Source organism: Orycteropus afer, unplaced genomic scaffold (assembly GCF_000298275.1).
Source record: "Orycteropus afer afer isolate SDZICR_OR568_19922 unplaced genomic scaffold, OryAfe1.0 scaffold00330, whole genome shotgun sequence".
Lineage (NCBI taxonomy): Eukaryota > Metazoa > Chordata > Mammalia > Tubulidentata > Orycteropodidae > Orycteropus > Orycteropus afer.
The window spans coordinates 2,358,572-2,418,518 of record NW_006921917.1 but is presented as its reverse complement, the minus strand read 5'-3'; the positions used below and the strand labels follow the sequence as shown (position 1 = coordinate 2,418,518).

Genomic DNA, 59,947 nt, shown 5'->3' with positions numbered 1-59,947 from the left:
GCGGCGGTCCGGGCGGCGGCGGGGCCAGGCCTCCTCCCCTCCCCCGCTGCCGCTGCCGCCGCCGCCCCGGCTGGAAAGCGCTGGGAACGAGCTGCGCGCGCGGACCGGGCCACTTGGTCGCGGCTTTCGGGGGAGGAGGAGGAGGAGATTTTTTTTTTACCCTCGGCGGGGAGGGGGTAGGCAGGAAACGGCCGAGGCGAAGCCAGGGCCCCCTCCCTGGCCGAGCGAGGGACCGCGGAGACCCTGGCGGCCGGACGGCGGCGTGGGGGGAGGGGCGCGTGGGGGAGGGGCGGCCGCGCGAGCGCCCCTCGGGCTTCGGCCCCGGTGGGGCTGGACTGAGGGAAGACCGGGTTTTCGCGAGTGGCGCTGACTGCGTTCCTAGGCCCCCACCCCTGACGAGTTGGGAAGTCAGGGAGGTGATGGTGTCCATCGGATCCCCCTCAATCTGCGGGGACTTCGGTGCCCGCCAACTTAGGGGCGTGCGGTGGCACGTGGGGAGAGGTCGCGTGGATGTTTGTGGCGGCTGATGACTGGGGGCAGGTGGTGGCCACACTCCACGCAGACCACCACTTCCTGGAATCAGACATGATCCACCACCTCCAGCATGTGTTAGGGAGAGCGGCGTCACTTGAGACTGGGGAGCTAGTGGAGTGTGCCTGGGGAAACCAAATTTTTCCCCTCGAACTATACTTCCTTCGTTTCCCCTATCCTGGGCTCTTTTGTGTCAAGTGCGCCCCCCCACGACCCCGTCAGTCTGGGGTGGCCGAGCTGCCCAGCTGTGACTCTCACGTGGCTGCCATTCCCTGTCACTCTTCCGCTAAAACCACTCTCACCCAGACTACGTTGGGGGGCGTGAACTGCCCATCCAGCTGTTTCGCAGCTTGACCATCACTCAGAATCCCTCCCTCGGGATGACGAGTCACCCGGCACTTTCTGGGCAGCTCCACCAGCGCTGGAGGGGACAGACTTCTGCCTTACATCTTGAGCCCAGCTGTGGCCCCACTCAGACCACTTTCTCATTGCGTTATTTCTAGTCTGTTTTAGGATAGGTGAGCATCATGGTGTTCACACTCCTGCGTGGGACGTGAAAGAGGGGACATACACACCCCCAGACCTCTGGGTGCCATGCAGCACAGATGCACCAAACTTAAAATTTTCTAACGTTTTGTAGAGCAATCGAATTGCTCTTAGTGCATTATGTGGCAAGTTTCTACCTTGCTGAAGCAACCTTTGAAGAAGGAGTGTGGGGAGCTTTCTAATGTGGAGGGGGGTAGATTTTATCTAAGGGAAACAGGATAAAAATCTAACATGCCCAAGCTTGTCTGAAAAAGAGAATTTTTTTTTAAAGTTATTCCAGAGTGCCCACTGATTTTTGCATGAGGGAACCAGGAATAAAGAATTGGGGGCTAGGGGTTGCCTGGAAAACAACAGAAGTGCTAAATTGAGTTAAAAAAGGATGTCAGGTTTAGGTTTTCTTAGAGGATTGGCAACCTACTTGTATTCTGAACTTGGGTTGTGGTATTTGGGGGTTTTGAACCCGGATTTAGGTATATGAGAGAATCTTAAGGTTGAGATGGGTTTTTGTGTCAATATTCTCTCCCCCTTTCCCTCTTTGCTTTCTGAATAGACGAGAAGAAGAAATGTCAAATGCTTCAAACGTTTATTTGAAATGAAAACCTGCCTCCCCTCAGGGCAATTTTATCTCCCTTTCAGCCCTCCAAGTCAAATGAGTGACCCAGATACACCCCCTCAGATGACTTTCTGAGGTAAAACTTCGGGAAAATATTTTTAGTTTGCTAATTATTTCTGTGTGGAAAATAACCCTCCACTCAGGAAATTTGCTCAGGTTGTCCTCTCTCACCCTTTTTTAGAATAGAAATCTTAGATATTACAGGCTTCTGTTGTTTTTCATTCTGACTGCTTTGGTTCTCACCATTTTGTTTTACATTCTTACCCAAGACCGATTTTATCCCTTCCCCCTCTTCTCCCGTCTCCTTACATTGTTAAACGTTTAAAATAATAGCACTCGTGTTGAAGGGGGAAGGGAGCAGGAAGCCAAAAACTCATTTCTTCTCCCTCCCCCTTCTGGCAAGTCCAGAGAAATAATATAACATAATATATAGATGTGATTCTTCGGGGGTGGGGGTGGGGAATGATTGTGGGTGGTGCGGAAAATTCTGGTAGTTTCTTTGCAAAAGGCCTGAAAATACAAACCCACCCCCAGCATGCAATACGCATGTGCAACAAACCTATTATGGTGGTTCGTTGTGGGGGAGGGTGGGGAATTTGAGAAAAAATAAATATATGTGTGAGAGATTGATGGTGAGATTAGAAGAAGAGAGGGGCGGGCGGGAGGCGAGGTTTTCCCAGAGACTCCACCTCCTTTCTCTGACTGCCAGGCCCCGCCCCCCTCCGCCCACTCCCTCCGCCCGCCCTGTCTTCCCCAGATCCGAGCTGGCGTTGTGGGAGAGTCTGGGCTCCAGGCCAGCATTGAGTGGCTGGTGATTCAGAGTTTGGGACTTAGATTTGCTTTATTTCCCTCTCTTTCCTAACCTTACCCTTCTGTTTTTGCGTCTTCCCAAGTTCGGGAACCTTCTAGTAGAGCAGGGAGTGGAGTTAACTGGCTGTAAAGCCCCAGGGCGCTTGCCCTACCACCAGCTGGTGGTGACTGAGGCCGCTTCCCTGATCCTTAGCCAGTTAACCTGCCCTCGCCACTGCCCCGGCCGGCAGCCTCCGTTTTCTTGTTCATATTAACCAAAGCCCTTGGGGTTAGGGAGAGCTGGCTGCTGGGGCACGGTATCTTACCGACTTCCTATTACATTCCCTACTGTTTTAACAACCTGGGCTTTCTGCATTTCGGGTTCCCAGACACAGCCCTAGAGGGCTATCTACACACGAGGACAGGATGCTGGAATTAGGAGGAGAGGTAACACTGAAGGAAGGAGATGCCTGGATTCTGAGGCACTGGAAACCAAGGCCTCCAGTGTTAATTGTGGCTAATTTTCTGTTGGCTGTTAAGGGAGGAAGGATTGTGTGTCCTGGAGCAAGAGGCTGTGTGAAGCCTAGGCTCTCCCCTCTTGCAGCAGCTGTCTCTGCCTGAACAGGACAGGTCTGTCTGGTTAGTCTAGTGCTTGGTGGGGGAGGAAGGTGAACTAGGGCTCCATGTCTGTGTGGCATCAGTGTCTTCCTCCACGAGGGGTAAGGGCCCCCAAGCCTCCACAGACTGGCAGGGGTCATGGAGAATGGAGTGGGGGGACATCAAGGAAGAACCAAACCCAGGCCTTCTGACAGAGACATCTGAGGAGAAAGCCAGGGACCTAACCCTGCTGAAAGCAGGTATAAGCTGTCCTTTATTTGTATTGATAAATGTGTGTATATTGTGTGCATTTGAGAATGTCAGTGCTATGTGTTTCTGTGCCTGTGTCTTCATTTGGGTCTCCCTTACTGCATCAATAAGAATGGGTAAGAATTTCTGGGACTAAATGTGAAGATGAAGAATGAGACCAGGGGACAAAGGGCTGGGCCCTCAAGTTCTCAGAGGGAGCAGGGTTATGGAGACAAATTTGAAGGCAAATTATAAGATATTTGCAAGGAGGAGGCAGGTTTCGTCGTGCATTCAGGAAGGTAACTGTGGAGGCTTTCTCCTGTAAGGTCAGAGTGTGCTGAAGGAGCCACACACTATGATCTTGCAGGCAAGAAGTGAAAATGACCAGCTCAGGCTTTCTTTTCCTCTAAGGCTATGTTGCGATGACAGGAGGCTTGGTGATTATCTGAGGAAATATAAATAGAGGCTTCCCTGGTCCCAAAAAGGACATTAAGGCCCCAGTGTGTTAGTGAGAACCCAGGTGTCCAGCCTTTGGCTCGCCCTTCTCAGCATCTGGCTTAGGGAGCTGCCAGTTTGTGTCTCCCCACTCCAAGTTCTGGGGTCAGGCCAGGCCAGCAGCTGGGCATGGCTTTCCCAGTTCCTGGGCAAGATGCCAGCTGGCGAAGTAAGGGGAAAGGCAGGAGGCGCCCTGGCGGCGACTGAAAGGACCTGCCACAGTCAGAGCCCATGGCCTAGAGCCTGGTCCCTTGTTAGGAGGAGGAGAGAAAAGGGAGTGGTTTGGCTGCTCTCCTCTTCTGACCCCTGACCTCCCATTCAGAACCAGAGCATCCCAGAGTACTCGAAACACTCTGTGTTTGCATCCATTGAAGGGAGGTAGGGTTTGGAAGAGTTAACATCCAAGTTCCTAGAGAGTGGGAACTGAGGAGGTGAGAAAGGGTGATATTGAGGAAACACAGAGACTGGGAACTCAGAAGCTTAGGTTTTCTGGTGCTCTATGCCCCAAAGATAAGGATGACATTCGGCTGCTGCCTTCAGCTTTGGGTGTGAAGAAGAGAAAACGAGGACCCAAGAAACAGAAGGAGAATAAGCCAGGAAAACCCAGAAAACGCAAGAAGCTTGTAAGTATCAAGGACACCTTTCTCTGTAGCAAGGCTCAGGGAAACCATTCCCTGTTTTTTCCCAGTTCCCTCTCTGGAGCCCTCAGGGTGCTCTTTGGTCCCCTAAGTCATGGTCTAGAGATCTACATTATATCAGTTACTTGGGGGGGGGGGGGTGTCGTGCATTCAGGAAGGCTCCTGAGTCCTGTTCCCTCTTGCTAGCTTGTGTATCTAACGTCACTACACCCTAGTGAAGAGCCCAATTGTTGTATATGCTTTGCCTTCTCAGTAAATAGAAGTGGTTGAAAGCAGGACCTGAGGTAGACTGTATAAGTTAGAGGCCTGACAGCATGCTGTCTTCCTGGGCAATTTATTTAGCTGTGTCTCAGTTTCCTTATCCGTAAAAGGTAGACAACTGTTTTACATGATTTGTGCTAAGAACAATTCTTGGTACGTGGTAAGTGCTGAATAAATGTTTTTATTTCAATCCGTTAGGATAGTGAGGAAGAATTTGGCTCTGAGCGGGATGAGTATCGGGAGAAGTCAGAGAGTGGTGGCAGTGAGTATGGAACTGGACCAGGTCGGAAACGGAGACGGAAGCACCGAGAAAAAAAGGAGAAGAAGACAAAGCGGCGGAAAAAAGGGGAGGGAGATGGGGGACAAAAGGTGAATAGAGTTAGGGAGCAGGGGTGAGAAATTAGTATTGAGTGCATGTATGAGGAGGATGGGAAAGCCCCAAGTGGCTGGTGTTAAGTGAAGAGGCCATAGTTTCTGAGGGGGGCGATTGGTCCAGAGAACAGAATAAGAAGCACTACAGCCCAGGGAAGCTGATAGGGTATGTGGAGGGAGATGTATCGGGAGGCCCCATGATAGGGAGCAGAGGAGCATCCACCTCCCTGAAGACTTATCTATTCCAGCAGGTAGAACAGAAGTCATCAGCAACTCTACTTCTGACCTGGGGCCTTGAGGACGTGGAGCATGTATTCTCTGAGGAGGATTACCACACACTCACCAACTACAAAGCCTTTAGCCAGTTCATGAGGTAGGATAGCACTGGGGGTTCCTCTTAAACAGACACTCTCAACCTTAGGAGGTCTGTGGACCTCTCTGGAATCTGATGAGAGCTAAGAAAGTATTCTCCAGAGAAATTCACAGAACCTATATATGAAATTCTATGCATAATTTCAGGTAGTTCCTCAACTTCTGAGGATCCAAGAGCCCAAGTTGAAGACCCTTCACTGAGGAGTTAAAATTCTAGTGCTAGACTGGGAAACCCTACCATCAGAATATAGCCAAGACTAATGATCACTATGGGAGCTCTGGTGGTATAGTACCTAAGGTATTTGACGGCTAACCAGAAGGCTGGCGGTTTAAACCCACCAGCGACTCCTCAGAAGAAAAATTGGGCAATCTACTTCTGTAGAGATACTGCCTTGGAAACCTAAGGAGGGGTCGCTATGAGTTGGATTTGACTTGATAGTAGTGAGTTAATGATCACTATGAGTCAGAGCCGACTTGATGGCACCTAAACAACGATGACCCTTCCCTGCTCTAACAGTTCCATTTTTCCCAAATGACTCCTTTAAATTGGAACTGAGAGATAGTGTCAGTATTCCCAAATTTCCTTTTGTCAGTTATCAACTCATGTGCCTCTTTTTTAGCCCCCCTTGATAATGGAGGATGAATTGCTGGCAGCAGGTCATGAGTTTCAATGATATTCAAAGTAGTAGAGGACAGCAGAGGTGCCTTTTGGGGAGGAGGCACTTTAACATGGTAGTTGAAGGCTCTGGGGGCAGCCTGCTGAGGTTTAGGCCCTGTCTCTCTCACTTACTAGTTATGTCATCTTAACTTTTTTGACTTTTTGTTTCCTTATCTATAAAACAGGAATAATAATAGTACGTATCTTACAAGAGTCTCATATGGACTTAATGGGATAATGAATGGAAAGTACAGTACAGTTAGTGCCTGTCCCATAGGGAGTGTTCAGTAACTTGGATCTGTCATTATTAATATTTGTCTTACCTACCTCACTGCTAAAGATAATGCTTTTGTCAGCAAAACTTAGAAGGTGTGAGTGAACTAACGGTGACCCATGTCCTCACAAGAGCTTAACGTCACACCCCAGAACAAAACCAGCCTAGTCCATCTCTTTCGGATTCCAACTGATGGGGCCTTTTCTGAGAGCCCACGAAACTTACGAGTGATACAAAGAACCATACTAACTCTTAGTAGCATTGTGAGCATCAAATAAAATAATATATATGAAAGTGCTTTATAAAGTAGTACATGAAAAAGTAGAGAGTATCTTTATCAATGCTATTTTTTGTTTCTTTGTTTATTCAAATTTTATTTTTTGTTTTTTTAACCTGTTCTCTTTGTTTGAAAAATATATTTGTTTATTTTTTTAATTGATGTTATTTTTAATGGGACATATTTTCACCACCCAGGAATCTTGGCCTGTGCGTAGACTTAACTGATGAGGGGAGGTAGTGGCAGTATTCTCAGGCTCCCTATAAGAGGGTCCGAGTCTTCTGCTTTCCTATTTACAGGCCCCTAATTGCTAAGAAAAATCCTAAGATCCCAATGTCTAAGATGATGACCATCCTTGGGGCCAAGTGGAGAGAGTTCAGCGCCAACAACCCCTTCAAGGGGTCAGCAGCTGCTGTGGCAGCGGCCGCAGCAGCGGCAGCAGCAGCTGTAGCTGAGCAGGTGTCAGCTGCCGTCTCATCAGCCACCCCCATGGCACCTTCCGGACCCCCCACCCTTCCACCACCCCCTACTGCTGATATCCAGCCCCCACCTATCCGAAGAGCCAAAACCAAAGAGGGCAAAGGTAAGGAAACCTCCTCTTCAAGAGTTGTCACCCCACCTTTTGAACTGCATGCTCTCAAATTAGAGTCTAGAATTCTTTTGTCTTCCCAGCCCTCACTGCTAAAGGAGAAATGCTTTCCAGGAAGGGTGTCTTAGTGAAACCATAGCCCTCACAATAATAGTCCAGAGGCCCCTGTAGCCTCTCTTTTTCCAGTGTGTGTCATGATTTCTGCCTTTTCTGTTCTCACCCTCCTCTTCAATCAGGTCCAGGCCATAAGAGGCGGAGTAAGAGCCCCCGCGTGCCTGATGGACGTAAGAAGCTCCGGGGAAAGAAGATGGCACCTCTCAAAATTAAACTAGGGCTGCTGGGTGGCAAGAGGAAGAAGGGAGGCTCGGTGAGCAGCCCTTCCCTGCCTATTAAAATCTCTTGGAGGATCTCAGGGGCTGGGGTCCAGATACATGGACCCTGAGGGAAGCTGGAGTGGGGTGCCTGATGTTCGGGGAGGGAAGCAGAATCACGTCAGCTTTGCTGACAACCACGGGGCTATGGGCAGTATGTCTTACAGAGTGATGAGGGCCCCGAGCCAGAGGCTGAGGAATCAGACCTGGACAGTGGCAGTGTCCATAGTGCCTCAGGTCGACCTGATGGGCCTGTCCGCACCAAGAAACTAAAGAGAGGGCGGCCAGGAAGGAAGAAGAAGAAGGGTAAGGGGCATTGGCTGTGTGTGTGATCCTGCCTGCTTTCCTCTCATTCCTTCATTGTCTTATTTTCAATTTTGACTTCTCTGTTCAACCCTTCTCTCTTTTTTTCTCTCTCCCCTCCATCTCTCTCCTTCTCTTTCTGTTCCCTTTGCCTCCACTGGGGTATATGACAGTCCTGGGCTGCCCCGCAGTGGCCGGGGAGGAGGAGGTTGATGGCTACGAGACGGATCATCAGGATTACTGTGAGGTGTGCCAGCAGGGTGGGGAAATTATTCTGTGCGACACCTGCCCTCGTGCCTACCACCTCGTCTGCCTTGATCCTGAGCTTGACCGGGCTCCTGAGGGCAAATGGAGCTGCCCTCACTGTGTGAGTACCTGGTGCCCAGCATTTTACAGGCCTCACAGACCCACCCATCTGTTTCCTCCTTGGTTGCAGTTGTCCTCTTCCTATCCCTAGATGCCTGATCTTCTCAGTAACAGATAGTTAAGTGTTCAGGATCCTAGTTTGCTTCTTTCTGTCATCCCTTTGCCCCCAGAATCAACATTTTTGGAAATGGAGTGTCCTGTTCCTTAGCTCCCACTAGTTTTCTCTGCACTTCTAGGATTTAGGTGTCCTGCCTTTGCCTCTCTCTTCCAGTCTTACTGCTTAACTGTTTTCTTCTATCTGTCTCTTTGTCTATCCTTGGCCTCCCAGGAGAAGGAGGGGGTACAGTGGGAGGCCAAGGAGGAGGAAGAAGAATATGAAGAGGAAGGAGAGGAAGAAGGGGAAAAGGAGGAGGAAGATGATCACATGGAGTACTGCCGTGTTTGCAAAGATGGGGGGGAGCTCCTCTGCTGTGACGCTTGCATCTCTTCTTATCATATACATTGTCTAAACCCTCCCCTGCCTGACATCCCCAATGGGGAATGGCTGTGTCCCCGTTGCACAGTGAGTATGACCATCTCCTATTGTTATTCATGGTTAGGCCCTGACTTTCCCCTGTCTCTGGGTTCCAAACCCCCAGCCCTTCTTTCTCTATTCTCCTTCACACTTAACTTTTGATTCCCTTGCAGGACCCCAAAGCTCCTGCTCTAATGATAGGCTTTTTCTGCCTCTTTCTTTCTGTCTTCTTGTATGTGTTCATCCTGAAGTGCCCTGTGCTGAAGGGCCGTGTGCAGAAGATCCTGCATTGGCGGTGGGGGGAGCCACCTGTGACAGTGCTAGCCCCCCAGCAGGCAGATGGAAATCCAGATGTCCCAGCCCCTCGCCCTCTTCAGGGCAGATCGGAGCGAGAATTCTTTGTCAAGTGGGTAGGCCTGTCCTACTGGCACTGCTCCTGGGCCAAGGAGCTTCAGGTACAAGTGCCTCTCCTGTCCCTATCCAGTGACCCTACTCATTACATTCTTATCTCACCGTGTTCTTCCCTAGTCTTCCATGTCCTTTGCTTTCCTTCACTTCATACCTCTGGCAGTCACACCGTACCTACTTCCTTAGTCCATATGTGCTTCTCTTGGCCTCCAGTCCTCTTTCTCTCAGCCTCTGGCTTTCTTTCCTTAGATAGCTATCTTTTTCCATTTTTTTTACCAGTACCCTTAATCTTAGTAATTCTATTCCCTCCTTCCTTTTGTTTGTTACATTCCCACCAGGCCCATCTTCTGACTTTATACTTTTCTGTTTCATTTCATTCATCCTCCTGCTTTGGCTTTTATATCCCACACCTCTCCTATAGCCTCTTTCGTTCCCCTTGCTGGCCTCTTCCCTGTCCCCCTTTGTCCTCTCTGGATGTTGGGACTATCTCTTCCCCTTGCCTCTGTGCCCCATCAGCTGGAAATCTTCCACTTGGTAATGTATCGAAACTACCAACGGAAGAATGACATGGATGAGCCCCCACCCCTGGATTATGGCTCTGGTGAGGATGATGGGAAGAGTGACAAGCGCAAGGTGAAAGATCCCCACTATGCTGAGATGGAGGAGAAGTACTATCGCTTTGGTATCAAGCCAGAGTGGATGACAGTCCACCGCATCATCAACCACAGGTGAATCCTTGGCCTGTGGAAAGGCTCCCTGTGATAGGATATTGTCCTTGCTACAGTTAACTTGTTGATTATCAGAATGCCTAATTGATCCATTCTTGATAACCCCTGCTACAGCCCAAGCCCTTCTGGCCTGGTTTCCTCTTATGGGATGAGAGAAGCTGAGAGCAAAGTCCAGCCCTGTTGTTGCTTCTTCTACTCTCCAGTGGCATAAGAAGTGACAGATGGGTCTGGGGATGGGGACATGAAAACAAAACACAGGAAACGTGATTCATCTGGATCAGTGTTGCTAGCATTTCTTCCTTTATAGTGCTTGCTGCTCCCTAACATTATGCCATATATTTATTTTTTATTTCATTGCCACCTCCCCAAGTAGAATGTGAGCTCCATGAAAATAGGGTCATTTGTCTGTCTTATTTACTGCTTAATCTGTAGTTTCTGTAACAGTGCTCAGCACATAATCAATTCTTAGTAAATACTCACTAAATGAAGAAATAATGGCGAAGCCAAGTGTTGTATTGTGACAGCTGATTTTTAGGGTGTGTCATAGAAAACTTAGGATAGTACTTTAGCCATTCTACACTCCTTTCCAATAGCCTGGCACTGAGAAATAGTTGACAAATTTTGTATACTGGCTAATCATTGTGTAAATAGGACTTATTTCTATTTGTAACCCATACTATTTTTCCCCTCCTGCTCCTCCTCTTGGCCCTCTGCCCCATAGTGTGGACAAAAAGGGGAATTACCACTATTTAGTGAAATGGAGGGACTTACCATATGACCAGTCCACATGGGAGGAAGATGAAATGAACATCCCTGAATATGAAGACCATAAGCAGAGCTACTGGAGACATCGGTGAGGGAGCCAGGGCATGGCTTAGAGGAAGACTAGGGATTGGGGCATGAAAGCAAAACCTCCATCGTCAAAAGAGATGTATCATGGAAATATCCAATCTTGAATTCAGGGTAATGGGAACCTAGGCTGGCTTGTTTGGAGTGAGATTGGTAAAGAGGCAATGTAAGGAACAGAAATCAAATCTGGGCTAAGTGTTAGGGAAGGGGATGTTCAGGACTGGGGAGAGTTGGCTCTGAAAGTGGAATCCATGGGGTGAGAGTCAAAGAGCCTGGGAGAAGATCTAAGTTATAGGACATGGAAGGTAGGTCTGGAATGAGTTCAGAGGGGAGAGGAGCTTCCTAAACAGCAGGCCTCACTTAGGTCCACTCTTCTAGAGAACTAATTATGGGGGAGGATCCCGCCCAGCCCCGCAAGTATAAGAAGAAGAAGAAGGAACTACAGACCGATGGGCCTCCCAGTTCTCCTACTAATGATGTAAGTCTTCTCGCTTGGACTTTCTCCTATTTCTGGAGCCATAGTGATGGAATATCTCCCTGGGTCTACTGACAGAACTTCCCAGAGTTTCAACAACCTCTTTAAGCAGTAGCTCTTTCTTCAATATTCCGCCTTCCCCCAAGAGTAGCTAGGAAATTTGGCTAAGAATCAGAGAGCCAGCACACATGGGGCTCCCCCACCAGCTAGCCCTTCCCCATGCTGGGTTGTATTTTAAGAAATTGGGGGTGGGGTGGGACTGAAAACTAGAACTTTCATAAGTTCAGACCACAGTAGAGGGAATTGTGATAAAACCTGATCACAGTGCCAGGGAAGAGAAACTAAGACCATAGGAGCTACTAATAGTTCCCTTGAACTTCTGACTTCTTGACTCTACAGCCTACAGTGAAATATGAGACTCAGCCACGGTTTATCACAGCCACTGGTGGTACACTGCATATGTATCAGCTGGAAGGATTGAACTGGCTACGCTTCTCATGGGCCCAGGGCACGGACACCATTCTGGCTGATGAGATGGGGCTGGGCAAGACCATACAAACCATCGTCTTCCTCTACTCACTCTATAAGGAGGTGCTGGCTTCTAGGGTGCCTAAGCGGGACAGCCAGGCTGACGCCTAGCCTGGCCTGAGGAAGGTGGGGGTAGGGGATGAAGGTAGGAAGTGGGGGAGGGGTGTAGCAAGCAGAGGACTAAAGTATAGTGTAAATTACAAACCTGGATTAATGGTTCCCCTTCCTCTGTTGACTCCCAGGGCCACACGAAAGGTCCCTTCCTGGTGAGTGCCCCACTCTCCACCATCATTAACTGGGAGCGGGAGTTCCAAATGTGGGCACCCAAATTCTATGTGGTGACATACACGGGTGACAAGGACAGCCGGGCCATCATTCGTGAGAATGAGTTTTCCTTTGAGGATAATGCCATTAAAGGTGGCAAGAAAGCTTTTAAGATGAAGGTAAGCCCCTTTACTTCATGGTTTCAAAGACCCTCAAATCTCTCATTTCTATGCCCAGACCAGGATTTCAGTTCTTTGTTTCCCTGTGAAGCTTTCGCCCTCCTTCATTCTACCTGTCCTTGTGCCTTCTGCACTCTGGCCTTAGAGATGTAGCAGGTGCGCCCAGAGGCACACACATATCTGTGTGTCTTTCAGTTTGTGTCACTATTGGGCTTAGGGGATGGGGGTTTGGGGACCAAGTTCAGTAATCCCTGCATGAAATCAAAGTTGGAGAACAAGATAATCGATTCCCTTTGGGAGTCCCAGTCAGGATAAGATGTTTGGATAAAGAATGGGGCTGGAGGTCGAGGCACATGGGTATAGGGTGACAGCCAAATGGGTAATGGTTGTGTTGGCAGAGGGAGGCACAGGTGAAGTTCCATGTTCTCCTGACTTCATATGAGCTGATCACCATTGATCAGGCAGCGCTGGGCTCCATCCGCTGGGCCTGCCTTGTGGTGGATGAGGCCCATCGGCTCAAGAACAACCAATCCAAGGTGAGTGAGAGTCTCAGCACCCAGAAACATGAGGCCTGTGGACTGCCATTTGCCAGGATCCTAAAAAAAAACTTCTGTAGATTTTCTAAAGTCTGGAGGACAGGATGGCAGGGACTCTGGGGAGAAGCATAGGTTGGAAAGGAGAGGAGACTAGTGATCCAGGGCCTCTGATCTGGAGGGAAAGGGTAGCTAGGGACAGGGGAAGGTTGATGATGTCAGCCAACCACTTAATACTAATTAGGCTCTTTCTCTTGCCTTTCCTTGGACCATCTTCTAGTTTTTCAGGGTCCTCAATGGCTATAAGATAGATCATAAGTTACTGCTCACAGGAACCCCATTGCAGAATAATCTGGAGGAGCTCTTCCATCTGCTGAACTTCCTCACCCCTGAAAGGTTTAAGTAAGTAGCTCTGTTGTTGTCTAGACTGTAGAGTAAGAGGTTGAAGGGCTGACAAGATGAACTGGTAGATTAGTCAGAATAATGCCCAGGATCAGGGGCAAACTACCTGACAACTATTCATTTCCTATCTTTTGACTGCTAGCAACCTGGAGGGCTTCTTGGAGGAGTTTGCTGACATATCCAAAGAAGACCAAATTAAGAAGCTGCATGATTTGCTGGGGCCACACATGCTGCGGAGGCTTAAGGCTGATGTCTTTAAGAACATGCCAGCCAAGACGGAGCTCATTGTTCGAGTCGAGCTGAGTCCCATGCAGAAGTGAGATGCAAGGCAGCTACTTGGGCTTTGGGCTGGGGATTTGGTTGCACTTGTGACCAAATGCCTCACTGTCCCCATTGTTTCCTATATTGTGCCCCCCACCCTGGCATTTAGGAAATACTACAAGTACATCCTGACTCGAAATTTTGAGGCCTTGAATTCACGAGGTGGTGGGAACCAAGTGTCGCTGCTTAACATCATGATGGATCTCAAGAAGTGCTGCAACCATCCATACCTCTTTCCTGTGGCTGCTATGGTGGGTACACAGCGCAAGGAACTGATTAAATTCCTGGTTGTGTGAAAACTAGGGGAGTTGACCATGTGAGTAGAGCAGACCAAGAGAGTAGAGCTGGCCTGGGAGGCCAGTGACTAGATCCCTAAGGAGGAGTAGGAATTTGAAAAATGTGGAGACTAGATTTGGGCTTCCAGCTTTCTAGGCACAGTAACAGTGAGGGCACATTTTATGATCCTCTCCTCCTCTCTTATCCCTGCTTTTCAGGAGTCTCCAAAACTCCCTAGTGGGGCTTATGAGGGTGGAGCACTTATTAAGGCATCTGGGAAGCTTATGCTACTGCAGAAGATGTTGCGGAAACTGAAGGAGCAAGGACACAGAGTGCTTATCTTCTCACAGGTGACCTACCCCCTAAGCTCTTTTTTATCCCTGTCTTTCTGTCCTCTTTCCTCACCATCCAGACTTTAATTCCTGGGCACTGAGAATATGATATTAAGAGTTTCTGGGGTAGGTGGTTCATTCTCAGCCTCTGGTCCCTGTTCTTAAGGCTGTGGAAGGTTGTAGTTAGCTTCTTTTAAGTGGAATGGGAGATGGGTGAGCCATCTGCATCCTCACAGAGGTCTCTGAGACTGGCACTATTTAACTTCTTTGAAAGAGAAGCACAGACCCTTTGGAAATCTTATGAAATCTACAGGTCATCTCTCAAAAAAAAAGCACATACGATTTTGCACAGATTTTCAAGGGTTCATAGAGTCATCTGAAACCTTTATGTGAATATCAAAGAACCTTTGTCTTGGGAGACATGATCTGAAACCAAGAGAGTATGACAGGAGTGTGGAATAGTAAGGAGCTGGGGTCTAGCGGAGGTAAAGGAAGGGCAGGGTTGGCACTAGGGAAGCTTAAGACTTACCCACAAGTGTAAGGGTTGGGGTTGAATTAGAGTAAAGGGATAGTTAAAACAGACACGGTCCATCTTATTACCTCATTATTCTAGACGTTTTCCTTTTCTCTTGCTCTAGATGACCAAAATGTTAGACTTGCTAGAGGACTTCTTAGACTATGAAGGCTACAAGTATGAGCGCATTGATGGTGGCATCACTGGTGCATTGAGACAGGAGGCCATTGATCGGTTCAATGGTGAGTAGGGGAGAGGCCTCAGTCCCTGATCAGTGTGGGAAGCCTGTGTCTATCTAAGTCTTTGGAGATGACAGGGAGACACTGGCATGGGGGATAATAGACATATAGGCATTTTAATTGGAGGCATGGTGGTTTGTAGTTAGGGACTATCTAGGAGTAAGTGGACAAAACTGCCAGATATTAGAAAAATGTAATTTCCTAATTCTCACTTCCTAGCTCCTGGAGCCCAACAATTCTGCTTCCTCCTGTCCACCCGCGCTGGGGGCCTGGGCATCAATCTGGCCACTGCTGACACTGTCATCATCTTTGATTCTGACTGGAATCCTCATAATGACATCCAGGTGGGGATTCTGGGGGTCTTGTATCATCTGGCAAGGAGACATGGGTTCGTGGAGGAGGGTCCCATGCTCTGGGGTCAGAAATCAGCCTTTTGAAGGACAGAAGAACCTTACTTATCAGTCTCCTTACCCTAGTATGCGGTCAGCTTCTCCCCTAACCACTCCATCTTTCCCTTGGCCTGCAGGCCTTCAGCCGGGCCCATCGGATTGGCCAAGCCAACAAAGTGATGATTTACCGGTTTGTGACTCGTGCATCAGTGGAAGAGCGAATCACACAAGTGGCCAAGAGGAAGATGATGCTGACACATCTGGTGGTGCGGCCTGGACTAGGCTCCAAGGCAGGCTCCATGTCCAAGCAGGAGCTGGATGACATCCTTAAATTTGGCACTGAGGAACTGTTCAAGGATGAAAATGAGGGTGAGAAACACTCTGCAGCTCCCTTAAAGCAGGCCTATGTTCTCTCACGGGCACTTTTCTGAAACCCCTTGTAGAAAAACTTCTATCTAAGAAGAAGAGTTTGCTTTTCAGTAGTCCTTTTTCCTTGCCTGGAGGGCAAAAAGAAAAAAAACATTCTCTCAAGGAAACAGTCTTTTTCCAGAGCTCCTGTGAGAAAAGAATCAGAGTAAAGGACTTTCTTCTGACCTGTCTAAAGTCCTGCCCAAGGTTCTCATTGGAACCCAGTGTTTCCTTTTACTCCCCATCTCCACCAGGAGAGAACAAGGAGGAGGACAGCAGTGTGATCCACTATGACAATGAGGCAATTGCTCGGCTCTTGGACCGGAACCAAGATGCAACTGAGGACACTGATGTGCAGAACATGAATGAGTATCTCAGCTCCTTTAAGGTGGCACAGTATGTTGTGCGGGAAGAAGACAAGGTAAGAAGAGACTTTGGGGTCAGATACTGGTCTGAGGTCATTTCTTAAGGTCCTTTACTGGACCTGTCAGTAGGGGGATGATCTTCTTTGCTCTGTTTTTTATTTAGTCTCTTACCTAATACTGAGCAAAGAGTAATAGTGGCCCTCAAACAACTTCCTGGTCTAATGGGTGAGGCTGGACTTTGGAGAGACATAGGCACAGAAAGGGCAGAGAAACACAGAAGGTACCTTCTGAATTGGATAGGAAGAATGTAGAGGCTATTGGAGGTGAGGTTTCGAAAAAAGAGAACAAGAGGAAGAAGAATATTTCAGGTAGCGATAGGGAAAATGTACCGTGTCCAGCAAACATATGCAGAGTTGAGAAGGAGATGTAGGAACAGTGACACCGGACATGGCTGAGCCAGGAGAGTAAGGCTTTTGTTGAGGTGGAAGGATTGGGTGAGGAGGGAGCCTGCCATGTTCCTCCTTCTGCCCTTCAGATTGAGGAAATCGAGCGGGAGATCATCAAGCAGGAGGAGAATGTGGATCCTGACTACTGGGAGAAGTTGCTGAGGCATCACTATGAACAGCAGCAAGAGGACCTGGCCAGGAACCTCGGCAAGGGCAAGCGTGTTCGGAAGCAAGTTAATTACAATGATGCTGCTCAGGAGGATCAAGGTAAGGCGGTCCCAGCTGCAGGACATGAGAAGGGAAGAAGTGGTGATGAGTAGAGTCTTGGAGTCTGCGGGAATTTGGAGGGAAAGAAGGAGACCTAGAAGTCAGAACTCTACTAAAAGGGAAGAGATCAGGAAGGGCAGTAGGAGCCACCTGGAGGCTAGTGGAGTTTGCAGACAATTTAAATTATGCAGTAGTTGTAGAGGGATCAGGGTTTGGCACCCAGAGATCATTGCTTTGGTTACACAGAAGTCAGGGTGGCAGAGTAGGAGTTGCCCAAAGATGAAGGTGTGGTGAGTGGAGACAGGTTAGGATCTGTGGCTCAGAAACCAAACTGAGAGCATCCCCAGGACAGCAGTGGCCAAAGGAAGGTACATGAGTTTTGGTGGAAAGGGCTTCAGTGTAGGCTTACCCAGGGAGTCATCACTGACCTCTGACCCCTACAGATAACCAGTCAGAATACTCAGTAGGATCAGAGGAAGAAGATGAAGACTTTGATGAACGTCCTGAAGGTGGGCTCTGTTTTCCTGTCAACCTGAGTTCTTCCTATTTTACTTCCCAACTTCCTTTAAGCCCACAGTTTTTGTACAAATCAAACATGTTTTCTTACAGGAAAATTACAGACAGCAGATAAGCACAAAAGAACAAGTATCTATTACCTCTCCACCCAAAACCCAAAAAACCAAACTCACTGCCATCAAGTTGATTCTGACTCATAGCAACCCCTTTTGGGTTTCCGAAGCAGTGAATCTTTATGGAAGTAGATTGCCCAGTCTTCCTTCCATGGAGTAGCTGGTGGGTGTGAACCACTAGCCTTCTGGTTAGCCTTCAAATGCATTAGGCACTATGCCACCAGACCCAGTGATAACCAAATGCTGTTAACATATTGAGTATATGTAACTATGGAAGCTCAGGTTCCCAGATGAAAGATCAAGAATGGTTATATCATTTTACATTCCCACCAATAATCCTGATAGCATCAAATTTTGCTACTAATTTTCAGTATGACTTGATTTTCATACTCATTGTGGTAGTAGTTCTGAAAGTATTTGGAAGAAGTGAGAAGTGCTTCTGAAATGGCATAGGCCTTTCCTATATTCTGTATTGTGGAAATGGGGACTAAAGAAGGATAGAGGAGGGTGGACTTACTGGGTGTCTTGTACTCCTGCCCACCCCCACCTCCAGGGCGTCGTCAGTCAAAGAGGCAACTCCGGAATGAAAAGGATAAGCCACTGCCTCCACTGCTGGCTCGAGTTGGGGGCAATATTGAGGTGAGAGCTAGGCCAAGGCCCCATTGAGTTCTCTGAGGAGAGAATGAGGGCTTTGGGGATTGGAAATTAAGGCCTGGATCACTGTGGATCGAAAGGATCAAGAAATGAGATCCCTGGACACTCATCCCCTGCTCCCTCCTTGCCCCCACTGTCAGGTGTTGGGGTTCAATACTCGTCAGCGGAAGGCTTTCCTGAATGCTGTGATGCGCTGGGGGATGCCACCTCAGGATGCCTTCACCACTCAGTGGCTGGTGCGGGACCTGAGGGGCAAGACTGAAAAAGAGTTTAAGTGAGTGTGGGTGACACGGGGCTCACTCGATTAAAATGCAAGAGTTCTAGAGGTTGTGAGGTTACTTTTATTCCTCTTGGCCACCATATGATGTGATCTTACTCAACTGATCATCACCCTCTCTGCCATTCAGTACTTGTTTCCTGGCTCGGTTTCCTGGGCAGTGGACTCAGTCTCCTCCACCTCCCCTCAGACGAGCCTAGAGTAGAAAGGCTGGGCTTCTTCCCCATGGGAAAGGCTTCAAGAAAGGAACCTTGCCCAAGCTGTTCTAGCTTTACATTTATTTGGGTACAATAACCTAGCAGGGGGATCTGGTGAACAGGATGAAGACCTGACTGATGGGGCCTAAGAATAAGTACCAACGGCAAGGAGACAATAGATAATACAGAGGGAGGGGCAAATGGGGGCATTAAGATTTGGAGGGCTAGGAATAGTAAGATTGAGAAGCCCAAGGGAGGACCCCTGGGAGCACCTCAGGAATTAGGGATTCAATAATCTCTGTGCCTCTTTAAACATTCTGTGTCCCTTCTGAGGCTCCCCTGTACCTCTCCCCACCCTGTTTCCCTTAGGGCCTATGTGTCTTTGTTCATGCGCCATCTCTGTGAACCTGGGGCTGATGGCTCTGAAACTTTTGCCGATGGGGTCCCTCGAGAGGGACTGAGTCGCCAGCAAGTGTTGACCCGCATTGGAGTCATGTCTCTTGTGAAGAAAAAGGTATCAGGTTTCCTTGATTACAAACCATCAAGCTAGCTACCTAGACTGTCTTCCCTCTGCCTTTAGTCCCTGAGTTCTGGACTTAGGCTAGTGTGAGTTTGAGGGGAATGGAGCTTCCTAAGTGTCCAGTGCTTGGAGCTGATCCCATCCCTAAAACCTCATTCCCTCAGGTACAGGAATTTGAGCACATCAATGGGCGCTGGTCAATGCCTGAGCTGATGCCTGATCCCAGTGCCGACTCGAAACGCTCATCTAGAGCCTCCTCTCCTACCAAAACATCTCCCACCACTCCTGAGGCTTCCACTACAAACAGTCCTTGCACCTCTAAACCTGGTAATGAGAAGTCAGGAAATGGCAAGGGAGACCGTCACGGGGCAGTGTCCATCAGACCAGAGTGGTTGGTGTCAAAGTGCCTCCCTCATTCTGCCTGCCTCTTGCAGCTACTCCAGCTCCAAGTGAGAAAGGAGATGGAATAAGGACACCTCTTGAGAAGGATGAAGCTGAAAACCAGGAGGAGAAGCCAGAAAAGGATAGCAAAATTGGAGAAAAGATGGAGACAGAGGTGTGTGGATGCCTGGCTCCCCATGAGGGGAGGGAATGCAGGGGTCATGGAGGCTGTGTCGATACGGGAGCTCTCTGGTTCATCCTGACTCCATTATTTTCTTTCAGCCCGACGCCCCCAGCCCAGTCCCTTCACTTGGGGAGCGGCTGGAGCCAAGGAAAATTGCTCTAGAGGATGAGGTGCCAGGGGTACCTGGAGAGATGGAGACTGAACCTGGGTACCGGGGGGACAGAGAGAAGTCAGGTGGGTGCATGGCCCTAGGAGTGGTGGGAGAGGATTAGAATTTGGGGGTTCCCTTTTCTGGGGTCAGGGTGACATCCTCCCTTCCTGTCCCCTACCGCCTCCCACAGCCACAGAGTCGACGCCAGGAGAGAGGGGGGAGGAGAAGCCATTGGATGGACAGGAGCACAGGGAGAGGCCGGAGGGGGAAACGGGGGATTTGGGCAAGAGAGGTAATGAGTGGAAGGACTGGACACCTGGGTCTCTTGAGGGAGTTAGGGGAGGTGGAGTCTGGGGGCCAAATGCCTGGGTCCTGGGTGGGTAGCTATTTAGAGGCCCAGAATAGTACAGGTGTAGTCTTTGGACCTGAATGGAGACTATCCTGAGATGTGAGCTGTACCCCTTGCCCCATCTGCCGTAGCAGAAGATATAAAGGGGGACCGGGAGCTTCGACCAGGGCCACCTCGAGATGAGCCACGATCCAATGGGCGACGTGAGGAGAAAGCAGAGAAGCCACGGTTCATGTTTAATATTGCAGATGGTGGTTTCACAGGTACAGGGGCTTCTCACTGCCATCTGATCCCACTGGGATTTGCGCATCTTCACGGACTTTGTGATTTTGCCTGAGTCTTAATAGGCTTCCTTCTAGACCCTTCCTGCCCACCTTTCATTCCAAGTGTCCTCCATTGTCAAGGTGCATCTTGACTCTGATCCTTGCCCTAATCTTCCTTAAGTGGACTTTCTAACTCTAAAGCCATCTTTAATCCCACCTATTTTTTTCCTTCTTAATTTTATTTATTTTGTTGAGAATATACACAGCAAAACATACACCAATTCAAGTTTCTACATGTACCATTTAGTGATATTGATTACATTCTTTGAGTTGTATAACCACCCTCTTTTTTTGAGTTGTTCATCCCTCATTAACATAAACTTACAGGGCCCTAAGATTTCTATCTCATCTTTCAAGTTACTCTTGTTTTGATTTGATCTCATATACTCACTGTCAATGACTCAATTCCAACTCATAGCAACCCTACAGGACAGAGTAGAACTACCCCATAGGGTTTCTAAGGCTGTAAAATCTTTATGGAAGCCAACGACTGCCTCATCTTTCTTCTGCAGAGCAGCTAAAGGGTAAGTTTTGGTTAGCAGCCGAATGCTTTAACCCCTGTGTCACCAAAGCTCCTTTTCATCTCATGAATAGTTTTTAAAAGAGCGTAATGCTGAAAGCAGACCTTTTCTTATTAGTTAATTTATTGTTCAGTTTTAAGAAGACTTCAGGAGACATTTTTGGTTTTAAGGTTTAAAGATGATCTTGGCAAGAGTTTCAGGGGTTCATCCACCCTCCATGGCTTCAGAATGTCTGGAGTCCATGGGAGTTTGAAATTCTCTTCTGCATTTTTCCCCTGATGATCAGGATTCTTCTCTGGAATATTTGATCAATATTTTCAGTAATGGTAGCCAGGCACCATCCAATTCTGGTCTCATGGCAAAGGAGGCAGTTGTTCATGGAGGCAATTAGCAACACATTCCTTATCCTCAGGCTATTGCTGACTCTCCTCTTCCACTGTTGTCCAGGTGAATAAAGACCAATTGTTGTGCCTTGGATGGTTGCTTGCACGTTTTCAAGACCCAGGCACTATGCAATGAACTAGGAGGTAGAACAGAAGGACCAAGCATATTATTAGGCTAATTAATTGAAATGTCCCATGAAACCATGACCCTATACCTCCAAACCAAGGAACCAAAAATCCCATGAGGTGTTTGGTTGTACATTAGCAGCCTCAGCAGCTATTCTTTTTTTGCGTGTGTGTCATGGTTATAAATATATATATACCACACATCTTTGCTAATTCAGCTTTTTGGAGGTGTACTACTTACTGACAGCAATTACAGAAATCAGCTGTGTAACTCAACCTTTAATCAATGTGCTTTTTCCATCATTGTTAAACATCCCTCCCCTTTCCCCTTCTCTATGCCCCTGGTAACCAAAATAAACTTTGGTCTGTATATATTTGCCTTTTCTTGTCTTTTTATATAAGTGAGATCATACAGTGTTTGTAATTGGCTTATTTCACTCAGCATGACGTCTTCAAGCTTCATCTGTACTGTAGCATGTGTCAAGCTCCGTTCCTCCTGCTGCCTGAGTAGTACTCCATTGTATGTATGTACACATTTTGTTTATCTGTTCATCTGTTGTGGACATTTAGGTTTGTTCCCACCTTTTGGCTGTTGTGAATTGTACTGCGATGAACATTGGTATACAAGTTTCTTTTCTTGAGTCTTTGCTTTCAAGTCTTTTGCATATATACCTAGGAGTAGAATTGCTGTATCATATGGTCTTTCTGCTTTTAGTTTTTTGAGTAATTGCTACACTGTTTCCCATAAGAGCTGTACCATTTTGCTTTACCCCAGTGCAGTGGAAGAGAGTTTTGATTTCCCCACATCCTCTCCAACATTTGTTATTTTCTGTGTGTGTGTGGTTTTTTTTCCTTTAATCTTAGCCATATTGATGGGAGTGAAACAGTATCTCTCTATGGTTTTGATTTGCATCTCTCTGATGACTAATGATGCTGAGTCTTTTCATGTGTTTGGTAGCCATTTGAAATGTCGTCTTTGGTGAAATGTCTATCCAAGTCCTTTGCTCATTTTAGAATTGGGTTGTCTTTTTGTTGTTAAGTTGTCGAAGTTTTATATATATTTCAGTTAATAGATTCTTACCAGGTGTACGGTTTCCAAAGATATTCTCCCAGTCAGTAGCTGATCTTTTCATTTTTTGGGTGAAGCCTTTTGATGAACTAAAGATTGTCATTTTTATGAGGTCCTATTTATTTGTCTTTTGCTGTTGGTGCTTTTGTTATTATGTTAGATAATCTATTGTTGAAAGCTAGGCCTGACAGCATTACCTTTTCTTGTTCTTCTAAGACTTTTATAACTTTAGTTAGCACATTTAAGTTCATGATCCATTTTAAATTTGTTTTGTGTATAGTTTGAGACATTGAATCCTGTTTCATTTTTCTGCACATGAAAATCCAATTTCCTAGCACCATTTTATTAAAGAGACACTTTCCCCATTGAATGGACTTAGCACCTTAGTTAAAAATAACTTGACCATAGTTGTGTTTGTTTTTTTCTGGACTCTTGAGTTCTGTTCCATTGGCCTTTGTGTCTTGTTCTACTACTACCAAGCTGTTATTATTACTGTAGCTGTATTGTATGTTTTAAAATTAGGAAATGTGAGCCCTCATACTTTGTTCTTCTCTTTCAGCATTGTTTTAGCTATTCGGGGCCTTTTGCCTTTTCATATAAAATTGAAGATTGGTTTTCTATCTCTGTAAAAAGGCTGTTGGAATTTTGATCAGTATTACACTGAATCTATAGATTCTTTGGGTAGTACTTGATAGTTTGATAGTAAGTCTTCCAGTCCATTAATATGAACGTCTTTCCATTTAAGTCTTTTTAATGTTTTTCAGCAATATTTTATTTTCATTGCTTATGTCCTTCATATCCCTGGTTAAATTTATTCCTAGGTATTTTATTCTCTTAAATGCTATTATAAATGAAATTGTTGCCCTAATTTCCCTTTCAGATTACTCACTGTTACTATGTAGAAAACCAGCTGTTAAACTTGTTTATTGACTGTACCCTGCAAATTTGCTAAATTCCTCTATTTTCTGTATTTCCCTATGTATTCTTTAGAATTTTCTATATATAGGATCGTATCATCCACGAATAGAGATAATTTTACTAATTTTCTTATCTGAATACCTTTTGTTTCTTTTTCTTGTCTTAAGGCTTTGGCTAAGAAATCTAATACAATATTGAATAGAGGTGGTGAGAGCAGGCATCCTTGTCTTGTTCCTGATTTCAAGGGGAAAGCTCTCAGGCTTTCTCCATTAAGCATAATGTTGGCTGTTGGTTTTTCATATATCATATGGAGGAATTTCCCTTCTATTCCATTCTTCTTTAGGATTTGCATCAAGAAGGGAGTTGGGATTTTATCAAATGCTTTTTCTGAATTCACAGAAATGATCAATGGTTCTTTTCCTTTGTTCTGTTGATGTGGTGTATTATGTTGATTTTTCTGAAGTTGAGCCATCCGTGCATTTCTAGAATAAATCCCACTTGGTCACAGTGTATGATTCTCAGCATGCTGCTGGATTCTGTTTGCTTGTATCTTGTATTTTATTGAGTATTTTTGCATCTATATTCACAAGAGATAATTGGCCTGTAGATTCCTTTTTTGTGGTATCTTTGTCAGTTTTTGGTATCAGTTATGTTTGCTTCATAAAATGAATTAAGGAGTATTCCTTTCTTTTCTATCTTTTGGAAGAGTTTAAACGGTATTAATTTTCCTCTAAATGTTTAGTAGAATTCCCCAGTGAAGCACCCAATCCAGGACTTTTTTTCTTGGGAGGTTTTTGATCACTGATTCAATCTCTTCATTTGTTATGGGTCTGTTGAGACTTTTCTGTTTCTTCTTGAGTCATTTTGGGTAAGTTGTGGGTTTCTAAGAATTTGTCTATTTCATCTAGGTTCTCTAGTTTGTTGCCATATAGTTGTCATAGTATTTTGTTTTAATTCTCTTTGTTTCTATTGGGTCAGTTATAATATCACCTCTTTTCTTTTTTATTTTGGTTATTTCCAACTTTTCCTGCCAGTCTAGCTAACCTAACTTACTACCATCAAGTCGATTCTCTTAGCAACACTATAGGACAGAGTAGAACTGCCCCATGAGAGTTTCCAAGGCTGAAAATCTTTACAGAAATAGACTGCCTCATCTTTCTCCTGTAGAGCAGCTGGTGGGTTTGAACCACTAGCCTTTTGGTTAGCAGCCCAGTGTTTTAACCACAGTGCCACCAGAGCTCCTAGTCTAGCTAAAGGTTTGTCAATTTTATTGATCTTGACAGAGAACCAACTTCGGGTTTTGTTGATTCTGTTGTTTTTCTGTTTTCAATTTTATTTACTGCTGCTTTGATTTTTGTTATCTTTTCTTCTGGCAGGTTTAGAGTTAAGTTTCGTCTTCTCTTTTTAGTTCTGGAATTGTCAGGTTCCCACCTTTATTCTTAATCCTATCTTGAACCTTGTTCACAACTAATTTTATTCCTAACTCCTTAGCTAATCCTTACTCCTTCCTCTTTAATAGCCTTTTGTTTTCTACTGTTTGTTTCATTTCCTCCTCTCCTATACTTAACTGTGAGGAGCTCTGGTAGCATAGTGCCTACGGCACTGGACTGCTAACCAGAAGGCTGGCGGTTCAAACCCACCAGCCACTCCTCGGAAGGAAGGTTGGGCATTCCTACTTCCGTAGTGATACTGCCTCGGAAACCCAAGGAGGGGTCGCTATGAGTCAGGGCTGACTCGATGGCAAATAACAACAACATACTTATCTGTGGGGCTAGAAGTGGTTTGCAAATCCCTTAGGCCCCTTCTATCCTCTTTTCAGAGCTTCACACACTGTGGCAGAATGAGGAACGAGCAGCTATCTCCTCTGGGAAACTCAATGAGATCTGGCATAGAAGACATGACTATTGGCTTCTGGCTGGGATTGTCCTGTATCCTTTGATACAAATGGAAGAACAAATGACACTCTAAATGTGGAGAGAGGGGGATCTGTAAGAAGAAAGAGTTCCTACCCAGGGAAGAGGATACTGTGCCACACTTTGGGGAAGTCCATCCAAAGGGAAGCCATTTTCATAGCCAAGTCCATCTGTTAAATTCCTTGATGGTCCCCCCCTCCTTCATCGGCAGCCATGGTTATGCACGGTGGCAGGACATCCAGAATGATGCTCAGTTTGCCATTATCAATGAGCCATTTAAAACTGAAGCCAATAAAGGAAACTTTCTGGAGATGAAAAATAAATTTCTAGCCCGAAGGTTCAAGGTGAGAAGGATAAGAGAGGAAAGGACAGGGTTGAAGTGGGTCTTAGGTCAGATCTGGTTGAGATCTGGGGAATTTAACACTCTGAGGATTGAGGCCGTACTCGTGGAGAAGACTAAAGTGTTACCCTGTGTTTGGAACTGTGGTACAGATTAGGATCCAGTTCTGTGTCTTTCACCCCCTGCTGGCGGCTGGGGATCTCCAGTTTTTTGTCATTCACCGACTGCCAGCCGGTACTCACATCTCACCCTACCTGTTCCCCCAGCTCCTGGAGCAGGCGCTGGTGATCGAGGAGCAGCTGCGGCGGGCGGCCTACCTGAACCTGTCACAGGAGCCGGCGCACCCCGCCATGGCCCTCCACGCCCGCTTCGCCGAGGCCGAGTGCCTGGCCGAGAGCCACCAGCACCTCTCCAAGGAGTCGCTGGCGGGGAACAAGCCGGCCAACGCCGTCCTGCACAAGGGTAAGGGCCGCGGCGGCCCCGCGCGGGGGAGGGCCCACAACGCTGCGTAAGTCTTCACCCCGCACCCCTCAAAATCTTCCCACCCCTCTGACCCCTTTACCTTCTGAACCATCCCCCTCTGACCTCTAACCCCACCCTTTACTCACTGGCATCCCCTTGGTTTTTTAGCCTCTGGGACTTTTGCAAGCCTGATAGCATTCACATCAGTGTTTAATAAGGGGCCTTCCCCTCAAACTGTGTGGAACTGTACCCATGCCCCTACGTACAGTAGAACCTCCTCACTGACCCACATGCTGCCATATTGCTGCTATCACCTTCTCTGGGACTGTGGCGTATGTGTGCTCCACAAAAATTCTTATCCCTGGCCACACAAATCACATTCCCTCATATCCCATTCACCCCATGAGGCAGAAACTACCACCCATCTGACACTCTGACCCTTCCCCATGAAACTTCCCTTTGACCTTCAAGCTTTCCTCCCAAACCCTCTTCTTGGTAATAGAAATTCTAAAGCCCTCTATGCATCTAATCCTAATTGATGTAGTGACTGACTCCTGACCCCTTTGATTCCTATTGTAACTCCTTGAATCTGTAATGATGACCCTCTAACACTCCCTACCCTTTATGTATTAAAACTTTGATTACTTAATCTTTGATACCACTCACCACCTCCCATGCCTCCTGATTATTTCCTCCCCATCATCCCTAACCCCCAAACCTCACTCTCCCAGTATGGGATGTTCTGACAACTCCCTGCCCCCATGTCTTCCAATGTCCTCCCCCTATCTCCCTTTTCTCCATATTCTCTTGTTCTTTTTTCCTTCTTTTCATCTGTTCTCTGGTGATCGGTCTCTTTACCTGACACTTCCTCTTTTTCTCTGAGTTGCTCTCTTTCTGTCTTTTTCTATCTTTCTTGGTCTCTGGATTTTTGTCATCTGTGTCTTCTTCTCTCTTTCTCTGACTATATCTGTCCATCTGACTCCTTGTCTCTTTTCCTGGCTCCATCTCTCTCTTTCGCTGTCTTTCTCTTTCTCTTCTTTCTCCGTGGCCCGGGCCCCAGTTCTGAACCAGCTGGAGGAGTTGCTGAGCGACATGAAGGCAGACGTGACCCGCCTGCCAGCCACGCTGTCCCGAATACCTCCCATCGCAGCCCGCCTTCAGATGTCCGAGCGCAGCATCCTCAGCCGGCTGGCCAGCAAGGGCACAGAGCCTCACCCCACACCGGTAACCCCCTTTTTCCCTAACTTGTTTCCCCTGTTGGTATTCCTCCTGCACACTTTTATACACTTTTCTCAGAATCCTGTTCAGTTAAAAATACACCTTGTTAGAAATACACTCATCAGCCCTGCTTGTATGTCATACCCCTTGTAGTGCAGGAGTTTGACCCATAACGGTTCCCCTACAGCTTCTCTCCTCTCAGACTGTGGATCTTCTAACTTTAGCTTGCTCTCTCCTTCAGGCCTTCCCTCCGGGTCCGTATGCCACACCTCCGGGGTACGGGGCAGCCTTCAGCGCCGCACCCGTAGGGGCCCTGGCCGTCGCAGGCGCCAATTACAGTCAGATGCCAGCAGGGTCCTTCATCACAGGTCAGCTGGTGATTTTCCTCTGCTCCCTGCTTCTCCTACTCCTCCTCCTTGTCCAAGCATCATTCCTGCTCAGCTACTTTTTTGCTACTCCAGCCCACCTGATTTCCTTAGAAATATATAGTATTTTGTGTCTTTTTTTTTTTTTTTAAACCTACTTCAATCACCTATGGAATGGAGGTGTTCTGGGCTTTGTTCTTCCCATCTTTCTTAACCCCTCTCCCATCCTATCATCAAAACTCTCAATGGTTTTAGTAGTTCCATGGCTTAGTATTTCCTACCCAAGCTGCCTCCATCTGGGTTACTTCAAGGGCAAGAGAATATGAACTCAAAAGAGGTCTGCTGAGAGTTGGCACATCATGGAGCACAAAAGGAAGTCTAAGGGACAGGGATTCTCCCTAGTCCTATCCCACCCTTACCCTGGGATATCCAAAGTAGCAACAGATGCTCTAGAGAAAAGAATGTGTGTTGTCAGGAAATGGAGTTTGGGAGGGATGTCAGGATTGACCCTTCCTTACCCACTTCCCACACAGCCACCACCAACGGCCCTCCAGTGCTGGTGAAGAAGGAGAAGGAAATGGTGGGGGCAGTGGTGTCAGACGGGCTGGATCGGAAGGAGCCCCGAGCCGGGGAGGTGATCTGTATAGACGACTGACCGGATCCCAGGCCTGCCCTTCACCCAGGCCCCGCTCCCGAGGCCGGCCCCCAGCCCAGGCTCTGGGGCCCGCTGCCAATCTTCCACCTTCCCCACCCTTTGGGTCACCGTTGGGCTAGAAGCCCCTTTGCCCCTCTCTACAACTCCTCTCTACAAGAAGGACCCTAAGTCTTTCTCCACTCCCATGCACCTTTCCTACCAAGCTTTGAAGAGTGTGCTGGTGAGAAGAGGGTTGGGTGGGAGATAGTTAGCAGGGTCTTCCAAGTACCTTTATCCCCCACTGCCAAACATACATAACTTCCCAATAAATCATTATGGGGAGGAAAGGGGTGGAGCCTCCCCAGTATTTTTTCCTGCAATATAAGCTCCATCTCCTGCAGAAGTGAGGGATGAGCCTTGCTTGGCCTTTAGAAACTTTGGAGGGTGGGAGGGAGAGAGCTTTGAAGAGAGGAAGAGGACCTTTAGAGAGGAATGGACAATGAGCCCTGGGAGGGAGGAAGGGAAGAGGAGGGGTGGCTGCATGTTACCTTCCCCTGCCTCTCCCCAAATCAAGAGTGGAGCAGTTATAAAGGAGGGAGTTCATTGCTGTTCAGCCTCAGAATAAAGGCGCCATTCACTGGCTCAGTACCTCCTGTGTACCGGCATCTTGTATTGGGCATCTTCCCCCCTACCTAGGGACCAAGGACCACCCCTACAAAATGGTTGGGCAATACTCCCTCAAGCCAAAGAGGAGCTCCCCAACCTATCCTAGGGACCAGATAACCTAGAAAGTGTGGGAGAGTACAGGCCAGATGTAGGGGTAACCCCAAGCTTAAGTTCATGTTTCTAGAGGGCTTGGACCCTCATCAAGCACTAGATACAGATGGACAGGGGGCCTAGTCAGAAGAAGACCTTGCCTTTTGGCACCTCTGGAACCAGAACAAAGGAGTGGAAGAGGGCAGGCTTGGGAGATATGGCACATCTTCTTTCCCAGGAAGGGCCAGGGAGAGTGGCAGTTTGCATGGCGAACCCCCTGCTTTCTCTTCACTGCCCCTTCACTTTCTTGCTGCCCTTTTCCTAGTCTCTCTTCACACCCACTCTTGGTTCTGTCCCGATCCCTTCTTCTGTATCAGGTTTATTGGTTGTACATATAAATTATACTTTCCTTTCTGTGTGCTGTTATTTTTGAGTTGGGGAGGTCCTTTGGTTGGGGGGGAGGAATAAGGAAAGAAAAGATGTTGCTTTCTGCCATTTCACATTCATCTTCTCTGTTTTTGTAATCTTGTGATTTTCCCTCATGTTTGTGTCTTGGATCATAAACTAAAACTGTCTCGGGCTCTTACTTTTCCAATCCCAATTGTATGACTGTTCAGTGTAGAGATGGGGTGGTGAGCAACAAGGATGCCTATACAGGGTTGAGATGAAAGAGATGGTCAAGCTGACACAACTATAGAGGCAGAAGTGCCTGACAAGACTCAAAACTGCTTTCCATCCACCCTTTTGATCACTCTTTACACCTTCAAATTGCCCTGTACTCTAAGGGTCAGCAGAGGTCATGATAGCCCTATAGGTTACATTTGGGGTGGGGAGGTGTTTGGGGGTCAAAACAGGATGGCTTGCCAAAGATTTGAACTGCTAGATTCTTCCTTGACTGTGAGAGCCTCTCAGAGGTTAAGAGAGACCAGACACTTAGTTTTTGAAGCTATTACAGTAAAAAATAAAATGTAAATGCAACAAGTATTTATTGAGTACATACTCTACATTAACACTGTTGTTGGCTCTGGAGATAAAACAATCACAAGTCAGACGTTTCACTCATGGAACTTACATTCTAGTGGGGAACACCACAAATTAGAAAATACAAGCAATAAAAAAAAAAGGTATAATGGAAGAAGGTAGGGAAAGGGCTATCTATACTGGGTCGAATGCTAACAGGCCTCCCACAAGGGAAGACATTTAAATTGAGACTTAATGACGGAAAATGCCAAAATGTCACAAAAACTGAGGTTTATACTTATAACTTCACATTTTCAGCTCAGAAAAACACAGTGCACCAAGTTATATACACAAAGGACAAACTAGAGATTACTTATACAATGTCACTATAACTTTCAATTGAAATACTCTTAACATTTATGCCAATTGTTTAAAATACTCCACCCACAGATGATACCCTAGAGAGTCTAGGACTGAGACTAGTGCCTCTAATTTAATATGCACACAAATCACCTGGGATTCTTGTTAAAATGCAGATTCTAATGGATAAGCCTGGAGTGGAGGCCTCAGATTCTGTATTTCCAACAGGCCCCCAGTGATGCTACAGCTCCTTGACTATGTCTGTACTATCATAAGCTATTTATAGAGTTTTAAAATAGAATTCATGGCATTCAATAGGTGATGTCCAAATACGTGACACGAATTTAAAACTATCTTTTTTTTCAATAATGCCATTGCTTACCTGTGACTGTAAAGATAACACAGGTAACACCGTAAGTTTAAAACTAGATGCTTTTACAAATGGCTCTCCCTGTATCGGTGATAGGCCCTAATTAGGTGCCTCAGATAAAGGCTCATTGGACCTTCTGATACCTGCCCTATCAAACTGGGAAGAGATTCTGAAATGAAGCAAGGCTCCCAATAGGCAGCAAGGCATCACAATAATTTTAGGAATATAGTACTGGAGTGGGGAGACAGTAGGCATACTAGTACTGGTGGGGGGTGGGTTATTTTTCTCAGTTCCCCTACATGCCAGGGAAGTGAGATTAACATGACACAAAAATTAGCTTCTTTTCTCCCGTTTCATCTTAAGAATTGCAAACCACTGACAGAATAGCTAAAATCGGACCTGTTGCTCCCACACACCAGCGCTACTCTGGACAAACGCCAAAGTCACAGCTAAGGAAACAGCCTGTCTTCTTCCCACAGCAATGTAGGCTTTGTTTACATCAGCTCTGGGCCACTCCATCCTGAATATGTAAGACTGGCACACTCAGTAGATGGGGGCGAATCCGTCTAGGAGCCTCCTCACCTCAGCATCAACACCTCCCAGGGCGTTCCCTCTTGCCCTAGGCTCAACTACCTCATCGCTTGCCAATGCCGGTATCTACGAGTCTTAACGTGAGCCCCCTGTACGAAAGCACGACCCGAGGCTGCTGCTCCCACCTTCCTTTTGCCATAGCTTCCGGGATCCTTGTTTACAGCGTGCAGCGCGTCATGTGGGCAATGTCCTTGATCTCTGGACAGTACAGCACTGGGGGAAAGAAGAAGGGTCAGTGGCAGCAGAGGAATGCACCCGAACCCCAGCGTTCCCTGGTGCTCCCCTTCAACCTTCGCAGGCGGCCCCTCACCGTTGCTGGGCAGCGGACGCCGCCAGCTGCGCGCGGGCGCCAGGACCTGCTCCCAGAGCCGCCGGAGGGCACGCCATCCTGAGCTCCTAGGCCCCGCCCCCTTCTCGCTCTCCTTTTCTTTGTCGTCTTTCTCTCCGTCGCCTTTTTCCCTAACCGGGTTCTCTGTCTCATTTTGTTCGCACTCGGCCAGCGCTTTTTCCTCCAATCGTGACCATAAGTCCCGGTCGACAGTGATTTCGGTGACCCCACCGCGCGGGATGGAGGATTGCGCGCGGCAGAAGGGGCACGTAACGACGCGGCGCAGGCGCACCACGCGCGCAGCAGCCCCTCGGCCGTCGCCGCGCGCAGCCAGCTCGCTCAGGCAGGCTGTGCAGAGCGTGTGGCCGCAGCGGGCCCGTGCTGTCCCAGGCAAGCGGCGAGGCGCGCGCCCTGCGAGATTGAAAGGCTGATAACAGATGTTGCAGTCCAGCTCGCCCCGCTCCGGAAGAGAGGGTACCCTCACCAGGAGCTGCATCGTGTCTGCCGCGGACTCGAGGAAGTCGTGAACGCTGCTAGCTCCGTGCACAGAAAGAGCTAGCTCTTCCCTTAGCCTGGATCGACTACTGGGGCGGGGGCCGCGGCCTCTTGTCCCTTTTAATAGAACCCGCCTCTCGAAGCGTCATGCAGTGGTGAGGCCGCTCCCTGCGGTGGCACTCAAGGGGGCGGTGAAGGCGCGAGGTCAGGAATGCCAAAGATGGCAAGGCAAGGGAGTTGGCCCCGGGGATGCCAAGACTGGGGTATTGGAACACACTACCCATTCTTGCCCGACGCCTTCCTTCACTAGCACGCCAGCGCCCCTTAGTTCTACCACGTTCATGTCTTCAGATCCCTTCCTGCGCCCCAGCCCTTTGCCACAGGTCTCTACAGCCATATGGACCTGTTCATTGAATTGCTCACATTCTTTCACAAGCCCAACCAACAGACTTAGAAGACCAGTAACACTCTCTTCTGCTCTAACACATTTGAACGGATGCTGCCAGCCAGTACTCTTACTCTGTTCTCAACTCTCACTGTTACACAGGGCTTCCCTGTATTCCTGTAAAACTGACTTCTCAAATTCTGTTCCCCCCAATCTGCTCAAGCCCCAGTTGGCATTTCAGCCTGAGAAGGACTTACATTCTAGGACCATGGCCTTAGGAATGCTGGGAATCCTTTCCTTCCGGAGTGCCCAGGCTGGAACACCCACACACCATGATGGCTCTAGCCAAGCAGTCCAGCATAAGGTGTGACTCAGGGGTCTGACTTCCCCAACAGGTAAACAGGACATGGCACTTAAAATCCACATTCCCTCGTGGTGCCACACCCAGACCCAGCTGCCTCCTCATCTTCCTCTCCTTGACCTGCCCATCCAAGTTCTGTTGTGGAGGATAATAGCATAAACCCTGGAGTCAGCTGGTTTGAGTTCAAATGCTAGCTCCACCACTTAATTAGTTGTGAAATTTTAACATGTTATTTAACTTCTCTGGACCTTAGTTTCCTTATCTATAAAATGTGGGTAATAATAGCGAGAATTGAATGAACTTATGTATGCAAGGTGCTTAGAATAGTGCCTGGCATGCAAATAAACATGTAAACCAAACCAGACTCACTGCCATGGAGTTGATTCCGACTCATAGCAACCCCCTTTGGGTTTCCGAAGAGGTAAATCTTTACGGAAGTAGATTGCCCAATCTTTCTTCCGTGGAGTGGCTGGTGGGTTTGAATTTCCAAACTTCTGGTTAGCAGTTAAATACACTATGTCACCAGAGCTCCTTAAACACCATGGAAATATTGGCTGTTATTATTCTGTGTCCCAACCTATGCTGTGTTCACTTTAAGTTCTCAATACAATTTCAACCTCCACCTCTCTTGTTGTTATGTGCTGGTGAGTTGGAACCAACTCATAGCGATCCCTCCTTGGGTTTCCGAGGCAATATCACTACAGAAGTAGATTGCCCAACCTTCCTTCTGAGGAGTGGTTGGTGGGTTTGAACCGCCATCTCTCTGGGTCAGTACAAAATGGGCTTCTCTACACCCCTAGCATTTAATGCTGTACCAGGCAAAGCAGTTTGTTTTTTAAATGAAATATTTAGAACCCAGAAGGCAGTCATATGTTAGCAGGTGTACCACAAGAGAATAATTACTTTTAAGCAAACATTTGGAAACTTCTGGGTTATATTGCCTTCATGATCACTTGAGAGAAGCTATTGTTCTAGTGCTGCTGTCATAATTAAAAACTTGTTTGGAACTTATTGGAATAGTGTTCAGAGGTCTCCTTATACCTTTTACTATCTTCAACTGGTAATTTTTTTAAGTGGATTTGATTATATAAATGCTCCCAGAGTATCTGACAACCAAGGACCCTTTCAGATTTTAAACTTGTATATCCAGTAACCCGTTCAACATCCTTTCTTGTGTCTCCCAGAAACTAAACTGATGATCTCCATGTCCAAACAAGCATCTCTTCTGGTGTTTCCTACCCTTTCCTTTGCCCCATTCCAGAAGCCTAGGTGCCATCCTTGCCCCTGTCACTTGCCCTTGCTTTCTTTTCCCAACTCATCACCAACCTCAGTTCATTATGCCTCTGTCTCTCTCATCCATCCACTTCTTTCACCACCAGTACACCACCCGAGTCCAAGCTGTCGTCATCACTTGCTCCAGCAGGAGCCTCCTAACCACGCAGCCACGTGGGCTTTCTGCGGGCTTCTTTCCAAACTACTTACAGTAATCTTTCAAAATCTCGAGCCTAACCATGTCTTACCACCCATCTCTTCCACTCTTGTTAAAAACCCTTTAATGTGATTGTAATTTGTTTAATGGCCCCAGATTCCTTTGCAGTATGACTTTGCTGCTTCTCCTATCAAGAATTAGAGTTCCCCCACCCCATCTCTTGAATCTGGGCTGACCTTGTTGCTTGGTTTGACTGATAGAATGTGGCAGAAGAGATGCTCAATGAGTCCTAGTCACTAAGAGACTTTGCAGCTTCTGCCATTGCCCTCTTCAAATGCTGCCCTAAGAGCACATGTAATGAAAGAAGTTTAGACTACTGTGGATGAGGCTACTTGGAGAACTGAGGAGCCAGCATTAACTGCCAGACACGCGAATGAGACCATCTTGGATTGCCCAGCTCAGCCCACCTTCCACCTGAATGCAACCACAAGCAAGTCCAGGTGAAAAAAGCAGAGGAACCTCCCAATCAAACCACAGAATCATGAAAAAATAATAGCTGTTTTAATTCACTATGTTCTGGGATAATGTATTGTATAACAATAGATCATTAATATAAAGAACTTTCTATTATTGTTAGGATAAAGTTAATATTCTGTAGTGCCCTACAAAGCCCTGTATGTTTTGAAACTACTAATATCTCACGTTAAACTTTCATTCCCCCTCTAGTCTCTCTGGTTTAAAGAGACCTCTGGTTTCCATGGTCCTTTCTGTAACAGAGCCTTGAAACATATTATTTCCATAACCCTTTTCATTTTAGTTTATTATCACCCACTTCATTTTCAGCTCTCATTGCAGCCTTAACATGTCAAATACCCATATAGACTGGAAGCACCATGTGCTTGCTTCTGGACTTTGAACCCCTGAAGTTTGTATTTGTTTGGGTGGTTATTGATTGTCTTTCCCACCAGGAAGCTCTGTAAAGTAGCTCTGAGTCTGATTTTGTTCACCACTCTATCTCTGTGCCTGGTATAGTGCCTGGCACATAGTACCAAAACTCCAAACCAAACTCATTGCTGTCGAGTTGGATCCGACTCATGGACACCCCTCCTTGGGTTTCCGAGGTGGTATCACTACAGAAGTAGATTGCCCAACCTTCCTTCCGAGGAGTGGCTGGTAGGTATGAACCGCCAGCCTTCTGGTTAGCAGTCAAATGTCTTAGGCACTACACCACCAGGGCTCCTTGGCACATAGTAGGACTTAATAAATAAATGCTTGCTAAATGAGTAAGGTGAGTGAGAAATAGGGCAAATGTTTTAATACAAATGTAGTGTTGACAGTAAAGGAAGGTTTTTAATTAGGGTATTTTAAACTACCTCTGAAGATAATTCTAGAGTAGTTTTTAAAATGTTTTGAGCAATGAGGGAGGTAATGGTTAAAATAAGTGTGTAACCCTCCAAGGTGACTACTTAAGGACAATACTATTTTGAACTTATAAATTCTTCTATGTTTGTTCCAGGATAACTAATCATAGTTTAGTCATACATTTTACTTCTTTGTTTCCTCCACAGTCTTCCAAAATGAGTGGGAGATGATAAGGGCGGATGTAAGTATTCATTAGTTGATCCTGTTGGTTGCTAATCTAGTAAATGGCATGCGGCTGACTTCTCTCTTTTGGAAATGATTTTACTCTGCTCTCCCAGCTTCAGGCTCAAGGAAGGGTGAAGATGGGTAGAAGGGAGACAGTGAGGGTATAATTAAGGAGGGCAGAGAAGCTCATCCTTTGCTGCCTCGAGATCTTTAAAGACTAACTCTACCCACTTTCTGTCTCAGGGAAATCAGAGTTCTTGGAGGAAGAATAAGAGTGGTGTCTTGAAAAAGCCCCATTTAATTCTACTTTTCTACCACCCTCACACCTGAGCTTTCACTAGTTTTCTGTTTTTCTTTTAAAACTATAACTCCTTTCCCTCTCTGTATCACTTCAACCATAGTCCTCTTTTTCATCAAATCCCAGAGTCAACCTCAGAACAGCTCTCCCACCCAGACACACACAAACACACACACACACACACACACACGTAGTTCCTTGGCATGTATGTTGGCCTCAGTTGAGAGAGAAGAAAAAAAATACAAGGCAAGGAAGTAGTATGGTTAATGCCCGGTGGCCACTGCGTCACACTTCTGGTGACCCATGTGTGTCAGAGTAGAACTGTGCTCCATACGTTCCCAATGGCTAATTTTTCAGAAGTAGATCACCAGGCCTTTCTTCTGAGGCACTCCAAGTAGATTTGAACTACCAACATTTTGGTTAGTAGCCAAGTACATTAACTATTGAACAACTCAGAGACTCCTTAGGTAATATGCTTTAAAAAACAAAGGAGAGCAAAACTAGTAAACCAGTTTTCTGGGTTCTGAAGAATGTGGGGACTAAATGAAGGAAGAAAACTGGGCGAGGCTAGCTGGTGTCTGAGTCCTTGATGGGAGCAGTGACTATCAGCACAATGCCTGGGCCACTGAGGTACAATGAACGATGGAGAGAAAGCTAGGAATTTACTAATCCCCGGGGTGGTGGTCAGATGGTTGTTAGGTGGTCTTGAGTCAATTCCAACTCCTAGTGATCCCATTTGATAGAGTAGAACTGCCCCATAGGGTTTTCTAGACTATAATCTTTACAGGGGCATTTTGCCAGGTCTTTCTCCCACTGAGCCATTTGGTGGATTTGAACTGCCAGCGTTTTAGTGAGCAGCTGAATTCTTAACCATTGCATCATTTAGGTGCAAGGCCAGATATCTGAGAATGAGACCCTGTCCCCCACTCCCTTGCAATTTCAGACACAGTGAGGATCAAGCTGAGATTTTATTTACAGTTCCCTGGGAAGTCTTACAGAAGAGGGCCATCATTATTGCTTTAAGATTATTGCCAAGAGGAAGACTGCCAATCCTCCACTGCCAGGCAGGTAGCCCTGCTCAGGGCTTAAGTCTATCTCCAGACCTTTTGGTGTCAGCCCCGTGTCTCTGCCTGTGACCCAAACGCTATTACAATCTCCTGTGAAGCACAACGCAACTTTGTTTTCCAGGTGCCACCTGCCCACTTCTGCCATCAAATTTCCTTCTCCTTTGTCAGTGGTCACTGTAGTTCCCATATTTATCCCACTATCCACAAGAACAACGCATTCATATTCTAGTTTTAAGCCCACTTCCACCTCCAGGAGAGGAGGCAGGGTCCTGGATTCCCAAAGATCCGTCATTTACTTCCTGCCAGGGCCAGCCTGGCTTCCTTTGTTCCTAGCCGCAAGAATCCCATTTCCTATGTCGCAGATGACATAGAACATGGGACAACTCACTTATTAGGTTATTACTCCCTTGATGCCATCTCAAGGGCTACTTTTGAGGTACTCTGCAGGGTTTTTGTCTGGGCTTCGGCGATAGGGGGAAGAGAAAAGGGCATGAGACCAAGAGGCACAGAAGGGACTGCCCAGTAGCTCATGCCCGGGGTAACAAGAGGTCCTAGGCGTACGCAGCAGGGGGCGTGCAGACTACTGTCTCTCAAGCTCCACTGCAGAAGGATATGGCTTTGTTCATGCGCGTTGCTACTCGAAGCCGGGACTCTTTAGTGGGCGGGGCTACCCTGGCTCTGGCCGCTGCGGGGAGGGATCCTTAGCGGGAGAGAGGTGGCTTCAGGGAAGCGGTTCTCTGGTGGGTTTCAGCAAATCCAGTTTGGGTCCCGGCGCCCCCGATGGACTATTTTTTGGAATGTGGTTTGTTCCCCAAAAGCCCGTCTATCTCCATCACCGTCTGCGGGGTCAGTTGGCTCAGCACCTGGAGAAAAAGAGGATGGTGGAAAGGGCAGTTATATGCTGGGTCGCTGAAGAAGAGCATGGGATTCCAGGACCCGGCGAAGGACTGCACAGTGGTGCCAAGGAAAGAGTCGCAGCTGTGCCCCTTTCTGGCTGTCTCTCCCTGAGACTCACTCTGGCTTGGACTGCAAGGCACTGACTCCTGGGGAGGGCCCAGTTTACCTGTAGGGCGCCCAGGTGTTCTATCAGCTGCTCTGCACTGGATACCCCCAGCAAGACGGAGCTGACACCTTCACTGCGGAGACACCATGCTAGGGCCAGAAAAGGAAAACGAGAGAACCAGTGGGTTACAGTGAGCACACAATGCTCAGAGGTGTCTCTGAGGAAGAGGATCCTGCTGATGGACAAATCAGCCTTAGGGTGGATTGGGGAACATCTGAGGAAGAGACAGGGCCCCTGCAAGGTCCAGAGCTGGTGGTGTCTCACCAATAGCAAGCTGGGCCACAGTGCAGCCTAGCTGGTGAGCGATGGGGAGAAGATCCATGATCTTGGCCTGTTGCTTCTTGCCATCCTCACTCTGCACTTTGTCCTTGAGCCACTGGTAGCCCTGGAAGCCAAGAGAATCGGCAAAAGACAAGCTCCCACACACACACAGAGCAGCCCCGATAGCCCAGTCCTGCCTTCCTGAGCCCTGAGATCTCACCTTGATGGTGGCCCTGCAGGTATCTGGGACGCGCCCATCATACTTGCTAGTAATGAGGCCACAGGCCAGAGGGGACCAGGTGACTGAGCCAACACCTAAGAGGAAGAGTACTGGCTGTAGAAAAAGAGATGTAGGTCATGGGTGAGACCGAGGGGAAGGTAGGCCTAGGGGGTTGCAAACCAATCTTGTGGTAAAGCTCTGGCAGCTGCATCTCCACCTTCTGCCTCTGAAACAGGTGGTGCTCAGCTTGTTCACACACTGGAGGAATCAGATTGAACTGTCTAGCCATGGAGTAGGCCTCCTGGGTCGGGGTGAGGAAGAGACATGGGTCAGAGCATTCTCTTCATTTTTTTCTACCCCCTTCCCCCAGTAAAATGGGAATTGGAGTGGTGGTATGAATAGCAGGGACTGGTTGTGGGATGGGGGAAGGTGGTGGCACACTCACCATGATTTCTGCAGCCCCCCATCGAGATGTCCCCCAGTATAGGGCCAGGCCTTGGTTGATGACATAGGTCATGGCTCGCACAATCTCTAGGCACATGGGAGAGGGAGAGCCTCACTGTCAGACCCCTGGAATCCAGGGCTCCAGATCTGAAGACCTCTGCCTGCCTTGCCAAGACCCCAGGCAGCTCTGCAGAGGCAGAGAGGTTGGTTTCTGTCCTCCACCTCCCTCACTGTCCAATTCCTGAGACCTGAGACTCCATGGTGGAGCTCAGCAGGCTCTTTTTTTTTTTTAGCAGTGCCTGGCTTCCTGCTGAGCATTTGAAGGAAGTGCTCAGTTTTGAAGGACTATCCGGTAGGGGTATTGATTTTACCTTCCATAGGACTGTTGGGGTCTGAACGATTGGCAAAGACAATGTCCACATATCCCAGCTGGAGCCGTTCCAGAGATCCTCGCAAGCCTGGGGGTGGGAGGGAATAGAGGAAGGTAAGCACCTCAACCCTAATTTTCTGAGAATCCAGACCTTACCCTTTGCCATAGCTGCCTAATTCCCAGCTCTCTTATTCAAAGTATCCAATCCAGAGCCTCAGAGAATATTCCCAAATCTTTCAGCTTCCATCCCCAGTCTTCACTACAAAGCCACTTCAGATTCCCAGCCCCTCTCACCCTCAATGATGTGTTTGCGGCTCAAGCCTCTCTCAGTTTCTGCCCTGTAGAAAAAAGTCAGTCAAAGATGAGGTGTGACAAAGATGGGGACAAGGGCTGGCCAAGAGCCATGAGGAAATGGGACTGTATGGGCCCTCACAGGCAGGATGGCTACCCCTATGCCCATTCCCATATACTATGACATTCTTTTCAGGTCTTCCTCCCCTGTTGTAGTGGAGCAGTCACTTACTGTCCTCCCCAAAAAATCTTGGTGGTGATAACATAGCTTGATCTCCTAGAAAAAAAAAGAAATGGGAGAACCAGCAAGAAAAGGATTTTGGAAAGACCATGCTATCAGTAACCCCCTCAAACACAATCTCACCTCCAGCCTTTGCTCTTGAGGATGTTGCCTAGGGTTCTTTCAGCCCTGGAAGAAAGAAAATGCAGAGGTACTAACCCCACCAGAGTGGATCAGTTCCCTCCTCTTTCTACCCTGAACTTCCCTTCAGCTAATTGCTTCTCTTATTAAGTAAACAAGGAATCCTTTGAGCACTAAGCCTCATAAGAAGAGCTCCCAGAACTGGGGGTGCAGGGCTATGTTTTCATTCATTCCACACATACCTATGATGCATCTGTTATGTACCAAGCTCTGTTCGGGTGCTAAAGGGATATAATAGGATGTAGACTGTGGTGGAGCCAGGGAAAATTTTGCCTTGTCTGGTTCCAACCATCTAGGTTGCCTTCTCCCCTCTTTGAGCCTCTGAGAAACTCATCCATTATCCAGAGTTTAGCTTGTTTTCTGCCTCATCCATAAAATAGTCCGATTGTCACAGTCTAGGGTCAGCCCTTCTTTGTCAGCTTCCATAGTTCTGATTGGCTGCATAATTCTTTTGTACTTAATTGGAGCTAGTGCCTAAGGCATTTGACTGTTAAACAGAGGGCTGGTGGTTCAAACCCACCAGCCACTCCTCGGAAGATTGGGCAGTCTACTTACAGAGATACCGCCTTGGAAACCCAAGGAGAGGTCACTATGAGTCAAATTGACTCCACAGCAGTGAGTTTGGTTTGGTGTTTTCTTTGTGTGAAAAGTTGTAAGTTGCTGTTGTGGACTGTTACTGAAAGGTTTTACTATGGTTTAATCTTTCATATCACCCTATCTTGTTTGTTTAGCCAATTAGACTATGCACTTTTTGTTGGCATGTTGACTTATCCTGCAAGCAGTACCTGCTCTGTACTAGGCTCTGTGTAAGCCCTTAGGGTGACATGGGGAAGAGCAAGCCATGTTCCATGGAAGGAGGAGCCTCACAGTTGAGCAGTGATAGAGGGCAATATAATGTACTTTGGGAGCTCAGGGGAGGGGATAATGACCAACTTTGGAGAGCTGGACCAAGGAATTTTGGAGGACACTTGAGTTAAGTCTTGAAGATGAACAGGAGTGTTTTCCAGATGGAGAAGAGCCACAGCTGGGTCATTCTAGGTTTTAGCTATTCCCAGGGTGAAGCCACAGGAGTGTGATGTGGTGTGGTATGTTTGACAGTACAACTTTGTAATCTTCACATAATTGTACATAATTGATGCCCAGGATATATGTGTTGGTTTTATTTTATTTTGACCACACAATGTGCCCATTGCCTTCTAAACTGGCATTGGGACTACGGTTCCCACAATTCTTTGGGAGGCCCCATGTACTGGAAGGATGGAACTCAGTGTTTTCAGAATTCCCAGAGTTCTTTGGAGGGAAAACAAGAAGCCCAGATGGCCTCTCAGCCTTCCAAGCATAATTAGCTCTTTTACCCCTTCCTTACTTTCCTGCTGCATACACTTCAGCGGTGTCAAACAGGTTTATGCCATGTTCATAGGCCACTGTCAGCACATCCTCTGCCGCCTAGGGAGGTGAGAGAAAGAGGTAAAGCTCAACCATTGACCCTGCAGTGACCTCTCACTACACTCTACCCTATTGCACCCCAGCCCTGGTCTCCATATCCTCTCTCTTTTTCCATCCTCCAGCCCCAGGTCCATCATTCCCCATGCTTGTTGTCCAAACCCCTATCCAAGTCCATTTCCCCCTCCCCTTTTTTTTTTCCTGGTTCCCTCACACTTCCTCACCCCACTCCTAGGTCCCATCACTTATACCTCATCAGAGATCTGAGAACCAAATGTGACCCAGGTACCTGCAGGAGAGAAGCCAGGCATGTGAAAAACATGGGGGGCAGCTGTGAATGAATGCCCTCCCCCTTTAATATCTATTCTCTCTAACTCACCCAGGCCAAGACAGGATACTCGAAGACCAGACTTTCCTAGGTTCCTACAAGATAAAGAAGAAGCAGGAAAGAGTGGAACCCCCATTAGGGATCCAGATTATCAGTCCCTGACTCTTTTCCTCTTAGACTGAGAAGCCCTCAGAATGTCTCAGTCCAAGGAAACTAGACCCAGTGGGCCTACAGGATTGGCCAGTGCTATCTGGGCAATCTACTTCTATAGTGACACTGCCTCGGAAACCCAAGAAGGGGTCGCTATGAGTCGGGGCCGACTTGACAGCACATAACAACAACAAGCCCATAAGTGAACAAATAAATGAATGTTCCTCTGGAGTCACCGACCAGTGCTTCCATTCCCTCCTAGCAACACTGAAGATACATTGCCTTGTTTGTGTTTGCCCCTTGTGTTTCTTCTAGGTGGGATCTTGTATGTATTTGAGTCATGGCTGGGATATGTAGTAGGAGACTGGGAGGAATGTTATTAGCTAGTTATGGTGTTTGTGAGAACAGATATTAGGAGAGTTCTCTGCTATCTATCATGCAGACATCACGTGGGAAGGGGTAAATCAAGTCAAGTTCAGGTACTCGGGGAGGCAAGGGTCCCTGGGTAGCTTAGGCAAATGGGAGGGCGGGCTTCTAATAAAGGCAGGAAAGAGACTCAGGGGAGGAGTATAGCAAAAAGCCATTTTCCCTGTCCGCCCCTGACCCCTTCCTCTGCTTCCTTGTCAAGTCTCACTCGAACCCAGTGAATTCCCTGCTCCTCAGGCTCCCCATCCAGGTAGTCAGTTCAGTTTCCCAATTAAGGGTGCTCCATGGAGGGGATCAGATTCCTTGGTGACAAAGCCAGGTCAGATCAGTGACCTCAGTGGCTTTCTCCCTATCAGGGGTCCTCTCCCCACTGCTGCAAATTCTGAGAGCTTCTGGCCCCTGCAGTTCACAGAGATAAAGTCACCTGCATTACACTTCATCTTCTCCACCCAGCCCCTATCCCTCAGCACGGGTTTGAGAGATGTGGTCCATCCTTCCAGGACGCCCTAAGTACCACTCCTTTCTCCCCCAAGAAAGGTCGCAGGAGACTGGTCCCTTGGGGCAGGTAGGAGCAGTATCTGGGTCAGGCGCCCCAAGCAGGCAAGAGCAGAAGCGTTTTCCTCTCTCTCTCTCTCTCTCTCTCTCCAGGACGCCGACCCAAGGACATTCCATCCGAGGGGGACGCAGACTGGGGATCCGTACACCCTCTGCCTTCCTGGGGGTAAGGAAAGCTCAGGAACAGCCCTGGGTCTGACAGGACCCTGTCAATCTTGATAAATGTGCTTCTCTCTTACTCAGGATTATCGACGGAGACCAAAAGAGGGACCAGATAAGGCAGTAGTGGCGGTGATGGGCAGAAGAGTAGGAATGAACCGGGACCTTTTCGGCGAAGTTTGAGGGGGCCCTGGCGGCCATCCTAGCAGACTTCAAGGGTCTGGGAAGGGGATGGGGCTGGCTGCCCGGCCACTCCCGTACCTGTATTTCATGCCAGTGCTCCGGCCGGTGCTCTCACGGAGGGCCCCAGAGGGCGCTGGGGGTCTGGCAGCCAGCGCGGCTCGGGCCTTGGGGCCAGACCCTCCTCCCCCCGGAGGATTCCCGTGCCCCGCGCCGACCGGACCGCCATTACCGCCCCCAGGGCCGAGCCGGGGCCCGCACAGACGGTCCTCGCTGCTCCGGCTGCGAAGGTTCTGCTCGGTACACGCGATAGACACCTGCATGCCGGCTGGCCAGGGCCAGAAGGGGGCTCGGAGCCGGCAGGAGGCGGAGGACACAGGGTAGCCCTAGAGCGGACGCCCGGGGGCGCAGCGGGGAGAGCCCCGGCCGAGCTAGGAGGCCGACGGGGCTGCGGCGGGAGCCGCCAGGCAGGACCAGGCCCGCGGGGGCGGGCTGCTGCTGGAGGTCGCGGGGTTTGCGGCGGGAAGGGAGAAACGCAGGGGGCTGGAGAATATTCGGGTGCGGGGGCACTGACGCAAGAACTAGGGAGGTGGAATGAATGAGGGTAAAGGTCGAAAGCCGTCCGCGGAAAGTAGGAACCCGGAGATGGGGGTGGGCCGGAGAGGGGAGCCACCTCAGCCCGAACCGCAGCGGGACCCGCTGGGCTCCCAGCCGCGTCGGCCGCGAGCCCTGTACATCAATATCAGGCACCGCCCCCTCATCTGCATAGAGCCGCCCACCTCCCGGAAGAGCCTGCCGCTCTTCACCATAAGCCCCGCCTGCCGAAGGCGCTGGCCTTCACTCTGTGCGCTGAGAGGTGCAAAAGAGGAGCCGAGGAGTGTGGTTCCAACACCTCCGAGGCAGGAGGAGCTCGGCATTCCTCCAGCCCAGAGGTTGTCAACGCAAAGCGATTTTGCTCCCCAGGGGACATGTGGCAGGTACCTTGACATTTTTGATCATCATGACTGGGTATATAGTAAGTAGATGCTAAGAATGTTTGTTCTGGTAGCATAGTGGCTAAAGCACTTGACTGCTAACCAGAAGGCTGGCAGTTCAAACCCACCAGCCACTCCTCGGAAGGAAGGTTGGGCAATCCTACTTCCGTAGTGATACTGCCTGGGAAACCCAAGGAGGGGTCACTATGAGTCGAATCCGACTGGACGACACAAAACAACAAACAACAAGGATGTTTGTTGGTTAAAGTCCTACAATGTACAGGACTGCACTTACCCCTTCCCTTCAACCAAAGAATTAAAACTCACGGCCATCGAGTGGATTCCTACTCATAGCTACCCCCACTGGGTCCACTGGGTTTCCAAGTCTGAATCTTTACAGAAGTGGAAGCAGATTGCCTCATCTTTCTTCCATACAGTGGCTAGTGGGTTCCAACTGCCCACATTCTGGTTAGCAGCCAAAATGCCTTACCCACTATACCACCAGAGCTCCTTAAACAAAGAATTAAACCGAAAACCAAACTCACTGCTGTGGAGTTGGTTCAACTCATAGCAACGCCTCCTTGGGTTACCAAGGTGGTATATCTATGGAAGTAGCTTGCCCAGTCTTCCTTCTGAAACAAAGCATTAATTACCCAGTCCAAAATGGCAAAACCTTTGAGGCCTCAGAGAATGTGGCCACCCTAGTTCCCACCTTCCTTTGTGGGACAGGACGAGGTCTGCCCACTCAAATGACAAACTCAGGCTGCACAGGGTGACAAAAAGTTTATTTTAGGCCTTTAGAAGAGTCAGGAAGGGAGGGGATAAAAATTCTCCAGGACAAAGGGTCTGGTTTGAAGGAGTGGGGTCTCTTATGGGTGTCCTGGTGGCAGGGAAGACACCAGAGACAGCCTTAGACTGTTGCCCTTGGAGGGTTCTGGGGTGGGGTGGGGTGGCTTTCAGCGGAGTCCTTAGATGGCTCCATTTAGGAAGGTCCCCAGGCAGACGTGGATTCTTCTCAGGGTGAGAAGAGTTCTTCCATCAGCCAGCTCGGGCAGAGAAGAATGGCAGAGAGCGGACGTAGGAGTCCAGTCGGGAGCGAAAGAGTTCACTTTGCACAGTTTGTCCCAAAGGGCACAGGGGATTCTTCACCACCAGTTCCACATATAGCTATGAAGAGGGAGGATGTTAGAGCTCACCTTTGGACACTTCTGTTCCCAACCCCAAACCTGGCATTACCTCAGGGCTCGTGAATGCACAAGGGTCTAGGGTTGGAAGGCAAGCCCTCAAAGGGAAACTGATGTTGGAAGTACTTAAGACCCTAAAAGCCCTCAAGAAAATTCTGACTTCAATAGTGATATAATACAGTAGGGTTAGGGAGGAAGCTGAGAGAGTCCTGGTGCTCTAAGTGGCCATGGCTGTTGAGGAGCTTTTGGGGAGGGTCCCAGGAGCTGGCACTGACCGCACTGTAGATGTGGTGCAACACATCCCGGATAGGTCCCACTCCCAAGTCAGTATTCATGACAACCTTGATCCCAGTGGGCGTCTCGTAATAATGGAGTTTGTAACGGCTAGTTTGGAAGGCCAGGAAGCCATCCTTCCTGCAGAGATGAGGAGGATGTTAAGGAATGGGAGTAAATCTCTCCCAAAGAGATACTTCTGATCCTTTCAAGGTCGTCTAAATGCATACATCTGTTTGTAGGAACTCGGTTAAATAAAGGCACCTCAGTGTTTGTAGGAGCTTGATTATCCTCATCTCTCAGTTTAGCCCCCTCCCCTACCCCTCTTTCTTTTAAGTCCTGGTACCTTGAGACCTTCCCCACCGCCGCCGCTCCTGCCAGCTGCAGCACTCCGTTCTTCACACTCAGCCTCTCTTTAAATCCCCTTTCCCTCTCTGGAGACCAATACCCCTTCCTCTCCAGATAGTTTCCCTCACTCCAAAATCCCCCAAACTAGCCCTCCTTCCTCGACTTCCCATCCGACTCTGCGTACATGTCCAGCGGGGACATCTTGCTGACAAACGATCGGATGGAGAAGAGCATCCCGTACATCAGCTTGTACTCCTGGAGGAAGAGGGACAGAATTAGCTCTCGGTTGTTAAGGGAGATGGCGTGGGGATGAGGACGGGACTGGGCCGGGACTATGTGCCTTTACAGAGAGGGGGTCATTCGGGCTGAGCCGGGGCCCCTGCATCACCTCCTCCTTGGGGATCCCCGCTTGCTTCTTGCGATGCCACTCGCTGTAGTGCAGACACACTCCGTTACGGTCAAACAAGTACAGATTGTGGACCGTCATCTACAGGCCAGGGAGTATGAGCCTCGCTCCGGAACCGTCCCCAATCGGTGGGCTCCAGCTCTCAGCTCTGGATTGCTCCTCAGGACTCACCGGACTTGCTCCGAGTGCTTGTCGGAGCCACTTCCGGTTTCCGCGGAGCCACGCCCCGGCGGGGGTCCTCACGCTGCAGCTCGGGGTCAATAATTCCGCCCCAACGCCTCTCGCCAGACTCCGCCTCTCTCTCGTAGCCAATCTGTGGTCGCCGGAGTCGCGCACGCGCTTCCAGGCTCCCTGGCTACCAAGAAGCAGCAAGTGTGGGCTTGCGGGCCGGTGACGCCATCGAAGCGAGGCGGGGCTGCGGACGGTGGGCGGGAGGCAACCAACGGTTTTGAGGGGACGGCGGGAAGGGGGCTGTCTAGGTCTTTCCGAACCCGGGCTTGGGGCAGGGAGCAGTTCCCGGCCTGTTCCCCGCCCGGCAAATTGAGGGTGGAGACTGGGGTCGAGGTTAGAAGATTTCAGGTTAGACGTGAGGGCGGCGTTCGTTTTGAGCACTTGACGGCTGAAGGTTCAAGAGGTTTCTTTTGGGGTGGTGAGAAGAGAGCCTTGTTATGGGTCTTTTGTCGGGAAGGGTACGAGAGGGTATGTAAGAGAGTTGACCCTGGCTAGAACGAGTGGGGCAAGGAGCGCGGCGCGTGAGATTCCTGCCTCTCTCGAGACTAGAGCCAGTGTGTGTATGTGTGTGGTGGGGAGCAAATAAGGCAGCTGGACAGAAACTAGGCCCCTATTGGATTGAGGTCCGTTTCAGTTGGTACTGTTCTGGGTGTGAGAATTTAAAGAGCTCGGTTGACGAAGGATAGATAGCCTGGGTCGCGGTTTATCTCCCTGCAACTTCCACCACTCTTAGTTCGCAAGAGGTGCTGTTGGGAGGTGGTGCTGTAGCCCTGCAGTAGATCTGACCCCGTTTCTGTGCTGAGTCCTCTTACCCTTCTTCCCAAAAAGCTATGAGAAGGAATACTTTTGCCCTCTCCCATGGCCGCTGGAATCCGTGGAAACATTTCCTCTAACCATGAAATCTCCAATACCCTCGAATCACCAAGGATTCTTGTCTTGAAGTCTTCCGTTTCCTCAAATCTTTCCTTCTCGTACTTTATCCTGGCTCATCTAAAGCAGAACCAGGAGTCCCCAGCTCTCCACTGTCTCCATTTGTCTCCTCCTGGTGCTCATGGCGACATCAGCTCCCAACCCCAGTTCACCTCTCCGTTCTGAGGATCTCCTGAGTGATTCCTCAGACCCCCCTGTGCTGAACCAGGAGTCGTCTGAGGTGACCTCCCAGCTCTATGCGTCTTTGCGCCTCAGCCGGCAGGCGGAAACCACAGCCCGAGCCCAGTTGTATTTACCCTCCACTTCCCCATCTCCTCATGAGGTATTAGAGGGCTTGGCCCAAGAGCTGAGTCGAAGCTTGTCAGTTGGATTGGAGAACAACTTGAAGAAAAAGGTGAGGGATGTGTGAGGGGTGTGTGTTTTGGAAAACTTTAGGGTACTAGACATCAGAGTCTTGGAGTTGGGGGTGATAAAAAAACAACCCTGAGATTTGAAATCCTATTACTGGATTTCAAATCCAATTATGCTTATTCCTGGCAGCAGTTTATGAGGTAGGGAATGGCCTGGAACACCATAATTTGGGTAATTGTGATACTTCTTAGTGTTTTTGTTATTAGTAACAGCTGCACTCTCAGATAGGTTGATGTATCATCACTAAGAGTGAGGATAAGGTTTCTCAATCGCAAGTGGGAATTAGGTACCTTAGAATAGCAGCAAAATAATGCTAAAATCCTTTCAGCTCAAAACTGTTATGATTGTATGATTCAAAATTCGACATGTAAATCATTAAAATGCACTCTAATCAATTACACATACTGCAGAGAAGATAGTAATTAGTGTTGGGTAGAAAAGGTGTCATAACCAATTTGCAACCTGGAAAGTCTTCTGAAGTTTGAAAGTTAATGGGCTACACAGACTTTAGACAGAGTATTTGCTCTCTTTTGGCAAGAATCTTCAGGTGCTCTTGCCTTATACCTGCCATATTTACTCATTACAGCACCTGTCTGCTTCTGTAGACCAATTTCTGACTCAAGATTAAGACATTCCTTATTGAGTCAGTTCTGTTTTGGCTTTCCTAGATGCTGGGACAAAGATACTTGGGTTTTAGGCAGGGACTGAGTGCCATCTAGAAATCCCTGGGTGGTACCAATGGTTAAATGCTCAGCTACCAACTGAAAAGTTGGCAGTTCAGACCTGCCTAGAGGCACCTCAGAAGAAAGACTTGGCAATCTGTTTCTGAAAGGTCACAACCATTAAAACCCTATCGAATGCGGATCTACTCTGCAACATATGAGGTCGCCATGTGTCAAAAATGTGCTCAGTGGCAATTGGTTTGGTTTTCTGGGTGTTTTTGAGTGCCATTTACCCTGGAAGTAGGTGGGTTATAAATTACACAGGTTGCATCTGTTTTGTTCACTGCTTTTTTTCTAGGATGGTTCCAAGCATATCTTTGAGATGGAAAGTGTCCGGGGTCAACTCCAGAGCATGCTCCAGACTTCACGTGATACAGCGTATCGTGAGTAAACCCCTTGCCTAGAGCTGTGAAGGAGAAACTAGATGTAAAGGGGTGGGAGGAAGGAAGCAGGGAGGAAAACCTAGACCTCTGAGACAGATGAGAATTCAGGAGAAAAGGCTTCTATGCTTTGGGAGTGGGTGAAGTAGAAAGACCTATCCTTTCCTTTGACTGGTCCCTGTTCTGTCCTTATCTGACCCTGGGTGTTGGGTCCTTCTCGCTACCTGCAGGTGACTCCCTTCCTCCAGATGCTGGCTCTGAGAGACGAGAAGAGGACTCCTTTGACAGTGACAGCACAGCCACCTTGCTCAAGTGAGTTCTTCTTGGGGTTCTCCTAGCTTGTTTTTGTTCTTGGAAATACAACTGTTCTATTCCTTGCTTGTCCCTTAACTGTTTTTATACCTCTTAGTGATCTAGGAATTTTAGCCCTTAGCTTTCAATTTTCATCATTTCTTTTCTGTTTTCTTACCCTTTCAAGGATAGGGGCATCTTCTTCCTAGTACCTACCTTTCTCTCAAGCTAGTCCTTCTTTCCCTAGAAGAATTATGTTGTATCTGCTGAGATCTTTACTGCAGGGAGTGTGGTATTGAGGGAATAGTGCTATTGAGTGAACACAGAACCTGAGTTCTAGTTATGGCTCTTTCACTACCCAGCTTTATGACTTTGGACACATCCCTGGCCCTTTCTGGACTTCAGTTTCCTCATTTGTAAAATATCATAGTTGGACTGTGGATCTCAAAAGCTTTCCCAACCCTAACATTCTTTACCTGATTTACTCAGCACCCGGCCTCTTCAAGAATTATCTCCAACTAGCTCAGCCCAAGCCCTGGAGGAGTTGTTTCCCCGCTATACCAGCCTTCGGCCGGGGCCCCCACTCAATCCTCCAGATTTTCAAGGCCTGAGAGATGCCTTGGATTCAGAGCATACTCGTCGCAAGGTGAGATAGGAAACTGGAGTGTTGAAAAGGGCTGAGAGTTTAGGGCCTGAAAACTGGGACTTTGCTCAAATGTCTCTTCAGAGAGACCTACTCTTGTCTAAAATGCCACATGGGATCACTATGAGTCGAAAATCGACTTGACGGTACCTAATAACAACAACAACATCTAAAATGAATCCCCTTCCCCTCCAGGTATTTGGTCAGATCACTCTATTATTTTCTTCATATAGTTTATCATAGTCTGATATATCTTAATTGTTTCTCTCCTCTAACATCTAAGCTCCATGAGGTTCAGTACCTTGTTAAGACAAACACTGTCTCTTTAGGGTCTAGAATACACCTAGCTTGTAGAAGTACTCCATAAGTTGGTTGTTGAATGAACAGTGAACTTTTGCTAGTTGGTACAGCAGCTTTATAGCTATTGATGGGAGCCTCACCCTTTAATGTCTGAGAGGGACAAGGCAGAAGAAATGTCAGAATCATTGGCTATTCTGGAACCTGCTCTTCTGTTTTAAACTGCATGGGTGTAAATGAGAGGTTTTCCCCTTTATCCTTACTGTGTTTAACCGTTGTGTCCAATGAGCTGCTTAAGGCAGGAGTAGTTTCTCACTCTGTAGCATAGGCCATGCCAAAGGGTTTATGGGAATTTTTCTTAGGGAATTCAAGAAAGGAAGAGCTTGGAAGCTGAACACCTGTTTCCTGAGAAGGTAGAGGAAAGTGTTAGAGGGCTCAGACTTCCTGCTCTAGAATCTCTGATTTTCCTTGACCAATACTATTCTTTTGCTGGGGTCTGGAGACTCCCTGTCTCCAGCCCATTTCTCCATAGAGGAGCTGGAAAGTCTAGGGCTTTGATCAGACTAAAGATGGGCAACACCCAGACTCCTCACCCTTCTTCCCAGCACTGTGAGCGCCATATTCAGAGCCTGCAGACCCGCGTGCTAGAGCTACAACAGCAGTTAGCTGTGGCTGTGGCTGCTGACCGCAAGAAAGACATCATGATTGAACAACTGGACAAGGTACTAGGTTAGCAGCATGCAGGTGGGTCTCTCCATGGAGGATATAAGGAATAGTTAATTAGAGGGTAGCCAACGAGCATTTCATTGTACATGCTAGGAGCTAGAATAAAGACTGTTAGGAAAAGAGGGCTGTTGACCCTGCCCCTTTGGGTGGAAGAAGGGATAAGTTATTTTGAAATTCCATCTTACTTGCCCTTCCCAAGACCCTGGCCCGAGTGGTGGAGGGCTGGAATCGGCATGAAGCTGAGCGGACAGAAGTGCTTCGGGGACTTCAGGAGGAACGCCAGGCAGCTGAACTCACCAGAAGCAAGCAGCAGGAGGTGGGCAACCTGGGTCATAAGACATCAGTACCTAGGTCACAGATCACTAGATGGAAAGGGAGACAAATAACTCTGCAGTTAGGGTTCCCAACAGATTAACTTTGTTGTCACAGCTGTCCTGCCAATTCTTTTCCCCTATATCCTTTCCCTTTATTGTTTCTGCTGTCATCAATTCAGAGTTGATATATTCCCAGTTTTCCCCACATCATGTAGTCTTCTCTTTGAGTCTCAAGTTGTTTAACTTGTTAATGCTTTTTAAAGTATTATGTGCAGGAATTGCCCTCAGTTCCTCTGTTCTGTGTTCCTCTCTCCCTGAAAGACAATAACCCGCCTGGAACAAAGCCTTTCTGAAGCCATGGAGGCCCTGAATCGTGAGCAGGAAGGTGCCAGACTGCAGCAACGAGAAAGAGAGGCTCTGGTGAGAGTAGTCTGGGTTAATTCCACTGGAGACTTAGTTGGTTCTTAATTGGTCTATGTGCTGTTGGTGGATTGTGGGAGTTTATATTTGAGTGGTATACACAGCATTGTTTCCTAAAGTGTGTTCCTCAGAGCATTAGTTCTGCTAGGTACTCTATAATAAACGGGCTGTGAGACCAAGTAAGTTTGAGAGACTTTGCAGATTGTCCCCTCAGAACATTGGTGGGTACATTGTCTGTGGAATTGTTTTAAAATGTAGATTCCTGGGACCCGTCCCTAGAGTCTTTGATTCAGTAGATACATGGTAAGGTTGGAAACCTAAATACTTTTAGAAGTTTCCTAGGTTATTTTATTCAGCCAGGGTTGGGAACTCTGGCCTAGGATATAGCTTAAAAAGGTATGGAGTGAGACTTAAGTTTCTTAGAGCTGAGATGATAAGTTGATTACCCATTTGAGGTAGTAGCCAAGTCTGGAACTTACTGCATGCATGACACATGATTGCTGCATGCATGCTGGTACTTGTAGTCTTAGTTGGCTGTTTCTAACAGTGCTGATGATGGAGGTTTGCTGTTTGATCTGTCAGTCTTCATGGAATTTCTTTCAGTGATGGTGGTGATACCAAACCAACTGCCATTGAGTCAATTCTGACTCATAGTGACCTTACAGGACAGTAGAAGTGTCCCATAAGGTTTTCAAGGCTGTAAATCTTTACAGAAGCAGACTGCCTCATCTTTCTCCCATGGAGTGGCTGGTGGGTTCAAACTACCAACCTTTTGGTTAACAGCCAAATGCTTTGATCACTGTGCCACCAGAGCTCCTTGGTGATAATGATAGCTTTTTTTTTTTTTAATTTTCATTGGTTTGAGTGAAAGAGCAAATTCATTTTCCATACAGCAATTCATACACATTTTGTTTCATGACATTGGCTGCAATCCCCACAATGTAACAGGTCTCTTCCCACTTCCTCCCTGTAGTTACCTCTTCCCTGTGTCCTTTCCTATGCGCCTCCTGCCTGCTGAGCTGTCTCCATGTGCAAATACTGCCCTTCTGTTCTCCCATGGTTGGTCATTCTAAGGAGCGTATCTACCTGGTACAAATGTTCAGTCTATATACCTGTCTGTTGTTTGGCTTGAAGCTACAGGAGTGAGTTCAGTTCCAGACCTGATGAGTCAATAGGGGCCATAGTCTTGGGGGTCTCACCAGGCTCTGTCAGATTAGTAGCCTGGTCTTTTTTATGATTTTGAGTTTTGCTCTATATTGTTCTACTCTATCCAGGATCTCCTGCACTGATCCCTTTCTGAGTGGTTGACATCAGCCAGGCATGATGGTGATAGCTATTGTATATTACTGTGTATATTAAGTACTTACTATGTGCCAGACACTGTGCTAAATGCTTTACATACATTTTTTAACTTTAATCTTTATGTTATTATCTCCATTGAGATAATTTTTGTTTTATTTTATGTTTTTTTGCTTTGATCCTCATATTATCTCCTCCAGATGAGGGTGTGTGCATAAAAGCACACAATAAATGACAAGACTCTCATTCAAACTGAGATTTGAACCCAGGTCTATCTGACTCAGTAACAGGAACTCTTATCTACTATATTATACTTACAGTCCTATGGGCTTGTCAACCATTGTATCTTAAGGGGCATAATTCTTAGCAGGCACTTTGTAGGGGAGAAGGCAAATTGCCTGTCTTTTGAGAGCATGCTAAGGATCTTCGTTTTCTCCTGGGGTTATAGGAAGAGGAAAGGCAGGCCCTGACTTTGAGTTTGGAGGTAGAAGGACAGCGGTGCCAGGCTCTGCAGGAAGAACGGGATGAGGCTCGGTCTGGGCAACTCAGTGAACATCGACAATTGGAGATGCTGCAGGCTGCCTTAGAAGAAGAGCGCCGGAGGTGGGCCCAGCAAGAGCACCACCTTGAGGAACGCTACCAGGCGCTGCAAGAGGAAGGCAAGGCTCAGTTGGAAAGGGAGAAGGTAAAACCAGCAGTTGGAAAAATTGGGGAATGGGAACATATGAAGGACAAGATAATTGAATGGGATGGGGTGTCAGAAGGTATAGGGACAAGGGTGGAGAGTGAAGTATATGTACTGTCGAATTACCCAGTAAGTCAGGTAAGCATGAGCTTACTTGTGCTTACTTACTAATTTGTTGTGAACAATTTCACATTTTTTCACCACATCAAATATTCTGCTTTTAGGCTGGCTGGCATCTGTCTCTCTCCTAATCCCACAGCACTTTCTACAGAATCAAAACCTCTTTTCAAATTTACAGTTCCTGACAGAGACAGAGTACCTAATAAGCAAGGTAAGCATGGGCTTACTTGTGCTTACTTACTAATCTAGTGAACAGTTTAACTTTTTTTTTTAACCACAAATGTGTGAAATTGTTCATTACAGATTAGTAAATTAGCATGAGAAACCCATACTTACCTTGCTTATTGGGTAGTCATTGGATAATCCTCCCCTAACTGTATGTGGGAAACAAGATTAAGACTATAGGGCCAGCAGGAAGGGCTGGGGGCATCCATTATGTCAAAGGCCACAGAATGGGATTAAACAGAGTTGGGGAGATAGGACTAATATGAAGAGTGAGAGAAATAGAAGGGTAAATTGGGGAAGAGAGGTAACCAGTAGACAGGAAACCAAGTACGTACTTCAGTTTGAATTCTCTTTCTTAGGGGAACACCCAAAGGGAAGCCCAAGTAGCTCGGGAGGCTCAGCAGCAATTGGCATTGGTGCAGTCTGAGATGCGGCGCTTGGAAGGAGAGCTGGACACAGCTAGGAGAGAGCGAGATTCCCTGCAGCTGGAAATGAGCTTGGTGCAGGTCAGGAAGCAGAGTTCTTGAGAGTTTTTTCTGGTTGAGAGAGGTGGTTCTGGGGCAGAGTGACCTCTCAGTCAAGGCAAACACTACCATTTCAGATTGTTGTTGTTGTTGTTATTTGCTGTCGAGTTGAACCCGACTCATAGCGACCCCTCCTTGGGTTTCTGAGGCAATATCACTACAGAAGTAGATTGCCCAACCTTCCTTCCAAGGAGTGGCTGGTGAGTTTGAACCGCCAGCCTTCTGGTTAGCGGTCAAGTGCCTGGGGCACTATGCTACCAGAGCTCCCCATTTCAGATTAGCTGTAGGTTTATTCTAGTAGCAGTTTCTGTGTATAGTATGAATAGTGTTCTGTCTTGAACTGAGAGTCAGTTCTCACTGACTGACAGTTTCCCATGATGGGTAAGACTGACCAGATGTTACTTTTAGGGGTAAGTAGACAAACTCAATTAAAAGTATTTTGTGTTACTTTTAAAGAAATGATACCACACTTGGACACCTCACACATGGTGAATGTGAGCTGGTGAAACTTTTTGTTAAATTTTATTCTAGTCATAATTCTCATCACTTGAATAACTTATTTATTTAACAAGGAGGGAGCCCTAGTGGCAGTAGTTGAGTATTTTGCTGTTAACTGAAAGGTTGGCAGTTCAAACCTACCAGCCACTCTGTAGGAGAAAGATGTGGCAGTCTGCTTCTGTAAAGACAGCATTGGAAACCCTGTGGGGCAGTTCTGCTCTGTCCTATAGGGTCACTATGAGTCTGACTTGACTCAGCAACAATGGATTTGGTTTGGTTTAATATCCTCTGAGAAGGTGGGGACCTGGAGGGCAATGATAGTTTTATTATGAAATCACAATGATATATGGCCTGGGCACAGAATAGTACTCAAAATGATATGTCAGATATAATTATACTTTTTAAATCATTTTCCATCTAGCTGACCCTTTGAATTTTTTAAATTGGAAGTATAATTCACATAATGTAAAATTTATCATTTTACCTGTATTTAATCTTCTGTTTTTCTCCGGAAGTCTTAAAATTGTGTTTTTCACACTTAAGCCCTCAATTTATATAGAATTAAATTTTTGTGATGATGATAAGTGTAAGTCAAATTTATTTATTTTTTATTGTAAAATTCACATAACAAAATCCACCATTTTAATAATTTTCAATTGTACGATTCATTGGCATTTTGGTACATTGACAGTGTTGTGTAACCATCAACAACACTATTTAGTTTCAGAACATTTTCATCACTGCAAAAGGAAACCCTATACCCATTAAACATTCACTCCCCATTCCCCCTGCCCACCCGACAATGGCAACTACTTACCTACTTTATGTCTATGGGGTGGATTTTTCCTATAAATGAAACCATACAGTATTTGTCCTTTTGTAATTGATTAATTTTGTTCAGCATAATGCTTTCAAGGTTTATCCATGTTGTGGCATGCATCAGGACTTCATCATTTCTCTTCATAACTGAGTAACATTCCACTGTATGTGTATACCCTATTTCGTTCATCTATACATTTGTTGATGGACATTTTGGTGGTTCTATATTTTGGCTATTGAGAAAAGTGCTACTGCAGTACAGTGAGTTGCATGGTATGGATTTTCTAGCCATAGTCTTTGTAACTCCCACTGGATTATTGGGTGGGACCATGCGAATATTTGTCAACTTGACTGGGCAGCTGGTAGTAGTTATTTCCTATAATGAGACCGGCAGTTAACTCCATGATGGAATTTGCCTTGAGCAACTGAGTAGCTGCTTTTAAACTCCTGTTTGTTAAACTCATCCATCTGGGGTATTTCTGTTGGAGCAGCACAAAGTAATCTTCTGGGAAAGTTCACTCTCTCTCAGGTATGTAAAACTCTGATGTTAGGATTGGTTAGTTTTGCCACTCTGCCAGGTTTAAAATGAGCCCTCCTGTAGGCAGAGGGAGACTATCCCTGTCGGCTGAGAGAGATGCCCAGCTGAGAGATGGTGGCAGTGGAACCAACAGGCACAGGACAGAGCAATAGGCTTATGTGGCCCACAGAGGCAGAGACCAGGCCAGGAGGCCAAGGGCCAAAGAGGCTGTCTAAGGGCACAGCAGAGGGGAGACTGTCCTGATCGAAGAACTGTGTTCTTATTGAAGAACTGTATCCTGAGCACATTCCTGAACTTGAATTGTAGCCCTTTGCTTCCCTAATAAACCCCATAATCTGTGAGTTGTGTGTGGCCACTGCAGTGAATTATCTAACCCAGCAAAGAGGTGGTGGGTGCCGCAGGAGGGATGATTGGTATCAAGGTTGGCGAGAGGGCTAGAGGGTGGTGGCATGTCTGGCCTTATAGCAGCAGGCCTTGGGCTGCAGATGGTGATTCTGTTTTTCTCTTTTGTAGCTAGAGGAGGTCAAAAGATGCCGCCTTCTTGCCCCGTTAGCAGCTACCATGCACACCAATCTGCAGGTTCCTGTTGGCACTCCTGCTCTCAGTTCTTTTGGGTATATGCCTAGGATTGAGATTGCTGGGGCATATGGTAGCTCTTTGTTCAACTTTTTGAGGAACTGCTCGACTGTTTTTCATAGCAGCCACACCATACATTCTCTCAGGCAATTGCTTGTTTTTTTTTTTTTTTTAGTTGGGTTATTTGTTTCCTTATTATTTAGTTTTAATGGCCTTCATACATCCATATACAAGCCCTTTATCAGATATATGATTTATAAATATTTTCTCCAAATCTGTGGCTTGTATTTTCATTTTCTTCTTGGTGTCTTTTGAAGAGCAAGTATTTAATTTTAATAAAATCCCACTTACTAGTTTTTTCATGAATTCTTATTTTGATATTGTATCTAAAAACTCATTGCCAAACCCAGTGTCACCTAGATTGTCTCCTGTATTGTCTTTTAGAAGCTTTGCAGTTCTGCATTTTACATTGAGGTCTGTGATTCATTTTGAGTTAATTACTGTGAGAAGAAAGTACAAGGTCTGTGTATAGATTCTTTTTTTTTTTTTTTTTTAATTTTTAAACGTGTGGATATACAGGTGTTCCAGTACCATTTGTTGAAAAGAATATCCTTTCTCCATTGACTTGCCTTTGCTTCTTTGTCACAGATCAGTTGACTGTATATATTTGTGTGATTCTGTTTCTAGGTGCTCTATTCTGTTTCGTTGATTTGTTTGTCTATTCTTTTGCCAGTATCACCCTGTTTGATTATTGTAGCTTTATAGTAAGACTTGAAGTTGAATAGTGACTTTCCAATCTTTTTATTATTTTTTTCCTTGCCTCATTGCACTGGCTCAGATCTCCAGTATAGTGTTGATAGTAGTGATAGACATTCTTGTTTTATTTCCAACTTTAGTGGAAATCATTCAGTATTTCACCATTAAGTATAATGTTAGCTATAGGATTTTTATAGATAGTCTTTATCAGATTTCCAGTTACCATGTTCAACTTTTCTTTTAATCAGTTTTACCATGAGCAAATATTAAATTTTATCAAATGCTTTTTTTGCATATCTTGAAATGATCATATGGTATTACCTCTTTATTCTGTTAAAATATGAATTATTTTGATTAATTTACAAATATTAAACTAACCTTGCATTTCTGTAATAAACTCTACTTGGTCATAATGTGTCAACTTTTTAAGTATATTGCTGGTTTCTATTTGCTTATATTTTGTTTTGGTATTCATAAAGAATATTGGCCTGAAATTACTTTATTAAAATTTCTTTATCAGGTTTAAGGAGCTCTGGTATGCAGCGCCTAAGGCATGACTGCTAACCAGAAGGTTGGTAGTTCAAACCTACGAGCTGCTCCATGGATGGAAGATGGGGAAGTCTACTTCTATAAAGATATACCACCACCTTTGACACCCAGTGGGGATTACTATGAGTCAAAATCAATTCAGTGGCAGTAGGTTTTGTCAGGTTTGGAACAGAATTATGGTAGTCTCACAAAATGAGCAAGCAAGGTGGGAAAGTGGGGAAAAGGAGAGAAAAAGGCCAGGGGGACCAGGACAGAGCGAGGAGTCAGCCACAGGGATCCAGATGAGGGGAGGAAACCTAGGCCACGCCCCAAAGCGGCAAGGTGGGAAAGCCGGGGTGGGGGGGGGGATGGGAAGAAGAGGAAAAAGGCCAGGGGGCTGGGACAGAGCGAGGAGGCAGTAGCAGGGATCCAGGTAAGGGGAGGTTGGAGAGGTTTCGAACAGCTAAGGGAGAAGACAAACTTGTCTGTCGGTTTGTCCTACTGTGGTGATGTGTTGTATGAGCCTTGAGGCTGTGCCACCAGTGTTTCAAACCCAGTGGGGTGCACATGGTGCACAGGTTTCAGCATGGCTTGCAGACTGAGACAGACTAGGAAGAAGGAAGAGGCCATCCACTTCTCAAAGAATTAGCCAGGGAAAACCTTAAGAATAGCAGAGAAACACTGTCTGATACATTACTGTGCAACTTTATGAATAGCCCAGAATCATTGTCCAATACAGAGGAAGAGGATGAGTCACTTAGGTTAGAAAGCTCTCAAAACAGGACTGGGAGAGAGCTGCATTATCAGAGTAAAACCAGCCTTGATGATATGGATAAGGTAAAGCTTTCGAGATCTCCATTTGCTGATGTGGCATGACTCAAATTGAGGAGAAACAGCTGCAAACAGCCATTAATAATTAGAACATGGAACGTATGAAGTATGAATCTAGGAAAATTGGAAGTTGTAAAAAATGAAATGGAACACATAAGGATTGATACCCGAGGAATTAGTGAGCTGAAGTGGATTGGTTTTGGCTATTTGGAATCAGGCAATCATATGATCTACTATGCCAGGAATGACAATTTGAAGAGGAATGGCATGGCATTCATCATCACAAAGGATGTTTCAAGATCTGTCCTGAAGTACAATGCTGTCAGTGATAGGATAATATCCATATGC

The 59,947-nt window shown here is 47.1% G+C and overlaps 5 protein-coding genes and 1 non-coding gene across 6 annotated transcripts in view; 3 read left to right on the top strand and 3 right to left on the bottom strand.

Annotated features, from left to right (window-relative positions):
* The first annotated feature begins 3,242 nt into the window (after window positions 1-3,242).
* Window positions 3,243-28,373, top strand: CHD3 (chromodomain helicase DNA binding protein 3). Its single transcript, XM_007952246.2, has 41 exons — window positions 3,243-3,336; window positions 3,652-3,762; window positions 4,331-4,443; window positions 4,918-5,088; window positions 5,340-5,464; window positions 6,972-7,255; window positions 7,498-7,628; window positions 7,788-7,938; window positions 8,109-8,302; window positions 8,630-8,863; window positions 9,067-9,270; window positions 9,740-9,951; window positions 10,673-10,804; window positions 11,179-11,278; window positions 11,675-11,866; window positions 12,046-12,246; window positions 12,645-12,782; window positions 13,060-13,181; window positions 13,324-13,497; window positions 13,612-13,753; window positions 13,997-14,128; window positions 14,749-14,866; window positions 15,083-15,207; window positions 15,390-15,621; window positions 15,915-16,081; window positions 16,561-16,738; window positions 17,182-17,247; window positions 17,921-18,006; window positions 18,162-18,295; window positions 18,865-19,009; window positions 19,180-19,342; window positions 19,450-19,571; window positions 19,679-19,814; window positions 19,922-20,023; window positions 20,215-20,343; window positions 25,240-25,348; window positions 25,545-25,677; window positions 25,940-26,135; window positions 27,196-27,359; window positions 27,595-27,721; window positions 28,252-28,373. The coding sequence occupies exons 1-41, from the start codon at window positions 3,243-3,245 to the stop codon at window positions 28,371-28,373; spliced, it is 6,111 nt and encodes a 2,036-aa protein (XP_007950437.2).
* Window positions 18,440-18,577, top strand: LOC122151198. The gene has a single exon (XR_006164031.1).
* A 3,173-nt stretch (window positions 28,374-31,546) lies between the features above and the next one.
* Window positions 31,547-32,213, bottom strand: RNF227 (ring finger protein 227). The gene is made up of 2 exons (XM_042782472.1): window positions 31,700-32,213; window positions 31,547-31,602 (listed from the first exon to the last, which is right to left on the bottom strand). Exons 1-2 carry the CDS (start codon window positions 32,211-32,213, stop codon window positions 31,547-31,549), a joined length of 570 nt encoding a protein of 189 aa, XP_042638406.1.
* Window positions 32,214-38,124: 5,911 nt separating this feature from the next.
* Window positions 38,125-43,973, bottom strand: KCNAB3 (potassium voltage-gated channel subfamily A regulatory beta subunit 3). The gene is made up of 14 exons (XM_007952245.2): window positions 43,732-43,973; window positions 42,232-42,275; window positions 42,104-42,141; window positions 41,776-41,855; window positions 40,353-40,397; window positions 40,221-40,265; window positions 39,992-40,035; window positions 39,699-39,785; window positions 39,329-39,414; window positions 39,064-39,184; window positions 38,884-38,978; window positions 38,667-38,787; window positions 38,403-38,491; window positions 38,125-38,202 (listed from the first exon to the last, which is right to left on the bottom strand). Exons 1-14 carry the CDS (start codon window positions 43,971-43,973, stop codon window positions 38,125-38,127), a joined length of 1,215 nt encoding a protein of 404 aa, XP_007950436.1.
* Window positions 43,974-45,662: 1,689 nt separating this feature from the next.
* On the bottom strand, window positions 45,663-46,916 carry TRAPPC1 (trafficking protein particle complex subunit 1). Its single transcript, XM_007952244.2, has 4 exons — window positions 46,818-46,916; window positions 46,614-46,684; window positions 46,084-46,222; window positions 45,663-45,791 (listed from the first exon to the last, which is right to left on the bottom strand). Exons 1-4 carry the CDS (start codon window positions 46,914-46,916, stop codon window positions 45,663-45,665), a joined length of 438 nt encoding a protein of 145 aa, XP_007950435.1.
* A 1,201-nt stretch (window positions 46,917-48,117) lies between these two features.
* Window positions 48,118-59,947, top strand: part of CNTROB (centrobin, centriole duplication and spindle assembly protein) — a 55,061-nt gene continuing 43,231 nt past the window's right edge. The window contains exons 1-9 of the mRNA XM_042782466.1: window positions 48,118-48,390; window positions 49,428-49,512; window positions 49,740-49,821; window positions 50,290-50,446; window positions 51,346-51,462; window positions 51,666-51,782; window positions 52,102-52,200; window positions 53,948-54,184; window positions 54,889-55,035. Coding sequence (XP_042638400.1) covers window positions 48,118-48,390; window positions 49,428-49,512; window positions 49,740-49,821; window positions 50,290-50,446; window positions 51,346-51,462; window positions 51,666-51,782; window positions 52,102-52,200; window positions 53,948-54,184; window positions 54,889-55,035 — 1,314 coding nt within the window. The remainder of the gene's footprint in view (window positions 48,391-49,427; window positions 49,513-49,739; window positions 49,822-50,289; window positions 50,447-51,345; window positions 51,463-51,665; window positions 51,783-52,101; window positions 52,201-53,947; window positions 54,185-54,888; window positions 55,036-59,947) is intronic.

Excerpts from the sequence above, each read along its gene's own strand:
- CHD3 (XM_007952246.2), top strand. The coding sequence starts at position 3,243 with ATGGAGTGGGGGGACATCAAGGAAGAACCAAACCCAGGCCTTCTGACA. Across the intron at positions 12,783-13,059 it reads TCAAGAACAACCAATCCAAG|TTTTTCAGGGTCCTCAATGG; the intron begins GTGAGTGAGAGT and ends ACCATCTTCTAG. Across the intron at positions 20,344-25,239 it reads TGCAGATGGTGGTTTCACAG|AGCTTCACACACTGTGGCAG; the intron begins GTACAGGGGCTT and ends TCCTCTTTTCAG.
- RNF227 (XM_042782472.1), bottom strand. The coding sequence starts at position 32,213 with ATGCAGCTCCTGGTGAGGGTACCCTCTCTTCCGGAGCGGGGCGAGCTG. Across the intron at positions 31,603-31,699 it reads GCGTCCGCTGCCCAGCAACG|TGCTGTACTGTCCAGAGATC; the intron begins GTGAGGGGCCGC and ends TCTTTCCCCCAG.
- KCNAB3 (XM_007952245.2), bottom strand. The coding sequence starts at position 43,973 with ATGCAGGTGTCTATCGCGTGTACCGAGCAGAACCTTCGCAGCCGGAGC. Across the intron at positions 40,266-40,352 it reads CTCAAGAGCAAAGGCTGGAG|GAGATCAAGCTATGTTATCA; the intron begins GTGAGATTGTGT and ends TTTTTTTTCTAG. Across the intron at positions 38,492-38,666 it reads TGTGGCCCAGCTTGCTATTG|CATGGTGTCTCCGCAGTGAA; the intron begins GTGAGACACCAC and ends TTCTGGCCCTAG.
- TRAPPC1 (XM_007952244.2), bottom strand. The coding sequence starts at position 46,916 with ATGACGGTCCACAATCTGTACTTGTTTGACCGTAACGGAGTGTGTCTG. Across the intron at positions 46,685-46,817 it reads CGGGGATCCCCAAGGAGGAG|GAGTACAAGCTGATGTACGG; the intron begins GTGATGCAGGGG and ends CTCTTCCTCCAG. Across the intron at positions 46,223-46,613 it reads AAGATGTCCCCGCTGGACAT|GAAGGATGGCTTCCTGGCCT; the intron begins GTACGCAGAGTC and ends TCATCTCTGCAG.